Here is a 59,613-nt window from a genome sequence, read left to right on the forward strand (position 1 = left end):
ATTATAGCAGTATAAAGAGATAGAGGAGTCTTCCCAGTAGTCTGCATGGTGGGAGCTGCTGACTGATATTATAGCAGTATAAAGAGATAGAGGAGTCTTCTCCAGTAGTCTGCATGGTGGGAGCTGCTGACTGATATTATAGCAGTATAAAGAGATAGAGGAGTCTTCCCAGTAGTCTGCATGGTGGGAGCTGCTGACTGATATTATAGCAGTATAAAGAGATAGAGGAGTCTTCCCAGTAGTCTGCATGGTGGGAGCTGCTGACTGATATTATAGCAGTATAAAGAGATAGAGGAGTCTTCCCAGTAGTCTGCATGGTGGGAGCTGCTGACTGATATTATAGCAGTATAAAGAGATAGAGGAGTCTTCCCAGTAGTCTGCATGGTGGGAGCTGCTGACTGATATTATAGCAGTATAAAGAGATAGAGGAGTCTTCCCAGTAGTCTGCATGGTGGGAGCTGTTCTGACTGATATTATAGCAGTATAAAGAGATAGAGGAGTCTCTGTGTTCCCAGTAGTCTGCATGGTGGGAGCTGCTGACTGATATTATAGCAGTATAAAGAGATAGAGGAGTCTTCCCAGTAGTCTGCATGGTGGGAGCTGCTGACTGATATTATAGCAGTATAAAGAGATAGTGACAGAGGAGTCTTCCCAGTAGTCTGCATGGTGGGAGCTGCTGACTGATATTATAGCAGTATAAAGAGATAGAGGAGTCTTCCCAGTAGTCTGCATGGTGGGAGCTGCTGACTGATATTATAGCAGTATAAAGAGATAGAGGAGTCTTCCCAGTAGTCTGCATGGTGGGAGCTGCTGACTGATATTATCATCAGTATAAAGAGACAGTAGGAGTCTTCCCAGTAGTCTCATCATGGTGGGAGCTGTCCCCTGACTGTATTATAGCAGTCATAAAGAGATAGAGGAGTCTTCCCAGTAGTCTCATGGTGGGACATGGTTCAGCTGCTGACTGATATCTCATAGGTGTGCTTGTCACTTCTGCTCTGTGTTCTTAGCAATTAGTGACAGTACTCCAGTCCCCTCTGTGTTCTCATCAATTAGTGACAGTACTTCAGTCCCCTCTGTGTTCTCATCAATTAGTGACAGTACTTCAGTCCCCTCTGTGTTCTCATCAATTAGTGACAGTACTTCAGTCCCATCTGTGTTCTCATCAATTAGTGACAGTACTTCAGTCCCATCTGTGTTCTCATCAATTAGTGACAGTACTTCAGTCCCCTCTGTGTTCTCATCAATTAGTGACAGTACTTCAGTCCCCTCTGTGTTCTCATCAATTAGTGACAGTACTTCAGTCCCCTCTGTGTTCTCATCAATTAGTGACAGTACTTCAGTCCCCTCTGTGTTCTCATCAATTAGTGACAGTACTTCAGTCCCCTCTGTGTTCTCATCAATTAGTGACAGTACTTCAGTCCCATCTGTGTTCTCATCAATTAGTGACAGTACTTCAGTCCCCTCTGTGTTCTCATCAATTAGTGACAGTACTTCAGTCCCCTCTGTGTTCTCATCAATTAGTGACAGTACTTCAGTCCCCTCTGTGTTCTCATCAATTAGTGACAGTACTTCAGTCCCCTCTGTGTTCTCATCAATTAGTGACAGTACTTCAGTCCCCTCTGTGTTCTCATCAATTAGTGACAGTACTTCAGTCCCCTCTGTGTTCTCATCAATTAGTGACAGTACTTCAGTCCCCTCTGTGTTCTCATAAATTAGTGACAGTACTTCAGTCCCCTCTGTGTTCTCATCAATTAGTGACAGTACTTCAGTCCCCTCTGTGTTCTCATCAATTAGTGACAGTACTTCAGTCCCCTCTGTGTTCTCATCAATTAGTGACAGTACTTCAGTCCCCTCTGTGTTCTCATCAATTAGTGACAGTACTTCAGTCCCCTCTGTGTTCTCATCAATTAGTGACAGTACTTCAGTCCCCTCTGTGTTCTCATCAATTAGTGACAGTACTTCAGTCCCATCTGTGTTCTCATCAATTAGTGACAGTACTTCAGTCCCCTCTGTGTTCTCATCAATTAGTGACAGTACTTCAGTCCCCTCTGTGTTCTCATCAATTAGTGACAGTACTTCAGTCCCCTCTGTGTTCTCATAAATTAGTGACAGTACTTCAGTCCCCTCTGTGTTCTCATCAATTAGTGACAGTACTTCAGTCCCCTCTGTGTTCTCATCAATTAGTGACAGTACTCCAGTCCCCTCTGTGTTCTCATCAATTAGTGACAGTACTCCAGTCCCCTCTGTGTTCTCATCAATTAGTGACAGTACTCCAGTCCCCTCTGTGTTCTCATCAATTAGTGACAGTACTCCAGTCCCCTCTGTGTTCTCATCAATTAGTGACAGTACTTCAGTCCCCTCTGTGTTCTCATCAATTAGTGACAGTACTTCAGTCCCATCTGTGTTCTCAACAATAAAAGAAACATCCCGTTTTCAGGACCCTGTCTTTCAAAAGATAATCCAAATAACTTCACAGATCTTCATTGTAAAGGGTTTAAACATTGTAAAGGGTTAAATGCTTGTTCAATAAACCATAAAGAATTGATGAACATGCACCTGTGGAACGGTCCTTAAGAAACTAACAGCTTACAGATGGTGATGTCATAATTACAGACGGTTGGCAATTAAGGTCACAGTTATGAGAACTTAGGACACTAAAGAGGCCTTTCTATTGACTCTGAAAAACACCAAAAGAAAGATTCCCAGGGTCCCTGCTCATCTGCGTGAACATGCCTTGGGCATGCTGCAAGGTGTCATGAGGACTGCAGATGTGGCCAGGGCAATAAATTGCAATGTCCGTACTGTGAGACGCCTAAGACAGCACTACAGGGAGACCGGACGGACAGCTGATCGTCCTCGCAGTGGCAGAACACATGTAACAACACCTGCACAGGATCGGTACATCCGAACATCACACCTGCGGGACAGGTACAGGATGGCAACAACAACTGCCCGAGTTACACCAGGAACGCACAATCCCCCCATCAGTGCTCAGACTGTCCGCAATAGGCTGAGAGAGGCTGGACTGAGGGTTTGAAGGCCTGTTGTAAGGCAGGTCCTCACCAGACATCACCGGCAACAACGTCGCCTACGGGCACAAACCCACCGTCGCTGGACCAGACAGGACTGGCAAAACGTGCTCTTCACTGACGAGTCACGGTTTTGTCTCACCAGGGGTGATGGTCGGATTTGCGTTTATTGTCGGAGGAATGAGCGTTGCACCGAGGCCTGTACTCTGGAGCGGGATCGATTTGGAGGTGGAGGGTCCGTCATGGTCTGGGGCAGTGTGTCACAGCATCATCGGACGGAGCTTGTTGTCATTGCAGGCAATCTCGACGCTGTGCGTTACAGGGAAGACATCCTCCTCCCTCATGTGGTACCCTTCCTGCAGGCTCATCCTGACATGACCCTCCAGCATGACAATGCCACCAGCCATACTGCTCGTTCTGTGAGTGATTTCCTGCAAGACAGGAATGTCAGTGTTCTGCCATGGCCAGCGAAAGAGCCCAGATCTCAATCCCATTGAGCACGTCTGGGACCTGTTGGACCGGAGGGTGAGGGCTAGGGCCATTCCGCCCAAAAATGTCCGGGAACTTGCAGGTGCCTCGGTGGAATAGTGGGGTAACATCTCACAGCAAGAACTGGCAAATCTGGTGCAGTCCATGAAGAGGAGATGCACTGCAGTACTTAATGCAGCTGGTGGCCACACCAGATTCTGACTGTTACTTTTGATTTTGACCCCCCCTTTGTTCAGGGATACATTATTCAATTTCTGTTAGTCACATGTCTGTGGAACTTGTTCAGTTTATGTCTCAGTTGTTGAATCTTGTTACGTTCATACGAATATTTACACGTGTTAAGTTTGCTGTAAATAAACCCAGTTGACAGTGAGGACGTTTAGTTACTGGAGGGAGTCTCCACTCCCACTCTCGGTATGGAATCTTCCTGCTGCACCGGGACAGAATCCTGCCGGTAGTGTTCTAGTTCTAGAACCGTGAGAGAATCTGTCCCAGATGTAACACCCTATCCCCTGCGTCTGCCTCCTAGCCCACAGGGCTGTGGTCTAAAGTAGTGCACTAGGAAGGGAGGTTGAACTCCGGACGGGTTCCAGTGTTGTCCCCTGTCGGTCCATGTGGTGAAACACCCCCCTCATCAACAGTCACGGTGTTCAATGGACGACAAAAGGGAGGTTGAACTCCGGGCCCAGTGTTAACCCTGTCATCCATGTGGTGATTTTTAAAGTGTAAAATATAAAGTATCTAACTGCCTCTATGCTGTATGAGCCCTTATGCTGAGTCTCAGAATGGGTCCTAAATGGCCCCCTATTCCCTCTGTAGTGCCTCTGTAGTGCCCCTATTCCCTCTCTAGTGTCCCCTATTCCCTCTGTAGTGCCCCTATTCCCTCTGTAGTGTCCCCTCTATTCCCTCTGTAGTGCCCCTATTCCCTCTGTAGTGTCCCTATTCCCTCTGTAGTGTCCCCTATTCCCTCTGTATAGTGTCCCCTATTCCCTCTGTAGTGTCCCCTATTCCCTCTGTAGTGCCCCTATTCCCTCTGTAGTGCCCCTATTCCCTCTGCAGTGCCCCTATTCCCTTTGTAGTGTCCCCTATTCCCTCTGTAGTGCCCCTATTCCCTCTGTAGTGCCCCCTATTCCCTCTGTAGTGCCCCTATTCCCTCTGTAGTGCCCTCTATTCCCTCTGTATAGTGTCCCCTATTCCCTCTGTAGTGCCCCTATTCCCTCTGTAGTGCCCTCTATTCCCTCTGTAGTGTCCCCTATTCCCTCTGTAGTGTCCCTATTCCCTCTGTAGTGTCCCCTATTCCCTCTGTAGTGCCCTCTATTCCCTCTGTAGTGTCCCCTGTTCCCTCTGTAGTGCCCTCTATTCCCTCAGTAGTGTCCCCAGGGTAGTGCTCTACATGGGGGAATATTCCCTCTGTAGTGGTCTCTATTCCCTCTTAGAACACAACCTGAGACTGATGCCCCAGTGTGTGTTCACTCTGTAGTGTCCCCTGAGTCCTGGTGCGTTGAGTGCCCTCTATTCCCTCTGTAACCTTGCTAAATGTTCCCCTATTCCCTCGGTGCTGAACTATTCCCTTGATTGTTTTATAACCCTGCTAAATGTTCCTGAACATTATAACTCTGCTGACCTCTATTCCCTCTGAACTGTAGTGCTTTGTGCTGAATGTCCTGAAGTGCCCTTTAACTCTGCTGAATCTGAAGAACACAACCTGAGACTGCTCCCCAGTGTTGAATGTCTGGAGTCCTGGTTGCTTCATGCTGAAATGTTCCTGAACGTTATAACTCTGCTGAACGTTCCTGAACGTTATAACTCTGCTAAACGTTCCTGAACATTATAACTCTGCTGAACGTTATAACTCTGTGTTGAATGTCCTGAACGTTTTAACTCTGCTGAATCTGAACGTAGCTCTGTGTTGAATGTCTGGAAAGTTGCTTCATGCTGAACGTTCCTGAACGTTATAACTCTGCTCAACGTTCCTGAACGTTATAACTCTGCTGAACGTTCCTGAACGTTATAACTCTGCTCAACGTTCCTGAACGTTATAACTCTGCTGAACGTTCCTGAGCATTTTTACTCTGATGAACGTTTCTGAGCGTTATAACTCTGCTGAACGTCCCTGAACGTTGCTCCGTGCTGAACGTTCCTGATTGTTATAACTTTGCTCAATGCTCTTGAACGTTCTAACGCTGCTGAACGTTATAACCCTGCCGAACGTTCCTGAGCGTTGCTCCGTGCTGAACCCAGCCCAGTCTTCCTCCTGCTGCAGTGTATTCTCTTGTTGTCATGTCAACCCCCCTTAACCCCTGACCCTGCTAAATCTGTTGAGCACTCTTCTTTCCCCTTCATTTTTCTGTGCCTTGGCTGTGTTTTATCTGCTATAAATTATAAAGTCTTTGTTTTTATTTTAAAGTCATGTGATTTTCCAATACAGTATAACTCTAACACATCCAATATAACTCGGACCCATCCAATATAACTCTAACCCATACAACGTAACTCTAACCCCTACAATGTTGCCCTGACCCATACAATGTTGCCCTGACCCATACAATGTTGCCCTGACCCATACAATATAACTCTGACCCATACATTGTAACCCTGACCCATACAACGTAACTCTAACCTCTACAATGTAGCCCTGACCCATACAATATAACTCTGACCCATACAATGTAGCCCTGACCCATACAATTTAACTCTAACCCATACAATGTAGCCCTGACCCATACAATTTAACTCTAACCCATACAATGTAGCCCTGACCCATACAATTTAACTCTAACCCATACAATGTAGCCCTGACCCATACAATTTAACTCTAACCCATACAATGTAGCCCTGACCAATACAATTTAACTCTAACCCATACAATGTAGCACTGACCCATACAATGTAGCCCTGACCCATACGATGTAACTCTAACCCATACAATGTAGCCCTAACCCATAAAATGTAGCCCTAACCCATACGATGTAACTCTAACCCATACAATGTAGCCCTGAACCATACGATGTAACTCTAACCCATACAATGTAGCCCTGACCCATACGATGTAACTCTAACCCATACAATGTAGCCCTGACCCATACGATGTAACTCTAACCCATACAATGTAGCCCTAACCCATACGATGTAACTCTAACCCATACAATGTAGCCCTGACCCATACGATGTAACTCTAACCCATACAATGTAGCCCTAACCCATACGATGTAACTCTAACCCATACAATGTAGCCCTGACCCATACGATGTAACTCTAACCCATACAATGTAGCCCTAACCCATACAATGTAACTCTAACCCATACAATGTAGCCCTGACCCATACGATGTAACTCTAACCCATACAATGTAGCCCTGACCCATACGATGTAACTCTAACCCATACAATGTAGCTCTAACCCATACAATGTAGCCCTGACCCATACGATGTAACTCTAACCCATACAATGTAGCCCTAACCCATACGATGTAACTCTAACCCATACAATGTAGCCCTGACCCATACGATGTAACTCTAACCCATACGATGTAACTCTAACCCATACAATGTAACTCTAACCCATACAATGTAGCCCTGACCCATACGATGTAACTCTAACCCATACAATGTAGCCCTGACCCATACGATGTAACTCTAACCCATACGATGTAACTCTAACCCATACGATGTAGCCCTGACCCATACGATGTAGCCCTGACCCATACGATGTAGCCCTGACCCATACGATGTAACTCTAACCCATACAATGTAGCCCTGACCCATACGATGTAACTCTAACCCATACGATGTAACTCTAACCCATACAATGTAGCCCTGACCCATACGATGTAACTCTAACCCATACGATGTAGCCCTGACCCATACGATGTAACTCTAACCCATACAATGTAGCCCTGACCCATACGATGTAACTCTAACCCATACGATGTAGCCCTGACCCATACGATGTAACTCTACGTTCTGATCCATAAAGGAGTCATCCTGTTTTCTTCACGTTAACGATGATGACGATCCTGATTAATAACTATATTGACATGTATTTTTCTGCTCTTTGGGAAGAAAAGGTTATAAAGTGTGGCTGTAAACGTGAATAAATGAGGAGTAAAGATGGTGGGAGGTTGAGCTGATGTCGTTGAGGTTATGGTTGGTTAAATAAAGTAGTGGTTGATTTGAAGTTGTAATATGTTGTATGGGATCTGCTGTGTTGAGGTTATGGTTGGTTAAATAAAGTAGTGGTTGATTTGAGGTTGTAATATGTTGTATGGGATCTGCTGTGTTGATCCGTTGCTGTACAGATGTGCTCAGAATAAATGTTTTATTAAATCCTGATGTCTCCATGTCTCCTATCTCTTTATTAAACCCTCATGTCTCCTATCTCTTTATTAAACCCTCATGTCTCCTATCTCCTTATTAAACCCTCATGTATCCTATCTCTTTATTAAACCCTCATGCCTCCTATCTCTTTATTAAACCCTCATGTCTCCTATCTCTTTATTAAACCCTCATGTCTCCTATCTCTTTATTAAACCCTCATGTCTCCTATCTCTTTATTAAACCCTCATGTCTCCTATCTCTTTATTAAACCCTCATGTCTCCAATCTTTATTAAACCCTCATGTCTCCAATCTTTATTAAACCCTCATGCCTCCTATCTCTTTATTAAACCCTCATGTCTCCTATCTCTTTATTAAACCCTCATGTCTCCAATCTTTATTAAACCCTCATGCCTCCTATCTCTTTATTAAACCCTCATGTCTCCTATCTCTTTATTAAACCCTCATGTCTCCTATCTCTTTATTAAACCCTCATGTCTCCTATCTCTTTATTAAACCCTCATGTCTCCTATCTCTTTATTAAACCCTCATGTCTCCTATCTCTTTATTAAACCCTCATGTCTCCTATCTCTTTATTGAACCCTCATGTCTCCTATCTCTTTATTAAACCCTCATGTCTCCAATCTTTATTAAACCCTCATGTCTCCTATCTCTTTATTAAACCCTCATGTCTCCTATCTCTTTATTAAACCCTCATGTCTCCAATCTTTATTAAACCCTCATGTCTCCTATCTCTTTATTAAACCCTCATGTCTCCTATCTCTTTATTAAACCCTCATGTCTCCTATCTCTTTATTAAACCCTCATGTCTCCTATCTCTTTATTAAACCCTCATGTCTCCAATCTCTTTATTAAACCCTCATGTCTCCTATCTCTTTATTAAACCCTCATGTCTCCTATCTCTTTATTAAACCCTCATTGTCTCCTATCTCTTTATTAAACCCTCATTGTCTCCTATCTCTTTATTCAACCCTCCAGGTAGCCATTTGATTAATTGTTCATCATTCTTATGGGGGTGGAAGCTGTTAAGTAGCCTTTTAGACTTGGCACTCCGGTACCGCTTGGTTACAGATGCATAAAAACAACATGCTCAATAGGTGACATGCCTGGTGATTATGGAGGAACTGGAACACGCTGTCCTACATGTCAATCCAGAGCATCCCAAACATGCTCAATAGGAAGTAGAGCATATTCATTTTTTTTATTTTACCTTTATTTAAACTCTTAAATTATTATTTTCAATGACGGCCAGTGGGTTAACTGCCTGTTCAGGGGCAGAATGACAGATTTGTACCTTGTCAGCTCGGGGATTTGAACTTGCAACCTTCCGGTTACAAGTCCAATGCTTTAACCACTAGGCTACCCTGCCGCCCCTACACTCTAACCACTAGGCTACCCTGCCACCTCTACACTCTAACCACTAGGCTACCCTGCCACCTCTACACTCTAACCACTAGGCTACCCTGCCACCTCTACACTCTAACCACTAGTCTACCCTCCGCCCCTACACTCTAACCACTAGTCTACCCTGCCACCTCTACACTCTAACCACTAGTCTACACTGCCTCCTCTACTCTCTAACCACTAGCCTACCCTGCCACCTCTACACTCTAACCACTAGGCTACCCTGCCACCTCTACACTCTAACCACTAGTCTACCCTGCCACCTCTACACTCTAACCACTAGTCTACCCTGCCACCTCTACACACTAGTCTACCCTGCCACCTCTACACTCTAACCACTAGTCTACCCTGCCGCCTCTACACTCTAACCACTAGGCTACCCTGCCACCTCTACACTCTAACCACTAGGCTACCCTGCCACCTCTACACTCTAACCACTAGTCTACCCTGCCACCTCTACACTCTAACCACTAGTCTACCCTGCCACCTCTACACACTAAAGTCTACCCTGCCACCTCTACACTCTAACCACTAGTCTACCCTGCCGCCTTTACACTCTAACCACTAGGCTACCCTGCCACCTCTACACTCTAACCACTAGGCTACCCTGCCACCTCTACACTCTAACCACTAGTCTACCCTGCCGCCTCTACACTCTAACCACTAGTCTACCCTGCCGCCCCCTACACTCTAACCACTAGTCTACCCTGCCGCCTCTACTCTCTAACCACTAGCCTACCCTGCCACCTCTACACTCTAACCACTAGGCTTTACCCTGCCACCTCTACACTCTAACCACTAGTCTACCCTGCCACCTCTACACTCTAACCACTAGGCTACCCTGCCGCCCCTACACTCTAACCACTAGTCTACCCTGCCGCCTCTACTCTCTAACCACTAGCCTACCCTGCCACCTCTACACTCTAACCACTAGGCTACCCTGCCACCTCTATACTCTAACCACTAGTCTACCCTGCCGCCTCTACACTCTAACCACTAGGCTACCCTGCCACCTCTACACTCTAACCACTAGGCTACCCTGCCACCTCTACACTCTAACCACTAGCCTACCCTGCCGCCCCTACACTCTAACCACTAGGCTACCCTGCCACCTCTACACTCTAACCACTAGGCTACCCTGCCACCTCTACACTCTAACCACTAGCCTACCCTGCCGCCCCTACACTCTAACCACTAGGCTACCCTGCCACCTCTACACTCTAACCACTAGTCTACCCTGACCCCTCTACACTCTAACCACTAGCCTACCCTGAATGCCCCTACACTCTAACCACTAGTCTACCCTGCCACCTCTACACTCTAACCACTAGTCTACCCTGCCACCTCTACACTCTAACCACTAGTCTACCCTGCCACCTCTACACTCTAACCACTAGGCTACCCTGCCACCTCTACACTCTAACCACTAGGCTGCCCTGCCGCCCCTACACTCTAACCACTAGTCTACCCTGCCGCCTCTACACTCTAACCACTAGGCTACCCTGCCACCTCTACACTCTAACCACTAGGCTACCCTGCCACCTCTACACTCTAACCACTAGCCTACCCTGCCGCCCCTACACTCTAACCACTAGGCTACCCTGCCACCTCTACACTCTAACCACTAGGCTACCCTGCCGCCCCTACACTCTAACCACTAGGCTACCCTGCCACCTCTACACTCTAACCACTAGGCTACCCTGCCACCTCCACACTCTAACCACTAGTCTACCCTGCCGCCTCTACACTCTAACCACTAGGCTACCCTGCCACCTCTACACTCTAACCACTAGGCTACCCTGCCACCTCTACACTCTAACCACAAGCCTACCCTGCCACCTCTACACTCTAACCACTAGTCTACCCTGCCGCCCCTACACTCTAACCACTAGCCTACCCTGCCGCCCCTACACTCTAACCACTAGGCTACCCTGCCACCTCTACACTCTAACCACTAGGCTACCCTGCCGCCTCTACACTCTAACCACTAGTCTACCCTGCCGCCTCTACACTCTAACCACTAGGCTACCCTGCCACCTCTACACTCTAACCACTAGGCTACCCTGCCACCTCTACACTCTAACCACAAGCCTACCCTACCCGCCCCTACACTCTAACCACTAGGCTACCCTGCCGCCCCTACACTCTAACCACTAGGCTACCCTGCCACCTCTACACTCTAACCACTAGCCTACCCTGCCGCCTCTACACTCTAACCACTAGGCTACCCTGCCACCTCTACACTCTAACCACTAGCCTACCCTGCCGCCCCATCTTCCAGGAATTGTGTCCAGATCCTTGCAACGTTGGATCCAGGAGGATGAAAGGCACGTGAACAGGCCTCAGGATCTCAACATTTTTTATTATTTTTATTTCATTGAACAAGTCAGTTAAGAACAAATTCTTATTTATAATGACGGCACGACACCGGGCAAAACCTGACAACGTTGGGCCCCGCCCTTATGGGACTTCCCGTCACGGCCGGTTGTGATACAGCCTGGATTCGAACCTGGGTGTCTGTAGTGACGCCTCTAGTACTGAGATGCAGTGCCTTAGACTGCTGTGGCACTCGGTAGCCGAGTGCTGCAGAGATGGTTGTCCTTCTGGTAGGTTCTCCCATCTCCACAGAGGAACTCGAGAGCTCTGTCATCTGGTTCTTCGTCACCTCCCTGACCAAAGCCCTTCTCCATCGATTGCTCAGTTTGGCCTGGCGGCCAAAGGAAGGGTCTTGGTGGTTACAAACTTCTTCCATTTAATAATGACGGAGGCCACTGTGTTCTCGGGGACCTTCAATGCTGCAAAAATGTTTTGGTACCCTTCCCCAGATCTGTGCCTCAACACAATCCTGTCTCGGAGCTCTACGAATAATTCCTTCAACCTCATGGCTCTGACATGCACTGTCAACTGTGGGACCTTATAGGTGTGTGTCTTTCTAAATCATGTCCAACCAATTGAATGTATTACCGGTGGACTCCAATCAAGTTGTAGAAACATCTCAAGGATGATCAATGGAAACAGGATGCACCTGAGCTCAATTTCGAGTCTCATAGCAAAGGGTCTGAATACTTATGTAAGGAAGGTTTTTCTGTTAAAATGTTTTGCTAAATGTTCTAAAACCTTGTTTTCACTTTGTCATTATGGGCTATTGTGATGTGATTACGGGGTATTGTGATGTCATTATGGGGTATTGTGATGTCGTTATAGGTTATTGTGATGTCATTATGGGGTATTGTGATGTCGTTATGGGGTATTGTGATGTCATTATGGGGTATTGTGATGTCATTATGGGGTATTGTGATGTCGTTATGGGGTATTGTGATGTCATTATGGGGTATTGTGATGTTGTTATGGGGTATTGTGATGTCGTTATGGGGTATTGTGATGTCGTTATGGGGTATTGTGATGTCGTTATGGGGTGTTGTGATGCCATTATGGGGTGTTGTGATGTCATTACGGGGTATTGTGTATAGATTGATGAGGATTTTTATTTATTTAATCCATTTTAGAATAAGGCTGTAACGTAACAAAATGTGTAAAAAGTCAAGGGGTCTGAATACTTTCCGAAGGCTCTGTACATGTACAAATGACCTGGACTAACCTTTACCCCCGCACATTGACTCAGTACCGGTAACCCGAGTGGTACTGTGGTCTAAGACACTGCGTCTCACTGCAGTGATGCTTCTTGGTCTGAACGACCCGGTTCAGATCCAGGCTGTATCTGTCCGGGAGTCCCATAGGGCCGTCATTATAAATAAGACTTGGTTCTGAACTGAAATAAATATAGCCTCATAATACCTGGTACCGGTGGTGAATATAGCCTCATAATACCTGGTACCGGTGGTGAATATAGCCTCATAATACCTGGTACCGGTGGTGAATATAGCCTCATAATACCTGGTACCGGTGGTGTGTGTGGTGTGTGTGGTGTGTGTGGTGTGTGTTACCGGTAGCCCCTGAATATAGCCTTGTTATTGTGTTGTTGCTCTTTAATTACATTTTTTACTTTATATTTTCTTAAAACCGCATTGTAAGTAAGCATTTCACAGTAAGGTCTACACCAGCTGTATTCAGCATGCGACAAATAAAATGAGTTTTGTTCTGTATTCCCCGTCATGTGAAATCCATAGATCAGGGCCTAATGAAAAATGAGTTTTGTTCTGTATTCCCAGTCATGTGAAATCCATAGATTAAGGCCTAATTAATTTATTTGAATTGCCTGATTTCCTTATGAACTGTAACTCAGTAAATCTTTGGAATTGTTGCATGTGAATTGCATATTGTTTGTTCAGTGTAGTTCACCATTGTTGTTGGTATTTTGAGCTGCAGTAAAATGTACAGAATATGGTGCCGTTTGGCAAACTGTCTGTTTATTTGACCGACTTCCTTCCCGTCTGATATTTGAAAGGTAAATAGCAGCTTGTTGACGTCATGGCGGATGAGAGTCGGTCTTTCAGACCAGCCTGTTCAGGTTCGACTCCACTCCAGCCAGTCGCTTCATTTGCCTGATGGGATTTCCATACAGGTGCCCCCCCCTCCCTCCCTCCCGCCTCCTCCGTGTTTGACCAAACAGAGCGCCGCCACTGATCTCTCCCGGGGAAAACGGGGTGAGTGTCTGACAGAGGAGGAGGACAGAGGGAGAAAGGGAGAGTCTGACAGAAGACAGGAGGATAGAGGGAGAAAGGGAGTGTCTGATAGAGGAGGAGGATAGAGGGAGAAAGGGAGTGTCTGATAGAGGAGGATAGAGGGAGAAAGGGAGTGTCTGATAGAGGAGGAGGATAGAGGGAGAAAGGGAGAGTCTGGTAGAGGAGGAGGATAGAGGGAGAAAGGGGTGTCTGATAGAGGAGGAGGATAGAGGGAGAAAGGGAGTGTCTGATAGAGGAGGAGGACAGAGGGAGAAAGGGGGTGTCTGATAGAGGAGGAGGATAGAGGGAGAAAGGGAGTGTCTGATAGAGGAGGAGGATAGAGGGAGAAAGGGAGTGTCTGATAGAGGAGGATAGAGGGAGAAAGGGAGTGTCTGATAGAGGAGGAGGATAGAGGGAGAAAGGGAGTGTCTGATAGAGGAGGATAGAGGGAGAAAGGGAGTGTCTGATAGAGGAGGATAGAGGGAGAAAGGGAGTGTCTGATAGAGGAGGAGGATAGAGGGAGAAAGGGAGTGTCTGATAGAGGAGGATAGAGGGAGAAAGGGAGTGTCTGATAGAGGAGGAGGATAGAGGGAGAAAGGGAGTGTCTGATAGAGGAGGAGGATAGAGGGAGAAAGGGGGTGTCTGATAGAGGAGGATAGAGGGAGAAAGGGAGTGTCTGACAGAGGAGGAGGACAGAGGGAGAAAGGGGGTGTCTGATAGAGGAGGATAGAGGGAGAAAGGGAGTGTCTGATAGAGGAGGAGGATAGAGGGAGAAAGGGAGTGTCTGACAGAGGAGGAGGATAGAGGGAGAAAGGGAGTGTCTGATAGAGGAGGAGGATAGAGGGAGAAAGGGAGTGTCTGACAGAGGAGGAGGATAGAGGGAGAAAGGGGGTGTCTGATAGAGGAGGAGGATAGAGGGAGAAAGGGAGTGTCTGATAGAGGAGGAGGATAGAGGGAGAAAGGGAGTGTCTGATAGAGGAGGAGGATAGAGGGAGAAAGGGAGTGTCTGATAGAGGAGGATAGAGGGAGAAAGGGGGTGTCTGATAGAGGAGGAGGATAGAGGGAGAAAGGGAGTGTCTGATAGAGGAGGAGGACAGAGGGAGAAAGGGAGTGTCTGATAGAGGAGGAGGATAGAGGGAGAAAGGGAGTGTCTGATAGAGGAGGAGGACAGAGGGAGAAAGGGAGTGTCTGATAGAGGAGGAGGATAGAGGGAGAAAGGGAGTGTCTGATAGAGGAGGAGGATAGAGGGAGAAAGGGAGTGTCTGATAGAGGAGGAGGATAGAGGGAGAAAGGGAGTGTCTGATAGAGGAGGATAGAGGGAGAAAGGGAGTGTCTGACAGAGGAGGAGGATAGAGGGAGAAAGGGAGTGTCTGATAGAGGAGGAGGATAGAGGGAGAAAGGGAGAGTCTGATAGAGGAGGAGGATAGAGGGAGAAAGGGAGTGTCTGATAGAGGAGGATAGAGGGAGAAAGGGAGTGTCTGATAGAGGAGGAGGATAGAGGGAGAAAGGGAGTGTCTGATAGAGGAGGATAGAGGGAGAAAGGGGGTGTCTGATAGAGGAGGATAGAGGGAGAAAGGGGTGTCTGATAGAGGAGGAGGATAGAGGGAGAAAGGGAGTGTCTGATAGAGGAGGAGGATAGAGGGAGAAAGGGAGTGTCTGATAGAGGAGGAGGATAGAGGGAGAAAGGGGGTGTCTGATAGAGGAGGAGGATAGAGGGAGAAAGGGAGTGTCTGATAGAGGAGGATAGAGGGAGAAAGGGGGTGTCTGATAGAGGAGGAGGATAGAGGGAGAAAGGGGTGTCTGATAGAGGAGGAGGATAGAGGGAGAAAGGGAGTGTCTGATAGAGGAGGAGGATAGAGGGAGAAAGGGAGTGTCTGATAGAGGAGGAGGATAGAGGGAGAAAGGGGGTGTCTGATAGAGGAGGATAGAGGGAGAAAGGGAGTGTCTGATAGAGGAGGATAGAGGGAGAAAGGGAGTGTCTGATAGAGGAGGAGGATAGAGGGAGAAAGGGGGTGTCTGATAGAGGAGGAGGATAGAGGGAGAAAGGGAGTGTCTGATAGAGGAGGAGGACAGAGGGAGAAAGGGAGTGTCTGACAGAGGAGGAGGACAGAGGGAGAAAGGGAGTGTCTGATAGAGGAGGAGGATAGAGGGAGAAAGGGGGTGTCTGATAGAGGAGGATAGAGGGAGAAAGGGAGTGTCTGATAGAGGAGGAGGATAGAGGGAGAAAGGGGGTGTCTGATAGAGGAGGAGGACAGAGGGAGAAAGGGAGTGTCTGATAGAGGAGGAGGACAGAGGGAGAAAGGGAGTGTCTGATAGAGGAGGAGGATAGAGGGAGAAAGGGAGTTTTGTCTGATAGAGGAGGAGGACAGAGGGAGAAAGGGAGTGTCTGATAGAGGAGGAGGATAGAGGGAGAAAGGGGGTGTCTGATAGAGGAGGATAGAGGGAGAAAGGGAGTGTCTGATAGAGGAGGAGGATAGAGGGAGAAAGGGAGTGTCTGATAGAGGAGGAGGATAGAGGGAGAAAGGGAGTGTCTGATAGAGGAGGATAGAGGGAGAAAGGGAGTGTCTGATAGAGGAGGAGGATAGAGGGAGAAAGGGAGTGTCTGACAGAGGAGGAGGATAGAGGGAGAAAGGGAGTGTCTGATAGAGGAGGAGGATAGAGGGAGAAAGGGAGTGTCTGATAGAGGAGGATAGAGGGAGAAAGGGAGTGTCTGATAGAGGAGGAGGATAGAGGGAGAAAGGGGGTGTCTGATAGAGGAGGATAGAGGGAGAAAGGGAGTGTCTGATAGAGGAGGAGGATAGAGGGAGAAAGGGAGTGTCTGATAGAGGAGGATAGAGGGAGAAAGGGAGTGTCTGATAGAGGAGGAGGATAGAGGGAGAAAGGGAGTGTCTGATAGAGGAGGATAGAGGGAGAAAGGGAGTGTCTGATAGAGGAGGAGGATAGAGGGAGAAAGGGAGTGTCTGATAGAGGAGGAGGATAGAGGGAGAAAGGGAGTGTCTGATAGAGGAGGAGGATAGAGGGAGAAAGGGAGTGTCTGATAGAGGAGGATAGAGGGAGAAAGGGAGTGTCTGATAGAGGAGGAGGACAGAGGGAGAAAGGGGGTGTCTGATAGAGGAGGATAGAGGGAGAAAGGGAGTGTCTGATAGAGGAGGAGGATAGAGGGAGAAAGGGAGTGTCTGATAGAGGAGGAGGATAGAGGGAGAAAGGGAGTGTCTGATAGAGGAGGATAGAGGGAGAAAGGGAGTGTCTGATAGAGGAGGATAGAGGGAGAAAGGGAGTGTCTGATAGAGGAGGAGGATAGAGGGAGAAAGGGAGTGTCTGATAGAGGAGGAGGATAGAGGGAGAAAGGGAGTGTCTGATAGAGGAGGAGGATAGAGGGAGAAAGGGAGTGTCTGATAGAGGAGGAGGATAGAGGGAGAAAGGGGGTGTCTGATAGAGGAGGATAGAGGGAGAAAGGGAGTGTCTGATAGAGGAGGAGGATAGAGGGAGAAAGGGAGTGTCTGATAGAGGAGGATAGAGGGAGAAAGGGAGAGTCTGATAGAGGAGGAGGATAGAGGGAGAAAGGGAGTGTCTGATAGAGGAGGAGGATAGAGGGAGAAAGGGAGTGTCTGATAGAGGAGGATAGAGGGAGAAAGGGAGTGTCTGATAGAGGAGGAGGATAGAGGGAGAAAGGGGTGTCTGATAGAGGAGGATAGAGGGAGAAAGGGAGTGTCTGATAGAGGAGGAGGATAGAGGGAGAAAGGGGGTGTCTGACAGAGGAGGAGGATAGAGGGAGAAAGGGAGTGTCTGATAGAGGAGGATAGAGGGAGAAAGGGGGTGTCTGATAGAGGAGGAGGATAGAGGGAGAAAGGGAGTGTCTGATAGAGGAGGAGGATAGAGGGAGAAAGGGAGTGTCTGATAGAGGAGGATAGAGGGAGAAAGGGAGAGTCTGATAGAGGAGGAGGATAGAGGGAGAAAGGGAGTGTCTGATAGAGGAGGATAGAGGGAGAAAGGGGGTGTCTGATAGAGGAGGAGGATAGAGGGAGAAAGGGAGTGTCTGATAGAGGAGGATAGAGGGAGAAAGGGGGTGTCTGATAGAGGAGGAGGATAGAGGGAGAAAGGGAGTGTCTGATAGAGGAGGAGGATAGAGGGAGAAAGGGAGTGTCTGATAGAGGAGGAGGATAGAGGGAGAAAGGGAGTGTCTGATAGAGGAGGAGGATAGAGGGAGAAAGGGAGTGTCTGACAGAGGAGGAGGATAGAGGGAGAAAGGGAGTGTCTGATAGAGGAGGACAGAGGGAGAAAGGGAGTGTCTGATAGAGGAGGAGGATAGAGGGAGAAAGGGAGTGTCTGATAGAGGAGGAGGATAGAGGGAGAAAGGGAGTGTCTGACAGAGGAGGAGGATAGAGGGAGAAAGGGAGTGTCTGATAGAGGAGGAGGATAGAGGGAGAAAGGGAGTGTCTGATAGAGGAGGATAGAGGGAGAAAGGGGGTGTCTGATAGAGGAGGAGGATAGAGGGAGAAAGGGAGTGTCTGATAGAGGAGGATAGAGGGAGAAAGGGGGTGTCTGATAGAGGAGGAGGATAGAGGGAGAAAGGGAGTGTCTGATAGAGGAGGAGGATAGAGGGAGAAAGGGAGTGTCTGATAGAGGAGGAGGATAGAGGGAGAAAGGGAGTGTCTGATAGAGGAGGAGGATAGAGGGAGAAAGGGGGTGTCTGACAGAGGAGGATAGAGGGAGAAAGGGAGTGTCTGACAGAGGAGGAGGATAGAGGGAGAAAGGGGGTGTCTGACAGAGGAGGATAGAGGGAGAAAGGGAGAGTCTGACAGAAGACAGGAGGATAGAGGGAGAAAGGGAGTGTCTGGTAGAGGAGGAGGATAGAGGGAGAAAGGGAGTGTCTGATAGAGGAGGAGGATAGAGGGAGAAAGGGAGTGTCTGATAGAGGAGGAGGATAGAGGGAGAAAGGGAGTGTCTGATAGAGGAGGAGGATAGAGGGAGAAAGGGGGTGTCTGATAGAGGAGGATAGAGGGAGAAAGGGAGTGTCTGATAGAGGAGGATAGAGGGAGAAAGGGAGTGTCTGATAGAGGAGGAGGATAGAGGGAGAAAGGGAGTGTCTGATAGAGGAGGAGGATAGAGGGAGAAAGGGGGTGTCTGATAGAGGAGGATAGAGGGAGAAAGGGAGTGTCTGATAGAGGAGGAGGATAGAGGGAGAAAGGGAGTGTCTGATAGAGGAGGAGGATAGAGGGAGAAAGGGGGTGTCTGATAGAGGAGGAGGATAGAGGGAGAAAGGGAGTGTCTGATAGAGGAGGAGGATAGAGGGAGAAAGGGAGTGTCTGATAGAGGAGGAGGATAGAGGGAGAAAGGGAGTGTCTGATAGAGGAGGAGGATAGAGGGAGAAAGGGAGTGTCTGATAGAGGAGGAGGATAGAGGGAGAAAGGGAGTTTCTGATAGAGGAGGAGGATAGAGGGAGAAAGGGAGTGTCTGATAGAGGAGGATAGAGGGAGAAAGGGAGTGTCTGACAGAGGAGGAGGACAGAGGGAGAAAGGGGGTGTCTGATAGAGGAGGATAGAGGGAGAAAGGGAGTGTCTGATAGAGGAGGAGGATAGAGGGAGAAAGGGAGTGTCTGATAGAGGAGGAGGATAGAGGGAGAAAGGGAGTGTCTGATAGAGGAGGAGGATAGAGGGAGAAAGGGAGTGTCTGACAGAGGAGGAGGATAGAGGGAGAAAGGGGTGTCTGATAGAGGAGGAGGATAGAGGGAGAAAGGGAGTGTCTGATAGAGGAGGAGGATAGAGGGAGAAAGGGAGTGTCTGATAGAGGAGGAGGATAGAGGGAGAAAGGGAGTGTCTGATAGAGGAGGATAGAGGGAGAAAGGGGGTGTCTGATAGAGGAGGAGGATAGAGGGAGAAAGGGAGTGTCTGATAGAGGAGGAGGACAGAGGGAGAAAGGGAGTGTCTGATAGAGGAGGAGGACAGAGGGAGAAAGGGAGTGTCTGATAGAGGAGGAGGACAGAGGGAGAAAGGGAGTGTCTGATAGAGGAGGAGGACAGAGGGAGAAAGGGAGTGTCTGATAGAGGAGGAGGATAGAGGGAGAAAGGGAGTGTCTGATAGAGGAGGAGGACAGAGGGAGAAAGGGAGTGTCTGATAGAGGAGGAGGATAGAGGGAGAAAGGGGGTGTCTGATAGAGGAGGATAGAGGGAGAAAGGGAGTGTCTGATAGAGGAGGAGGATAGAGGGAGAAAGGGGGTGTCTGATAGAGGAGGAGGACAGAGGGAGAAAGGGAGTGTCTGATAGAGGAGGAGGACAGAGGGAGAAAGGGAGTGTCTGATAGAGGAGGAGGACAGAGGGAGAAAGGGAGTGTCTGATAGAGGAGGAGGACAGAGGGAGAAAGGGAGTGTCTGATAGAGGAGGAGGACAGAGGGAGAAAGGGGGTGTCTGATAGAGGAGGATAGAGGGAGAAAGGGAGTGTCTGATAGAGGAGGAGGATAGAGGGAGAAAGGGAGTGTCTGATAGAGGAGGAGGATAGAGGGAGAAAGGGAGTGTCTGATAGAGGAGGATAGAGGGAGAAAGGGAGTGTCTGATAGAGGAGGAGGATAGAGGGAGAAAGGGAGTGTCTGACAGAGGAGGAGGATAGAGGGAGAAAGGGAGTGTCTGATAGAGGAGGAGGATAGAGGGAGAAAGGGAGTGTCTGATAGAGGAGGATAGAGGGAGAAAGGGAGTGTCTGATAGAGGAGGAGGATAGAGGGAGAAAGGGGGTGTCTGATAGAGGAGGATAGAGGGAGAAAGGGAGTGTCTGATAGAGGAGGAGGATAGAGGGAGAAAGGGAGTGTCTGATAGAGGAGGATAGAGGGAGAAAGGGAGTGTCTGATAGAGGAGGAGGATAGAGGGAGAAAGGGAGTGTCTGATAGAGGAGGATAGAGGGAGAAAGGGAGTGTCTGACAGAGGAGGAGGATAGAGGGAGAAAGGGAGTGTCTGATAGAGGAGGAGGATAGAGGGAGAAAGGGAGTGTCTGATAGAGGAGGATAGAGGGAGAAAGGGAGTGTCTGATAGAGGAGGAGGATAGAGGGAGAAAGGGAGTGTCTGATAGAGGAGGAGGATAGAGGGAGAAAGGGAGTGTCTGATAGAGGAGGAGGATAGAGGGAGAAAGGGAGTGTCTGATAGAGGAGGATAGAGGGAGAAAGGGAGTGTCTGATAGAGGAGGAGGATAGAGGGAGAAAGGGAGTGTCTGATAGAGGAGGAGGATAGAGGGAGAAAGGGAGTGTCTGATAGAGGAGGAGGATAGAGGGAGAAAGGGAGTGTCTGATAGAGGAGGAGGATAGAGGGAGAAAGGGAGTGTCTGATAGAGGAGGAGGATAGAGGGAGAAAGGGAGTGTCTGATAGAGGAGGATAGAGGGAGAAAGGGAGTGTCTGATAGAGGAGGAGGATAGAGGGAGAAAGGGAGTGTCTGATAGAGGAGGATAGAGGGAGAAAGGGAGTGTCTGATAGAGGAGGAGGATAGAGGGAGAAAGGGAGTGTCTGATAGAGGAGGATAGAGGGAGAAAGGGAGTGTCTGACAGAGGAGGAGGATAGAGGGAGAAAGGGAGTGTCTGATAGAGGAGGAGGATAGAGGGAGAAAGGGAGTGTCTGATAGAGGAGGATAGAGGGAGAAAGGGAGTGTCTGATAGAGGAGGAGGATAGAGGGAGAAAGGGAGTGTCTGATAGAGGAGGAGGATAGAGGGAGAAAGGGAGTGTCTGATAGAGGAGGAGGATAGAGGGAGAAAGGGAGTGTCTGATAGAGGAGGATAGAGGGAGAAAGGGAGTGTCTGATAGAGGAGGAGGATAGAGGGAGAAAGGGAGTGTCTGATAGAGGAGGAGGATAGAGGGAGAAAGGGAGTGTCTGATAGAGGAGGAGGATAGAGGGAGAAAGGGAGTGTCTGATAGAGGAGGAGGATAGAGGGAGAAAGGGAGTGTCTGATAGAGGAGGAGGATAGAGGGAGAAAGGGAGTGTCTGATAGAGGAGGAGGATAGAGGGAGAAAGGGAGTGTCTGATAGAGGAGGAGGATAGAGGGAGAAAGGGGGTGTCTGACAGAGGAGGATAGAGGGAGAAAGGGAGTGTCTGACAGAGGAGGAGGATAGAGGGAGAAAGGGGGTGTCTGACAGAGGAGGATAGAGGGAGAAAGGGAGTGTCTGACAGAAGACAGGAGGATAGAGGGAGAAAGGGAGTGTCTGATAGAGGAGGAGGATAGAGGGAGAAAGGGAGTGTCTGATAGAGGAGGAGGATAGAGGGAGAAAGGGAGTGTCTGATAGAGGAGGAGGATAGAGGGAGAAAGGGAGTGTCTGATAGAGGAGGAGGATAGAGGGAGAAAGGGGGTGTCTGATAGAGGAGGATAGAGGGAGAAAGGGAGTGTCTGATAGAGGAGGATAGAGGGAGAAAGGGAGTGTCTGATAGAGGAGGAGGATAGAGGGAGAAAGGGAGTGTCTGATAGAGGAGGAGGATAGAGGGAGAAAGGGGGTGTCTGATAGAGGAGGATAGAGGGAGAAAGGGAGTGTCTGATAGAGGAGGAGGATAGAGGGAGAAAGGGAGTGTCTGATAGAGGAGGAGGATAGAGGGAGAAAGGGGGTGTCTGATAGAGGAGGAGGATAGAGGGAGAAAGGGAGTGTCTGATAGAGGAGGAGGATAGAGGGAGAAAGGGAGTGTCTGATAGAGGAGGAGGATAGAGGGAGAAAGGGAGTGTCTGATAGAGGAGGAGGATAGAGGGAGAAAGGGAGTGTCTGATAGAGGAGGAGGATAGAGGGAGAAAGGGAGTTTCTGATAGAGGAGGAGGATAGAGGGAGAAAGGGAGTGTCTGATAGAGGAGGATAGAGGGAGAAAGGGAGTGTCTGACAGAGGAGGAGGACAGAGGGAGAAAGGGGGTGTCTGATAGAGGAGGATAGAGGGAGAAAGGGAGTGTCTGATAGAGGAGGAGGATAGAGGGAGAAAGGGAGTGTCTGATAGAGGAGGAGGATAGAGGGAGAAAGGGAGTGTCTGATAGAGGAGGAGGATAGAGGGAGAAAGGGAGTGTCTGACAGAGGAGGAGGATAGAGGGAGAAAGGGGGTGTCTGATAGAGGAGGAGGATAGAGGGAGAAAGGGAGTGTCTGATAGAGGAGGAGGATAGAGGGAGAAAGGGAGTGTCTGATAGAGGAGGAGGATAGAGGGAGAAAGGGAGTGTCTGATAGAGGAGGATAGAGGGAGAAAGGGGGTGTCTGATAGAGGAGGAGGATAGAGGGAGAAAGGGAGTGTCTGATAGAGGAGGAGGACAGAGGGAGAAAGGGAGTGTCTGATAGAGGAGGAGGACAGAGGGAGAAAGGGAGTGTCTGATAGAGGAGGAGGACAGAGGGAGAAAGGGAGTGTCTGATAGAGGAGGAGGACAGAGGGAGAAAGGGAGTGTCTGATAGAGGAGGAGGATAGAGGGAGAAAGGGAGTGTCTGATAGAGGAGGAGGACAGAGGGAGAAAGGGAGTGTCTGATAGAGGAGGAGGATAGAGGGAGAAAGGGGGTGTCTGATAGAGGAGGATAGAGGGAGAAAGGGAGTGTCTGATAGAGGAGGAGGATAGAGGGAGAAAGGGGGTGTCTGATAGAGGAGGAGGACAGAGGGAGAAAGGGAGTGTCTGATAGAGGAGGAGGACAGAGGGAGAAAGGGAGTGTCTGATAGAGGAGGAGGACAGAGGGAGAAAGGGAGTGTCTGATAGAGGAGGAGGACAGAGGGAGAAAGGGAGTGTCTGATAGAGGAGGAGGACAGAGGGAGAAAGGGGGTGTCTGATAGAGGAGGATAGAGGGAGAAAGGGAGTGTCTGATAGAGGAGGAGGATAGAGGGAGAAAGGGAGTGTCTGATAGAGGAGGAGGATAGAGGGAGAAAGGGAGTGTCTGATAGAGGAGGATAGAGGGAGAAAGGGAGTGTCTGATAGAGGAGGAGGATAGAGGGAGAAAGGGAGTGTCTGACAGAGGAGGAGGATAGAGGGAGAAAGGGAGTGTCTGATAGAGGAGGAGGATAGAGGGAGAAAGGGAGTGTCTGATAGAGGAGGATAGAGGGAGAAAGGGAGTGTCTGATAGAGGAGGAGGATAGAGGGAGAAAGGGGGTGTCTGATAGAGGAGGATAGAGGGAGAAAGGGAGTGTCTGATAGAGGAGGAGGATAGAGGGAGAAAGGGAGTGTCTGATAGAGGAGGATAGAGGGAGAAAGGGAGTGTCTGATAGAGGAGGAGGATAGAGGGAGAAAGGGAGTGTCTGATAGAGGAGGATAGAGGGAGAAAGGGAGTGTCTGACAGAGGAGGAGGATAGAGGGAGAAAGGGAGTGTCTGATAGAGGAGGAGGATAGAGGGAGAAAGGGAGTGTCTGATAGAGGAGGATAGAGGGAGAAAGGGAGTGTCTGATAGAGGAGGAGGATAGAGGGAGAAAGGGAGTGTCTGATAGAGGAGGAGGATAGAGGGAGAAAGGGAGTGTCTGATAGAGGAGGAGGATAGAGGGAGAAAGGGAGTGTCTGATAGAGGAGGATAGAGGGAGAAAGGGAGTGTCTGATAGAGGAGGAGGATAGAGGGAGAAAGGGAGTGTCTGATAGAGGAGGAGGATAGAGGGAGAAAGGGAGTGTCTGATAGAGGAGGAGGATAGAGGGAGAAAGGGAGTGTCTGATAGAGGAGGAGGATAGAGGGAGAAAGGGAGTGTCTGATAGAGGAGGAGGATAGAGGGAGAAAGGGAGTGTCTGATAGAGGAGGAGGATAGAGGGAGAAAGGGAGTGTCTGATAGAGGAGGAGGATAGAGGGAGAAAGGGAGTGTCTGATAGAGGAGGAGGATAGAGGGAGAAAGGGAGTGTCTGATAGAGGAGGAGGATAGAGGGAGAAAGGGAGTGTCTGATAGAGGAGGAGGATAGAGGGAGAAAGGGAGTGTCTGATAGAGGAGGAGGAGAGGGAGAAAGGGGGTGTCTGATAGAGGAGGATAGAGGGAGAAAGGGAGTGTCTGATAGAGGAGGAGGATAGAGGGAGAAAGGGAGTGTCTGATAGAGGAGGATAGAGGGAGAAAGGGAGAGTCTGATAGAGGAGGAGGATAGAGGGAGAAAGGGAGTGTCTGATAGAGGAGGAGGATAGAGGGAGAAAGGGAGTGTCTGATAGAGGAGGATAGAGGGAGAAAGGGAGTGTCTGATAGAGGAGGAGGATAGAGGGAGAAAGGGGGTGTCTGATAGAGGAGGATAGAGGGAGAAAGGGAGTGTCTGATAGAGGAGGAGGATAGAGGGAGAAAGGGAGTGTCTGATAGAGGAGGATAGAGGGAGAAAGGGGTGTCTGATAGAGGAGGAGGATAGAGGGAGAAAGGGAGTGTCTGATAGAGGAGGAGGATAGAGGGAGAAAGGGAGTGTCTGATAGAGGAGGAGGATAGAGGGAGAAAGGGAGTGTCTGATAGAGGAGGAGGATTGAGGGAGAAAGGGAGTGTCTGATAGAGGAGGATAGAGGGAGAAAGGGGGTGTCTGATAGAGGAGGAGGATAGAGGGAGAAAGGGAGTGTCTGATAGAGGAGGATAGAGGGAGAAAGGGGGTGTCTGATAGAGGAGGAGGATAGAGGGAGAAAGGGAGTGTCTGATAGAGGAGGAGGATAGAGGGAGAAAGGGAGTGTCTGATAGAGGAGGATAGAGGGAGAAAGGGAGTGTCTGATAGAGGAGGAGGATAGAGGGAGAAAGGGAGTGTCTGATAGAGGAGGATAGAGGGAGAAAGGGGGTGTCTGATAGAGGAGGAGGATAGAGGGAGAAAGGGAGTGTCTGATAGAGGAGGAGGATAGAGGGAGAAAGGGAGTGTCTGATAGAGGAGGAGGATAGAGGGAGAAAGGGAGTGTCTGATAGAGGAGGAGGATAGAGGGAGAAAGGGGGTGTCTGACAGAGGAGGATAGAGGGAGAAAGGGAGTGTCTGACAGAGGAGGAGGATAGAGGGAGAAAGGGGGTGTCTGACAGAGGAGGATAGAGGGAGAAAGGGAGAGTCTGACAGAAGACAGGAGGATAGAGGGAGAAAGGGAGTGTCTGATAGAGGAGGAGGATAGAGGGAGAAAGGGAGTGTCTGATAGAGGAGGAGGATAGAGGGAGAAAGGGAGTGTCTGATAGAGGAGGAGGATAGAGGGAGAAAGGGAGTGTCTGATAGAGGAGGAGGATAGAGGGAGAAAGGGGGTGTCTGATAGAGGAGGATAGAGGGAGAAAGGGAGTGTCTGATAGAGGAGGATAGAGGGAGAAAGGGAGTGTCTGATAGAGGAGGAGGATAGAGGGAGAAAGGGAGTGTCTGATAGAGGAGGAGGATAGAGGGAGAAAGGGGGTGTCTGATAGAGGAGGATAGAGGGAGAAAGGGAGTGTCTGATAGAGGAGGAGGATAGAGGGAGAAAGGGAGTGTCTGATAGAGGAGGAGGATAGAGGGAGAAAGGGGGTGTCTGATAGAGGAGGAGGATAGAGGGAGAAAGGGAGTGTCTGATAGAGGAGGAGGATAGAGGGAGAAAGGGAGTGTCTGATAGAGGAGGAGGACAGAGGGAGAAAGGGAGTGTCTGATAGAGGAGGATAGAGGGAGAAAGGGAGTGTCTGATAGAGGAGGAGGACAGAGGGAGAAAGGGAGTTTCTGATAGAGGAGGAGGATAGAGGGAGAAAGGGAGTGTCTGATAGAGGAGGAGGATAGAGGGAGAAAGGGAGTGTCTGATAGAGGAGGATAGAGGGAGAAAGGGAGTGTCTGATAGAGGAGGAGGATAGAGGGAGAAAGGGAGTGTCTGATAGAGGAGGATAGAGGGAGAAAGGGAGTGTCTGATAGAGGAGGAGGATAGAGGGAGAAAGGGAGTGTCTGATAGAGGAGGAGGATAGAGGGAGAAAGGGAGTGTCTGATAGAGGAGGAGGATAGAGGGAGAAAGGGGGTGTCTGATAGAGGAGGAGGACAGAGGGAGAAAGGGAGTGTCTGATAGAGGAGGATAGAGGGAGAAAGGGAGTGTCTGATAGAGGAGGAGGACAGAGGGAGAAAGGGAGTGTCTGATAGAGGAGGAGGACAGAGGGAGAAAGGGGTGTCTGATAGAGGAGGAGGATAGAGGGAGAAAGGGAGTGTCTGATAGAGGAGGATAGAGGGAGAAAGGGAGTGTCTGATAGAGGAGGAGGATAGAGGGAGAAAGGGGGTGTCTGACAGAGGAGGATAGAGGGAGAAAGGGAGTGTCTGATAGAGAAGGAGGATAGAGGGAGAAAGGGAGTGTCTGATAGAGGAGGAGGATAGAGGGAGAAAGGGAGTGTCTGATAGAGGAGGAGGATAGAGGGAGAAAGGGAGTGTCTGATAGAGGAGGAGGATAGAGGGAGAAAGGGAGTGTCTGACAGAGGAGGAGGATAGAGGGAGAAAGGGAGTGTCTGATAGAGGAGGAGAGGGAGAAAGGGAGTGTCTGATAGAGGAGGAGGATAGAGGGAGAAAGGGAGAGTCTGATAGAGGAGGAGGATAGAGGGAGAAAGGGGGTGTCTGATAGAGGGAGAAAGGGAGTGTCTGATAGAGGAGGAGGATAGAGGGAGAAAGGGAGTGTCTGATAGAGGAGGAGGATAGAGGGAGAAAGGGAGTGTCTGATAGAGGAGGAGGATAGAGGGAGAAAGGGAGTGTCTGATAGAGGAGGAGGATAGAGGGAGAAAGGGAGTGTCTGATAAAGGAGGAGGATAGAGGGAGAAAGGGAGTGTCTGATAAAGGAGGATAGAGGGAGAAAGGGGGTGTCTGATAGAGGAGGAGGATAGAGGGAGAAAGCGAGTGTCTGATAGAGGAGGAGGATAGAGGGAGAAAGGGAGTGTCTGATAGAGGAGGAGGATAGAGGGAGAAAGGGAGTGTCTGATAGAGGAGGAGGATAGAGGGAGAAAGGGAGTGTCTGATAGAGGAGGAGGATAGAGGGAGAAAGGGGGTGTCTGATAGAGGAGGAGGACAGAGGGAGAAAGGGAGTGTCTGATAGAGGAGGAGGATAGAGGGAGAAAGGGAGTGTCTGATAGAGGAGGAGGATAGAGGGAGAAAGGGAGTGTCTGATAGAGGAGGAGGACAGAGGGAGAAAGGGAGTGTCTGATAGAGGAGGATAGAGGGAGAAAGGGAGTGTCTGATAGAGAAGGAGGATAGAGGGAGAAAGGGAGTGTCTGATAGAGGAGGATAGAGGGAGAAAGGGGGTGTCTGATAGAGGAGGATAGAGGGAGAAAGGGAGTGTCTGATAGAGGAGGATAGAGGGAGAAAGGGGGTGTCTGATAGAGGAGGAGGATAGAGGGAGAAAGGGAGTGTCTGATAGAGGAGGAGGATAGAGGGAGAAAGGGAGTGTCTGATAGAGGAGGAGGATAGAGGGAGAAAGGGAGTGTCTGATAGAGGAGGAGGATAGAGGGAGAAAGGGAGTGTCTGATAGAGGAGGAGGATAGAGGGAGAAAGGGAGTGTCTGATAGAGGAGGAGGATAGAGGGAGAAAGGGAGTGTCTGATAGAGGAGGAGGATAGAGGGAGAAAGGGAGTGTCTGATAGAGGAGGAGGATAGAGGGAGAAAGGGAGTGTCTGATAGAGGAGGAGGATAGAGGGAGAAAGGGAGTGTCTGATAGAGGAGGAGGAGAGGGAGAAAGGGGGTGTCTGATAGAGGAGGATAGAGGGAGAAAGGGAGTGTCTGATAGAGGAGGAGGATAGAGGGAGAAAGGGAGTGTCTGATAGAGGAGGATAGAGGGAGAAAGGGAGAGTCTGATAGAGGAGGAGGATAGAGGGAGAAAGGGAGTGTCTGATAGAGGAGGAGGATAGAGGGAGAAAGGGAGTGTCTGATAGAGGAGGATAGAGGGAGAAAGGGAGTGTCTGATAGAGGAGGAGGATAGAGGGAGAAAGGGGGTGTCTGATAGAGGAGGATAGAGGGAGAAAGGGAGTGTCTGATAGAGGAGGAGGATAGAGGGAGAAAGGGAGTGTCTGATAGAGGAGGATAGAGGGAGAAAGGGGGTGTCTGATAGAGGAGGAGGATAGAGGGAGAAAGGGAGTGTCTGATAGAGGAGGAGGATAGAGGGAGAAAGGGAGTGTCTGATAGAGGAGGATAGAGGGAGAAAGGGAGTGTCTGATAGAGGAGGAGGATTGAGGGAGAAAGGGAGTGTCTGATAGAGGAGGATAGAGGGAGAAAGGGGGTGTCTGATAGAGGAGGAGGATAGAGGGAGAAAGGGAGTGTCTGATAGAGGAGGATAGAGGGAGAAAGGGGGTGTCTGATAGAGGAGGAGGATAGAGGGAGAAAGGGAGTGTCTGATAGAGGAGGAGGATAGAGGGAGAAAGGGAGTGTCTGATAGAGGAGGATAGAGGGAGAAAGGGAGTGTCTGATAGAGGAGGAGGATAGAGGGAGAAAGGGAGTGTCTGATAGAGGAGGATAGAGGGAGAAAGGGGGTGTCTGATAGAGGAGGAGGATAGAGGGAGAAAGGGAGTGTCTGATAGAGGAGGAGGATAGAGGGAGAAAGGGAGTGTCTGATAGAGGAGGAGGATAGAGGGAGAAAGGGAGTGTCTGATAGAGGAGGAGGATAGAGGGAGAAAGGGGGTGTCTGACAGAGGAGGATAGAGGGAGAAAGGGAGTGTCTGACAGAGGAGGAGGATAGAGGGAGAAAGGGGGTGTCTGACAGAGGAGGAGGATAGAGGGAGAAAGGGAGAGTCTGACAGAAGACAGGAGGATAGAGGGAGAAAGGGAGTGTCTGGTAGAGGAGGAGGACAGAGGGAGAAAGGGAGTGTCTGATAGAGGAGGAGGACAGAGGGAGAAAGGGAGTGTCTGATAGAGGAGGAGGATAGAGGGAGAAAGGGAGTGTCTGATAGAGGAGGAGGATAGAGGGAGAAAGGGGGTGTCTGATAGAGGAGGATAGAGGGAGAAAGGGAGTGTCTGATAGAGGAGGATAGAGGGAGAAAGGGAGTGTCTGATAGAGGAGGAGGATAGAGGGAGAAAGGGAGTGTCTGATAGAGGAGGAGGACAGAGGGAGAAAGGGAGTGTCTGATAGAGGAGGATAGAGGGAGAAAGGGAGTGTCTGATAGAGGAGGAGGACAGAGGGAGAAAGGGAGTTTCTGATAGAGGAGGAGGATAGAGGGAGAAAGGGAGTGTCTGATAGAGGAGGAGGATAGAGGGAGAAAGGGAGTGTCTGATAGAGGAGGATAGAGGGAGAAAGGGAGTGTCTGATAGAGGAGGAGGATAGAGGGAGAAAGGGAGTGTCTGATAGAGGAGGATAGAGGGAGAAAGGGAGTGTCTGATAGAGGAGGAGGATAGAGGGAGAAAGGGAGTGTCTGATAGAGGAGGAGGATAGAGGGAGAAAGGGAGTGTCTGATAGAGGAGGAGGATAGAGGGAGAAAGGGGGTGTCTGATAGAGGAGGAGGACAGAGGGAGAAAGGGAGTGTCTGATAGAGGAGGATAGAGGGAGAAAGGGAGTGTCTGATAGAGGAGGAGGACAGAGGGAGAAAGGGAGTGTCTGATAGAGGAGGAGGACAGAGGGAGAAAGGGGGTGTCTGATAGAGGAGGAGGATAGAGGGAGAAAGGGAGTGTCTGATAGAGGAGGATAGAGGGAGAAAGGGAGTGTCTGATAGAGGAGGAGGATAGAGGGAGAAAGGGGGTGTCTGACAGAGGAGGATAGAGGGAGAAAGGGAGTGTCTGATAGAGAAGGAGGATAGAGGGAGAAAGGGAGTGTCTGATAGAGGAGGAGGATAGAGGGAGAAAGGGAGTGTCTGATAGAGGAGGAGGACAGAGGGAGAAAGGGAGTGTCTGATAGAGGAGGAGGATAGAGGGAGAAAGGGAGTGTCTGACAGAGGAGGAGGATAGAGGGAGAAAGGGAGTGTCTGATAGAGGAGGATAGAGGGAGAAAGGGAGTGTCTGATAGAGGAGGAGGATAGAGGGAGAAAGGGAGAGTCTGATAGAGGAGGAGGATAGAGGGAGAAAGGGGGTGTCTGATAGAGGGAGAAAGGGAGTGTCTGATAGAGGAGGAGGATAGAGGGAGAAAGGGAGAGTCTGATAGAGGAGGAGGATAGAGGGAGAAAGGGAGTGTCTGATAGAGGAGGAGGATAGAGGGAGAAAGGGGGTGTCTGATAGAGGAGGAGGATAGAGGGAGAAAGGGAGTGTCTGATAAAGGAGGAGGATAGAGGGAGAAAGGGAGTGTCTGATAAAGGAGGATAGAGGGAGAAAGGGGGTGTCTGATAGAGGAGGAGGATAGAGGGAGAAAGCGAGTGTCTGATAGAGGAGGAGGATAGAGGGAGAAAGGGAGTGTCTGATAGAGGAGGAGGATAGAGGGAGAAAGGGAGTGTCTGATAGAGGAGGAGGATAGAGGGAGAAAGGGAGTGTCTGATAGAGGAGGAGGATAGAGGGAGAAAGGGGGTGTCTGATAGAGGAGGAGGACAGAGGGAGAAAGGGAGTGTCTGATAGAGGAGGAGGATAGAGGGAGAAAGGGAGTGTCTGATAGAGGAGGAGGATAGAGGGAGAAAGGGAGTGTCTGATAGAGGAGGAGGACAGAGGGAGAAAGGGAGTGTCTGATAGAGGAGGATAGAGGGAGAAAGGGAGTGTCTGATAGAGAAGGAGGATAGAGGGAGAAAGGGAGTGTCTGATAGAGGAGGATAGAGGGAGAAAGGGGGTGTCTGATAGAGGAGGATAGAGGGAGAAAGGGAGTGTCTGATAGAGGAGGATAGAGGGAGAAAGGGGGTGTCTGATAGAGGAGGAGGATAGAGGGAGAAAGGGAGTGTCTGATAGAGGAGGATAGAGGGAGAAAGGGAGTGTCTGATAGAGGAGGATAGAGGGAGAAAGGGGGTGTCTGATAGAGGAGGAGGATAGAGGGAGAAAGGGAGTGTCTGATAGAGGAGGATAGAGGGAGAAAGGGAGTGTCTGATAGAGGAGGAGGATAGAGGGAGAAAGGGAGTGTCTGATAGAGGAGGAGGATAGAGGGAGAAAGGGAGTGTCTGATAGAGGAGGAGGATAGAGGGAGAAAGGGAGTGTCTGATAGAGGAGGAGGATAGAGGGAGAAAGGGAGTGTCTGATAGAGGAGGATAGAGGGAGAAAGGGGGTGTCTGATAGAGGAGGATAGAGGGAGAAAGGGAGTGTCTGATAGAGGAGGATAGAGGGAGAAAGGGGGTGTCTGATAGAGGAGGAGGATAGAGGGAGAAAGGGAGTGTCTGATAGAGGAGGATAGAGGGAGAAAGGGAGTGTCTGATAGAGGAGGATAGAGGGAGAAAGGGGGTGTCTGATAGAGGAGGAGGATAGAGGGAGAAAGGGAGTGTCTGATAGAGGAGGATAGAGGGAGAAAGGGAGTGTCTGATAGAGGAGGAGGATAGAGGGAGAAAGGGAGTGTCTGATAGAGGAGGAGGATAGAGGGAGAAAGGGAGTGTCTGATAGAGGAGGAGGATAGAGGGAGAAAGGGAGTGTCTGATAGAGGAGGAGGATAGAGGGAGAAAGGGAGTGTCTGATAGAGGAGGAGGATAGAGGGAGAAAGGGAGTGTCTGATAGAGGAGGATAGAGGGAGAAAGGGAGTGTCTGATAGAGGAGGATAGAGGGAGAAAGGGAGTGTCTGATAGAGGAGGAGGATAGAGGGAGAAAGGGAGTGTCTGATAGAGGAGGAGGATAGAGGGAGAAAGGGAGTGTCTGATAGAGGAGGAGGATAGAGGGAGAAAGGGAGTGTCTGATAGAGGAGGAGGATAGAGGGAGAAAGGGAGTGTCTGATAGAGGAGGAGGATAGAGGGAGAAAGGGAGTGTCTGATAGAGGAGGAGGATAGAGGGAGAAAGGGAGTGTCTGATAGAGGAGGAGGACAGAGGGAGAAAGGGAGTGTCTGATAGAGGAGGATAGAGGGAGAAAGGGAGTGTCTGATAGAGAAGGAGGATAGAGGGAGAAAGGGAGTGTCTGATAGAGGAGGAGGATAGAGGGAGAAAGGGAGTGTCTGATAGAGGAGGAGGATAGAGGGAGAAAGGGAGTGTCTGATAGAGGAGGATAGAGGGAGAAAGGGGGTGTCTGATAGAGGAGGAGGATAGAGGGAGAAAGGGGGTGTCTGATAGAGGAGGATAGAGGGAGAAAGGGAGTGTCTGATAGAGGAGGATAGAGGGAGAAAGGGGGTGTCTGATAGAGGAGGAGGATAGAGGGAGAAAGGGAGTGTCTGATAGAGGAGGATAGAGGGAGAAAGGGGGTGTCTGATAGAGGAGGAGGATAGAGGGAGAAAGGGAGTGTCTGATAGAGGAGGAGGATAGAGGGAGAAAGGGAGTGTCTGATAGAGGAGGATAGAGGGAGAAAGGGGGTGTCTGATAGAGGAGGAGGATAGAGGGAGAAAGGGAGTGTCTGATAGAGGAGGAGGATAGAGGGAGAAAGGGAGTGTCTGATAGAGGAGGAGGACAGAGGGAGAAAGGGAGTGTCTGATAGAGGAGGAGGATAGAGGGAGAAAGGGAGTGTCTGATAGAGGAGGAGGATAGAGGGAGAAAGGGAGTGTCTGATAGAGGAGGAGGATAGAGGGAGAAAGGGAGAGTCTGATAGAGGAGGAGGATAGAGGGAGAAAGGGGGTGTCTGATAGAGGAGGATAGAGGGAGAAAGGGAGTGTCTGATAGAGGAGGATAGAGGGAGAAAGGGGGTGTCTGATAGAGGAGGATAGGGGAGAAAGGGAGTGTCTGACAGAGGAGGATAGAGGGAGAAAGGGAGTGTCTGATAGAGGAGGAGGACAGAGGGAGTGTCGATAGAAGAAGAGAGTAGAGAGAGTGAGGCAGTTCCACAGGCAGAAGATAGAAGCGGATTGATCTCTCTGTCTCGCGCGCTGTAGTCGGTCCTGTCTACCGGGAGATGCTCTAGCGTTCCTGATTTTTCCGCTCTAACCACCGCTAATTCCCGTTAGAGCTCGTTACCTCCACTGTTCTGTTTTCGGTAGTTTGAGGGGGGTAAATCGCGTGTCGTCTGTTTGGGAACATAAGGCTAACCAGGGCTACAGATCATCTGGATCAGAACCTCACGACTAGAAGCACCAGGTCTCCGGTAAAACGGTAAGAAATACCACAGTACCCTCCCGCGCTCCTTCCGCGATATTAATAGTCTCGTAGCAGCATAATTCGGTCTGTATCCGTCTATACGGTCTATATCATGTACATCCCTTTAGATAGGCCAGCTGTAATGTAAACATTGGCTATAGTGTACAAATTCATGAAAACAAAACATATTTTTGGTCTTTAATATAAGGTTAGGCATTAAGGTTAAACAGTGGTTAGGGTGTAAAATCAGATTTGATGACTTTGTAGTGGTGCTTAGTGACCACTGCAGATCTGCCTCCAGAATAACATTCATAAGGGAAAACGCTAAGGCTAGTTGCGGAAACGGTTATACCGTTTTATAACGTGTATTTATTGAGGGTTTTTAATCAGCATAATGCCATCTCTGGATATTGATGCCCTTTATAGTCTCTGGATAAACTCCAGAGGTTCAGCTGTTGTCTTTGTTGATCGAGATAATGTGTTATTTCAGGCAGGAGGAGATGATTGGTTTATTTAAATAGGGCAGATGAAAACACGGAGACAGCTGCATCACTCTAACGCTCTCTGGCTTTGTCTCGACATGAGCTTTTAAATTAAACGTCATCTGTAAAAATCGGGGGATTTAACGTTGTGTTCTCTGTAAAAACCGGGGGATTTAACGGAACCGAAGAACAGAACGACCTGTTTTCTTCCATCAAAACGGGAGGTAGTGATGATGAGCGCGGAGACCGGGAGAACAGAGAATCTGTGACGTCTATAATCATTTTACACTATATATATATATAAACACAATCATAGACTTATATAAATATATAAGTACATTTAAATAAGGAGTAAACTGTATTCTAATAAGTGTTGATGGATATAAATACATGACCACATTTAATCAAAGTATACTGTATTCGTGTTGAATGTCTATGTATAAATGATCATAGCTGAGCTATATAATATATCTATGTTACTCTATATCTATGTAATATATCTATGTTACTCTATATAATATATCGATGTTACTCAATATCTATATAATATATCGATGTTACTCAATATCTATATAATATATCGATGTTACTCAATATCTATATAATATATCTGTTACTGGTGGGGTGTGCAGCTAAATGACCTAAAAAAAGGGACATGACCCAGTTATTCAGAGTCTCTCTCTCACACACACGGTATTCTGGTCATACAGCAAACTATGTATAGATATGTCTGGTAGGAGAGTGTAGATATGTCTGGTAGGAGAGTGTAGATATGTCTGGTAGGAGAGTGTAGATATGTCTGGTAGGAGAGTGTAGATATGTCTGGTAGGAGAGTGTAGACTATGTATAGATATGTCTGGTAGGAGAGTGTAGATATGTCTGGTAGGAGAGTGTAGATATGTCTGGTAGGAGCGTGTAGATATGTCTGGTAGGAGAGTGTAGATATGTCTGGTAGGAGAGTGTAGATATGTCTGGTAGGAGAGTGTAGATATGTCTGGTAGGAGAGTGTAGATATGTCTGGTAGGAGAGTGTAGATATGTCTGGTAGGAGAGTGTAGACTATGTATAGATATGTCTGGTAGGAGAGTGTAGATATGTCTGGTAGGAGAGTGTAGACTATGTATAGATATGTCTGGTAGGAGAGTGTAGATATGTCTGGTAGGAGAGTGTAGATATGTCTGGTAGGAGAGTGTAGACTATGTATAGATATGTCTGGTAGGAGAGTGTAGATATGTCTGGTAGGAGAGTGTAGATATGTCTGGTAGGAGAGTGTAGATATGTCTGGTAGGAGAGTGTAGATATGTCTGGTAGGAGCGTGTAGATATGTCTGGTAGGAGCGTGTAGATATGTCTGGTAGGAGAGTGTAGATATGTCTGGTAGGAGAGTGAATGATGTAATGTGTGTATGATGTAATGTGTGTATAATGTAATGTGTGTATGATGTAATGTGTGTATAATGTAATGTGTGTATGATGTAATGTGTGTATGATGTAGATATGTCTATGTAATGTGTGTACTATGTAATATGTGTATAATGTAATGTGTAGATATGTAATGTGTGTACTATGTAATATGTGTATAATGTAATGTGTGTACTATGTAATGTGTCTATGATGTAATGTGTGTAGATATGTCTGGTAGTATGATGTAATATGTGTACTATGTAATGTGTGTACTATGTAATATGTATAATGTAAGGTGTGTATGATATGTCTGGTATGTAATATGTAGATAATGTAATGTGGTAGATGTAATGTGTGTATGATGTAATGTGTGTATAATGTAATGTGTGTATGATGTAATGTGTGTATAATGTAATGTGTGTATGATGTAATGTGTGTATAATGTAATGTGTGTATAATGTAATGTGTGTATAATGTAATGTGTGTATGATGTAATGTGTGTATGATGTAATGTGTGTATAATGTAATGTGTGTACTATCTAATGTGTGTACTATGTAATGTGTGTATATGTAATGTGTGTACTATGTAATGTGTCTATGATGTAATGTGTGTCTATGTAATGTGTGTATTATGTAATGTGTGTACTATGTAATGTGTGTACTATGTAATGTGTGTATGATGTAATGTGTGTATAATGTAATGTGTGTATGATGTAATGTGTGTATGATGTAATGTGTGTATAATGTAATGTGTGTACTATCTAATGTGTGTACTATGTAATGTGTGTATTATGTCATTAGTGTAGATGGAGGACTTGGATCTTCCCCAGATGAAGAGGGAGGTGGAGAGTCTTCAGTACCAGCTGGCCATCAACAGAGAGAAATCCTCCATCACGGTTACTGAGTAGGTAGTGCTGGTCTCTACCCCAGTGTCCTGTTGGTCTCTATCCCAGTGTCCTGCTGGTCTCTACCCCAGTGTCCTCCTGGTCTCTACCCCAGTGTCCTCCTGGTCTCTACCCCAGTGTCCTGTCTCCTCTACCCCAGTGTCCTGTCTCCTCTACCCCAGTGTCCTGTCTCCTCTACCCCAGTGTCCTGTTGGTCTCTACCCCAGTGTCCTGATTGGTCTCTACCCCAGTGTCCTTCTGGTCTCTATCCCAGTGTCCTGCTGGTCTCTACCCCAGTGTCCTGCTGGTCTCTACCCCAGTGTCCTGCTGGTCTCTACCCCAGTGTCCTGTCTGGTCTCTATCCCAGTGTCCTGCTGGTCTCTACCCCAGTGTCCTTCTGGTCTCTATCCCAGTGTCCTGCTGGTCTCTACCCCAGTGTCCTGTTGGTCTCTACCCCAGTGTCCTGCTGGTCTCTACCCCAGTGTCCTTCTGGTCTCTACCCCAGTGTCCTGCTGGTCTCTACCCCAGTGTCCTGTTGGTCTCTACCCCAGTGTCCTGTTGGTCTCTACCCCAGTGTCCTGTTGGTCTCTACCCCAGTGTCCTTCTGGTCTCTACCCCAGTGTCCTGTTGGTCTCTACCCCAGTGTCCTGTTGGTCTCTACCCCAGTGTCCTGCTGGTCTCTACCCCAGTGTCCTGTTGGTCTCTACCCCAGTGTCCTTCTGGTCTCTACCCCAGTGTCCTGTTGGTCTCTACCCCAGTGTCCTCCTGGTCTCTACCCCAGTGTCCTGATGGTCTCTACCCCAGTGTCCTTCTGGTCTCTACCCCAGTGTCCTTCTGGTCTCTACCCCAGTGTCCTTCTGGTCTCTACCCCAGTGTCCTGTTGGTCTCTACCCCAGTGTCCTGCTGGTCTCTCCCCCAGTGTCCTGCTGGTCTCTACCCCAGTGTCCTCCTGGTCTCTACCCCAGTGTCCTGCTGGTCTCTACCCCAGTGTCCTGCTGGTCTCTACCCCAGTGTCCTCCTGGTCTCTATCCCAGTGTCCTCCTGGTCTCTACCCCAGTGTCCTGTTGGTCTCTACCCCAGTGTCCTGCTGGTCTCTACCCCAGTGTCATCCTGGTCTCTACCCCAGTGTCCTTCTGGTCTCTACCCCAGTGTCCTCCTGGTCTCTACCCCAGTGTCCTTCTGGTCTCTACCCCAGTGTCATCCTGGTCTCTACCCCAGTGTCCTGTTGGTCTCTACCCCAGTGTCCTGTTGGTCTCTACCCCAGTGTCCTCCTGGTCTCTACCCCAGTGTCCTGTTGGTCTCTACCCCAGTGTCCTCCTGGTCTCTATCCCAGTGTCCTCCTGGTCTCTACCCCAGTGTCCTGTTGGTCTCTACCCCAGTGTCCTGCTGGTCTCTACCCCAGTGTCATCCTGGTCTCTACCCCAGTGTCCTTCTGGTCTCTACCCCAGTGTCCTCCTGGTCTCTACCCCAGTGTCCTTCTGGTCTCTACCCCAGTGTCATCCTGGTCTCTACCCCAGTGTCCTGTTGGTCTCTACCCCAGTGTCCTGTTGGTCTCTACCCCAGTGTCCTGCTGGTCTCTACCCCAGTGTCCTCCTGGTCTCTACCCCAGTGTCCTGCTGGTCTCTACCCCAGTGTCCTTCTGGTCTCTACCCCAGTGTCCTTCTGGTCTCTACCCCAGTGTCCTGTTGGTCTCTACCCCAGTGTCCTCCTGGTCTCTACCCCAGTGTCTTCCTGGTCTCTACCCCAGTGTCCTGCTGGTCTCTACCCCAGTGTCCTGTCTCCTCTACCCCAGTGTCCTGTTGGTCTCTACCCCAGTGTCCTGTTGGTCTCTACCCCAGTGTCCTGTTGGTCTCTACCCCAGTGTCCTGTTGGTCTCTACCCCAGTGTCCTTCTGGTCTCTACCCCAGTGTCCTGCTGGTCTCTACCCCAGTGTCCTGTTGGTCTCTACCCCAGTGTCCTTCTGGTCTCTACCCCAGTGTCCTGCTGGTCTCTACCCCAGTGTCCTCCTGGTCTCTACCCCAGTGTCCTCCTGGTCTCTACCCCAGTGTCCTCCTGGTCTCTACCCCAGTGTCCTTCTGGTCTCTACCCCAGTGTCCTGTTGGTCTCTACCCCAGTGTCCTCCTGGTCTCTACCCCAGTGTCCTGTTGGTCTCTACCCCAGTGTCCTGTTGGTCTCTACCCCAGTGTCCTGCTGGTCTCTACCCCAGTGTCCTGCTGGTCTCTACCCCAGTGTCCTGTTGGTCTCTACCCCAGTGTCCTTCTGGTCTCTACCCCAGTGTCCTGCTGGTCTCTACCCCAGTGTCCTCCTGGTCTCTACCCCAGTGTCCTTCTGGTCTCTACCCCAGTGTCCTGTTGGTCTCTACCCCAGTGTCCTGCTGGTCTCTACCCCAGTGTCCTTCTGGTCTCTACCCCAGTGTCCTCCTGGTCTCTACCCCAGTGTCCTGCTGGTCTCTACCCCAGTGTCCTGTTGGTCTCTACCCCAGTGTCCTTCTGGTCTCTACCCCAGTGTCCTCCTGGTCTCTATCCCAGTGTCCTGTTGGTCTCTACCCCAGTGTCCTCCTGGTCTCTATCCCAGTGTCCTGTTGGTCTCTACCCCAGTGTCCTGCTGGTCTCTACCCCAGTGTCCTGTTGGTCTCTACCCCAGTGTCCTGTTGGTCTCTACCCCAGTGTCCTTCTGGTCTCTACCCCAGTGTCCTTCTGGTCTCTACCCCAGTGTCCTCCTGGTCTCTACCCCAGTGTCCTTCTGGTCTCTATCCCAGTGTCCTGTTGGTCTCTACCCCAGTGTCCTTGTCTCCTCTACCCCAGTGTCCTTCTGGTCTCTACCCCAGTGTCCTGCTGGTCTCTACCCCAGTGTCCTTCTGGTCTCTACCCCAGTGTCCTCCTGGTCTCTACCCCAGTGTCCTTCTGGTCTCTACCCCAGTGTCCTGCTGGTCTCTACCCCAGTGTCCTGCTGGTCTCTACCCCAGTGTCCTGCTGGTCTCTACCCCAGTGTCCTCCTGGTCTCTACCCCAGTGTCCTGTTGGTCTCTACCCCAGTGTCCTCCTGGTCTCTACCCCAGTGTCCTGCTGGTCTCTACCCCAGTGTCCTGTTGGTCTCTACCCCAGTGTCCTGCTGGTCTCTACCCCAGTGTCCTGCTGGTCTCTACCCCAGTGTCCTGTTGGTCTCTACCCCAGTGTCCTGTTGGTCTCTACCCCAGTGTCCTGTTGGTCTCTACCCCAGTGTCCTTCTGGTCTCTACCCCAGTGTCCTGTTGGTCTCTACCCCAGTGTCCTTCTGGTCTCTACCCCAGTGTCCTGTTGGTCTCTACCCCAGTGTCCTGCTGGTCTCTCCCCCAGTGTCCTGCTGGTCTCTACCCCAGTGTCCTCCTGGTCTCTACCCCAGTGTCCTCCTGGTCTCTACCCCAGTGTCCTGTTGGTCTCTACCCCAGTGTCCTCCTGGTCTCTACCCCAGTGTCCTTCTGGTCTCTACCCCAGTGTCCTGCTGGTCTCTACCCCAGTGTCCTGCTGGTCTCTACCCCAGTGTCCTGCTGGTCTCTACCCCAGTGTCCTGCTGGTCTCTACCCCAGTGTCCTCCTGGTCTCTACCCCAGTGTCCTGTTGGTCTCTACCCCAGTGTCCTGCTGGTCTCTACCCCAGTGTCCTTCTGGTCTCTACCCCAGTGTCCTGCTGGTCTCTACCCCAGTGTCCTCCTGGTCTCTACCCCAGTGTCCTGTTGGTCTCTACCCCAGTGTCCTCCTGGTCTCTACCCCAGTGTCCTCCTGGTCTCTACCCCAGTGTCCTCCTGGTCTCTACCCCAGTGTCCTCCTGGTCTCTACCCCAGTGTCCTGCTGGTCTCTACCCCAGTGTCCTCCTGGTCTCTACCCCAGTGTCCTGCTGGTCTCTACCCCAGTGTCCTCCTGGTCTCTACCCCAGTGTCCTGCTGGTCTCTACCCCAGTGTCCTCCTGGTCTCTACCCCAGTGTCCTTCTGGTCTCTATCCCAGTGTCCTGTTGGTCTCTACCCCAGTGTCCTTGTCTCCTCTACCCCAGTGTCCTTCTGGTCTCTACCCCAGTGTCCTGTTGGTCTCTACCCCAGTGTCCTGCTGGTCTCTACCCCAGTGTCCTGTTGGTCTCTACCCCAGTGTCCTGTTGGTCTCTACCCCAGTGTCCTGCTGGTCTCTACCCCAGTGTCCTGTCTCCTCTACCCCAGTGTCCTGTTGGTCTCTACCCCAGTGTCCTTGTCTCCTCTACCCCAGTGTCCTGCTGGTCTCTACCCCAGTGTCCTCCTGGTCTCTACCCCAGTGTCCTCCTGGTCTCTACCCCAGTGTCCTGCTGGTCTCTATCCCAGTGTCCTGCTGGTCTCTACCCCAGTGTCCTGCTGGTCTCTACCCCAGTGTCCTGCTGGTCTCTACCCCAGTGTTCTCCTGGTCTCTACCCCAGTGTCCTGCTGGTCTCTATCCCAGTGTCCTGCTGGTCTCTACCCCAGTGTCCTGCTGGTCTCTACCCCAGTGTCCTGCTGGTCTCTACCCCAGTGTCCTGCTGGTCTCTACCCCAGTGTCCTCCTGGTCTCTACCCCAGTGTCCTCCTGGTCTCTACCCCAGTGTCCTTCTGGTCTCTACCCCAGTGTCCTGCTGGTCTCTACCCCAGTGTCCTCCTGGTCTCTACCCCAGTGTCCTCCTGGTCTCTACCCCAGTGTCCCTGGTCTCTACCCCAGTGTCGTCTCTACCCCAGTGTCCTTGTGGTCTCTACCCCAGTGTCCTTGTGGTCTCTACCCCAGTGTCCTGCTGGTCTCTACCCCAGTTTCCTGCTGGTCTCTACCCCGGTGCCCTTGTCGTCTCTACCCCGGTGCCCTTGGTCTCTACCCCGGTGCCCTTGTCGTCTCTACCCCGGTGCCCTTGGTCTCTACCCCGGTGCCCTTGTCGTCTCTACCCCGGTGCCCTTGGTCTCTACCCCGGTGTCCTTGTGGTCTCTACCCCAGTGTCCTGCTGGTCTCTACCCCAGTGTCCTGCTGGTCTCTACCCCAGTGACCTTGTCGTCTCTACCCCAGTGTCCTTGTCGTCTCTACCCCAGTGTCCTTGTCGTCTCTACCCCGGTGTCCTTGTCGTCTCTACCCCAGTGTCCTGCTGGTCTCTACCCCAGTGTCCTGCTGGTCTCTACCCCAGTGTCCTTCTGGTCTCTACCCCAGTGTCCTCCTGGTCTCTACCCCAGTGTCCTCCTGGTCTCTACCCCGGTGTCCTCCTGGTCTCTACCCCGGTGTCCTTCTGGTCTCTACCCCAGTGTCCTTCTGGTCTCTACCCCAGTGTCCTTCTGGTCTCTACCCCAGTGTCCTTCTGGTCTCTACCCCAGTGTCCTGCTGGTCTCTACCCCAGTGTCCTTGTCGTCTCTACCCCAGTGTCCTTGTCGTCTCTACCCCAGTGTCCTTGTCGTCTCTACCCCAGTGTCCTTGTCGTCTCTACCCCAGTGTCCTTGTCGTCTCTACCCCAGTGTCCTTGTGGTCTCTACCCCAGTGTCCTGTCGTCTCTACCCCAGTGTCCTTGTCGTCTCTACCCCAGTGTCCTTGTCGTCTCTACCCCAGTGTCCTTGTCGTCTCTACCCCAGTGTCCTTGTCGTCTCTACCCCAGTGTCCTGCTGGTCTCTACCCCAGTTTCCTGCTGGTCTCTACCCCAGTGCCCTTGTCGTCTCTACCCCGGTGCCCTTGTCGTCTCTACCCCGGTGTCCTTGTCGTCTCTACCCCGGTGTCCTTGTCGTCTCTACCCCGGTGTCCTTGTCGTCTCTACCCCGGTGTCCTTGTCGTCTCTACCCCGGTGTCCTGCTCGTCTCTACCCCGGTGTCCTTCTCGTCTCAACCCCGGTGTCCTTGTCGTCTCTACCCCGGTGTCCTTGTCGTCTCTACCCCGGTGTCCTTGTCGTCTCTACCCCGGTGTCCTTGTCGTCTCTACCCCAGTGTCCTGCTGGTCTCTACCCCAGTGCCCTTGTCGTCTCTACCCCGGTGCCCTTGTCGTCTCTACCCCGGTGTCCTTGTCGTCTCTACCCCGGTGTCCAGTGTCTCTACCCCGGTGTCCTTGTCGTCTCTACCCCGGTGTCCTTGTCGTCTCTACCCCAGTGTCCTGCTGGTCTCTACCCCGGTGCCCTTGTCGTCTCTACCCCGGTGCCCTTGTCGTCTCTACCCCGGTGTCCTTGTCGTCTCTACCCCGGTGTCCTGCTGGTCTCTACCCCGGTGTCCTTCTCGTCTCAACCCCGGTGTCCTTGTCGTCTCTACCCCAGTGTCCTTGTCGTCTCTACCCCAGTGTCCTTGTCGTCTCTACCCCAGTGTCCTTGTCGTCTCTACCCCAGTGTCCTTGTCGTCTCTACCCCAGTGTCCTTGTCGTCTCTACCCCAGTGTCCTTGTCGTCTCTACCCCAGTGACCTTGTCGTATCTAAAGAAGTCACGTAGTATAAACTACCCCAGAGTCCTCATCCTCTCTACCCCAGTGTCCTTGTCGTCTCTACCCCAGTGTCCTGCTGGTCTCTACCCCAGTTTCCTGCTGGTCTCTACCCCAGTTTCCTGCTGGTCTCTACCCCGGTGCCCTTGTCGTCTCTACCCCGGTGCCCTTGTCGTCTCTACCCCGGTGCCCTTGTCGTCTCTACCCCGGTGTCCTTCTGGTCTCTACCCCAGTGTCCTGCTGGTCTCTACCCCAGTTTCCTGCTGGTCTCTACCCCGGTGTCCTTGTCGTCTCTACCCCGGTGCCCTTGTCGTCTCTACCCCGGTGTCCTTGTCGTCTCTACCCCGGTGTCCTTGTCGTCTCTACCCCGGTGTCCTTGTCGTCTCTACCCCGGTGTCCTGCTCGTCTCTACCCCGGTGTCCTGCTCGTCTCTACCCCGGTGTCCTTGTCGTCTCTACCCCGGTGTCCTTGTCGTCTCTACCCCGGTGTCCTTGTCGTCTCTACCCCGGTGTCCTTGTCGTCTCTACCCCAGTGTCCTTGTCGCCTCTACCCCAGTGTCCTTGTCGTCTCTACCCCAGTGTCCTGCTGGTCTCTACCCCAGTTTCCTGCTGGTCTCTACCCCAGTGTCCTTGGGTCTCTACCCCAGTGTCCTTGTCGTCTCTACCCCAGTGTCCTGCTGGTCTCTACCCCAGTTTCCTGCTGGTCTCTACCCCGGTGCCCTTGTCGTCTCTACCCCGGTGCCCTTTTTAAGGGTCGTCTCTACCCCGGTGCCCTTGTCGTCTCTACCCCGGTGCCCTTGTCGTCTCTACCCCGGTGCCCTTGTCCTCTACCCCGGTGCCATTGTCGTCTCTACCCCGGTGCCCTTGTCGTCTCTACCCCGGTGCCCTTCTGGTCTCTACATCCCGGTGTCCTGCTGGTCTCTACCCCAGTGTCCTGCTGGTCTCTACCCCAGTGTCCTTGTCGTCTCTACCCCAGTGTCCTTGTCGTCTCTACCCCAGTGTCCTTGTCGTCTCTACCCCAGTGTCCTTGGGTCTCTACCCCAGTGTCCTTGTCGTCTCTACCCCAGTGTCCTTGTCGTCTCTACCCCAGTGTCCTTGTCGTCTCTACCCCAGTGTCCTTGTTCTCTACCCCAGTGTCCTGCTGGTCTCTACCCCAGTTTCCTGCTGGTCTCTACCCCAGTTTCCTGCTGGTCTCTACCCCAGTTTCCTGCTGGTCTCTACCCCAGTGCCCTTGTCGTCTCTACCCCAGTGCCCTTGTCGTCTCTACCCCAGTGCCCTTTGCCTCTACCCCAGTGCCCGGGTTCTCTACCCCAGTGTCCTTGTCGGGTCTCTACCCCAGTGTCCTTGTCTCTACCCCAGTGTCCTTGTCGTCTCTACCCCAGTGTCCTTGTCGTCTCTACCCCAGTGTCCTTGTCGTCTCTACCCCAGTGTCCTTTGTCTCTACCCCAGTGTCCTTGTCGATTCTACCCCAGTGTCCTTGTGTCTCTACCCCAGTGTCCTTGGGATTCTACCCCAGTGTCCTTGTCGTCTCTACCCCAGTGTCCTGCTGGTCTCTACCCCAGTGTCCTGCTGGTCTCTACCCCAGTTTCCTGCTGGTCTCTACCCCAGTTTCCTGCTGGTCTCTACCCCAGTTTCCTGCTGGTCTCTACCCCAGTTTCCTGCTGGTCTCTACCCCGGTGCCCTTGTCGTCTCTACCCCGGTGCCCTTGTCGTCTCTACCCCGGTGCCCTTGTCGTCTCTACCCCGGTGCCCTTGTCGTCTCTACCCCGGTGTCCTTCTGGTCTCTACCCCGGTGTCCTTCTGGTCTCTACCCCAGTGTCCTGCTGGTCTCTACCCCAGTGTCCTTGTCGTCTCTACCCCAGTGTCCTTGTCGTCTCTACCCCAGTGTCCTTGTCGTCTCTACCCCAGTGTCCTTGTCGTCTCTACCCCAGTGTCCTTGTCGTCTCTACCCCAGTGTCCTTGTCGTCTCTACCCCAGTGTCCTGCTGGTCTCAACCCCAGTTTCCTGCTGGTCTCTACCCCGGTGCCCTTGTCGTCTCTACCCCGGTGTCCTTGTCGTCTCTACCCCGGTGTCCTTGTCGTCTCTACCCCGGTGTCCTGCCTTCTCTACCCCGGTGTCCTTCTCGTCTCAACCCCGGTGTCCTTTGTCTCTACCCCGGTGTCCTTGTCGTCTCTACCCCGGTGTCCTTGTCGTCTCTACCCCAGTGTCCTGCTGGTCTCTACCCCAGTGCCCTTGTCATCTCTACCCCAGTGCCCTTGTCGTCTCTACCCCAGTGTCCTTGTCGTCTCTACCCCAGTGCCCTTGGCGTCTCTAACCCAGTGCCCTTGGCGTCTCTACCCCAGTGCCCTTGTCGTCTCTACCCCAGTGTCCTTGCCGTCTCTACCCCAGTGTCCTGCTGGTCTCTACCCCAGTTTCCGCTGGTCTCTACCCCAGTGTCCTTGTCGTCTCTACCCCAGTGTCCTTGTCGTCTCTACCCCAGTGTCCTGCTGGTCTCTACCCCAGTTTCCTGCTGGTCTCTACCCCAGTTTCCTGCTGGTCTCTACCCCAGTGCCCTTGTCGTCTCTACCCCGGTGCCCTTGTCGTCTCTACCCCGGTGATTCACCCCGGTGTCCTTGTCGTCTCTACCCCGGTGTCCTTGTCGTCTCTACCCCGGTGTCCTTGTCGTCTCTACCCCGGTGTCCTTGTCTCTACCCCGGTGTCCTTGTCGTCTCTACCCCGGTGTCCTTGTCGTCTCTACCCCAGTGTCCTTGTCGTCTCTACCCCAGTGTCCTTGTCATCTCTACCCCAGTGTCCTTGTCGTCTCTACCCCAGTGTCCTGCTGGTCTCTACCCCAGTTTCCTGCTGGTCTCTACCCCAGTGTCCTTGTCGTCTCTACCCCAGTGTCCTTGTCGTCTCTACCCCAGTGTCCTTGTCGTCTCTACCCCAGTGTCCTGCTGGTCTCTACCCCAGTTTCCTGCTGGTCTCTACCCCGGTGCCCTTGTCGTCTCTACCCCGGTGCCCTTGTCGTCTCTACCCCGGTGCCCTTGTCGTCTCTACCCCGGTGTCCTTGTCGTCTCTACCCCGGTGTCCTTGTCGTCTCTACCCCGGTGTCCTTGTCGTCTCTACCCCGGTGTCCTTGTCGTCTCTGCCCCGGTGTCCTGCTCGTCTCTACCCCGGTGTCCTTCTCGTCTCAACCCCGGTGTCCTTGTCGTCTCTACCCCGGTGTCCTTGTCGTCTCTACCCCGGTGTCCTTGTCGTCTCTACCCCAGTGTCCTGCTGGTCTCTACCCCAGTGCCCTTGTCGTCTCTACCCCAGTGCCCTTGTCGTCTCTACCCCAGTGTCCTTGTCGTCTCTACCCCAGTGCCCTTGGCGTCTCTACCCCAGTGCCCTTGGCGTCTCTACCCCAGTGCCCTTGGCGTCTCTACCCCAGTGCCCTTGTCGTCTCTACCCCAGTGTCCTTGTCGTCTCTACCCCAGTGTCCTTGTCGTCTCTACCCCAGTGCCCTTGTCGTCTCTACCCCAGTGTCCTGCTGGTCTCTACCTGAGTGTCCTGCTGGTCTCTACCCCAGTGTAATGTGTTGTTTTACAGGGTCAGTCATAGTTGTATGTCCCTCCCTGGAAATCATTATGGTTAAGTGCCTTGCTCAAGGTCACATCAACAGATTTTTCAGCTTGTCCGCGCCGGTATTCAAACCAGCAACCTTTCGTTAACTGGCCCAATGCTCTAACCACTTGGCTGTTGCACTTGCTCTTTGGTTGACATATTTAAAGCAGTCAGAAACATTGAAATGTCAATAGTTCGGAATGTTAGGTCAGGTTGTAAAACAAAAGTCTCATCTAGGATTCAATCTCGCAACCTCATCTAAGTCTAAGATTCAAACTAGCAAACTTGTTTATGTCCGGGATTCAAAATAGCAACCTTCCCTACGTCCGGGATTCAAACTAGCAATATTGTCTACGTCCGGGATTCAAACGAGCAACTTTCTCTACATCCGGGATTCAAACTAGCAACATTGTCTACGTCCGGGATTCAATCTAGTAACCTTGTCTATGGCCGGGATTTAAACTAGCAACCTTGTCTAAGTCCGGGATTCAAATTAGCAACCTTGTCTAAGTCCGGGATTCAAACTAGCAACCTTCCCTACGTCCGGGATTCAAACTAGCAACCTTCCCTACATCCGGGATTCAAACTAGCAACCTTGTCTACGTCCGGGATTCAAACAAGCAACTTTCCCTACATCCGGGATTCAAACAAGCAACTTTCCCTACATCCGGGATTCAAACTAGCAACCTTGTCTACGTCTGGGATTCAAACTAGCAACCTTGTCTAAGTCCGGGATTCAATCTAGCAACCTTGTCTATGGTCGGGATTCAAACTAGCAACCTTCCCTACGTCCGGGATTCAAACTAGCAACCTTCCCTACGTCCGGGATTCAAACTAGCAACCTTGTCTACGTCCGGGATTCAAACTAGCAACCTTGTCTACGTCCGGGATTCAAACTAGCAACCTTGTCTACGTCCGGGATTCAAACTAGCAACCTTGTCTACGTCCGGGATTCAAACTAGCAACCTTCCCTATGTCCGAGATTCAAACTAGCAACCTTCCCTATGTCCGAGATTCAAACTAGCAACCTTGTCTATGTCCGGGATTCAAACTAGCAACCTTCCCTACGTCCGGGATTCAAACTAGCAATATTGTCTACGTCCGGGATTCAAACGAGCAACTTTCTCTACATCCGGGATTCAAACTAGCAACATTGTCTACGTCCGGGATTCAATCTAGTAACCTTGTCTATGGCCGGGATTTAAACTAGCAACCTTGTCTAAGTCCGGGATTCAAATTAGCAACCTTGTCTAAGTCCGGGATTCAAACTAGCAACCTTCCCTACGTCCGGGATTCAAACTAGCAACCTTCCCTACATCCGGGATTCAAACTAGCAACCTTGTCTACGTCCGGGATTCAAACAAGCAACTTTCCCTACATCCGGATTCAAACAAGCAACTTTCCCTACATCCGGGATTCAAACTAGCAACCTTGTCTACGTCTGGGATTCAAACTAGCAACTTTGTCTAAGTCCGGGATTCAATCTAGCAACCTTGTCTATGGTCGGGATTCAAACTAGCAACCTTCCCTACGTCCGGGATTCAAACTAGCAACCTTCCCTACGTCCGGGATTCAAACTAGCAACCTTGTCTACGTCCGGGATTCAAACTAGCAACCTTGTCTACGTCCGGGATTCAAACTAGCAACCTTGTCTACGTCCGGGATTCAAACTAGCAACCTTGTCTACGTCCGGGATTCAAACTAGCAACCTTCCCTATGTCCGAGATTCAAACTAGCAACCTTCCCTATGTCCGAGATTCAAACTAGCAACCTTGTCTATGTCCGGGATTCAAACTAGCAACCTTCCCTACGTCCGGGATTCAAACTAGCAATATTGTCTACGTCCGGGATTCAAACGAGCAACTTTCTCTACATCCGGGATTCAAACTAGCAACATTGTCTACGTCCGGGATTCAATCTAGTAACCTTGTCTATGGCCGGGATTTAAACTAGCAACCTTGTCTAAGTCCGGGATTCAAATTAGCAACCTTGTCTAAGTCCGGGATTCAAACTAGCAACCTTGTCTAAGTCCGGGATTCAAACTAGCAACCTTGTCTACGTCCGGGATTCAAACTAGCAACCTTCCCTACATCCGGGATTCAAACTAGCAACCTTGTCTACGTCCGGGATTCAAACTAGCAACATTGTCTACGTCCGGGATTCAAACAAGCAACTTTCCCTACATCCGGGATTCAAACTAGCAACCTTGTCTACGTCTGGGATTCAAACTAGCAACCTTGTCTAAGTCCGGGATTCAATCTAGCAACCTTGTCTATGGTCGGGATTCAAACTAGCAACCTTCCCTACGTCCGGGATTCAAACTAGCAACCTTCCCTACGTCCGGGATTCAAACTAGCAACCTTCCCTACGTCCGGGATTCAAACTAGCAACCTTGTCTACGTCCGGGATTCAAACTAGCAACCTTGTCTACGTCCGGGATTCAAACTAGCAACCTTGTCTACGTCCGGGATTCAAACTAGCAACCTTCCCTATGTCCGAGATTCAAACTAGCAACCTTCCCTATGTCCAAGATTCAATCTAGCAACCTTGTCTATGTCCGGGATTCAAACTAGCAACCTTGTCTATGTCCGGGATTCAAACTAGCAACCTTCCCTACGTCCGGGATTCAAACTAGCAACCTTGTCTAAGTCCGAGACTCAAACCCATCGTGGGTTTTTAAGGCAAATGTTTCCTCGTTCGGGAAGATCCCATTCACGGTCAAATCTGTCGGCCCAATCAGAACCTTTAAATACACCTAGAACCTAAACCTGAGATCGGATTGAATGCCAGCCGGGTGGATCGAGGGGTGTGGTCTAACAGGGTGTGTGTGTTCTCTTGGCAGGCTGGTGAAATGGATCGAGGGGTGTGTGTGTGAACCCATTCCTGAACCCAGAGCTGATGAGGGCCAACCCCTGGGTGGAGAAAGGCAAATGTGTGATCCTCTAACGGACACACACACGGATCCACACACGGATCCACACACACACACACACACACACACACACACACACACACACACACACACACACACACACACACACACACACACACACACACACACACACACACACAGACAGAGACACACACAGACAGAGACACCCACACACACAGACAGACACACACACACACACAGACAGAGACACACACACACACACACACACAGACAGAGACACACACACACACACAGACAGAGACACACACACACTGAGAAACACACACCAAGTTATTCTGTCCTATTTATTTGTACATCCATGTCTATGGTTTTAGCTGAAAGTAGCCCCCTTCCTCTGAGGAGCATGTCCTACATTGAAAGTAGCCCCCTTCCTCTGAGCAGCGTGTCCTACATTGAAAGTAGCCCCTTCCTCTGAGCAGCGTGTCCTACATTGAAAGTAGCCCCCTTCCTCTGAGCAGCGTGTCCTACATTGAAAGTAGCCCCCTTCCTCTGAGCAGCGTGTCCTACATTGAAAGTAGCCCCTTCCTCTGAGCAGCGTGTCCTACATTGAAAGTAGCCCCCTTCCTCTGAGCAGCGTGTCCTACATTGAAAGTAGCCCCCTTCCTCTGAGCAGCGTGTCCTACATTGAAAGTAGCCCCCTTCCTCTGAGCAGCGTGTCCTACATTGAAAGTAGCCCCCTTCCTCTGAGCAGCGTGTCCTACATTGAAAGTAGCCCCCTTCCTCTGAAGCAGCATGTCCTACATTGAAAGTAGATTTGCAGAGCTCATCTCATAGCTTTGTTAAAGACTGAGATAGAAGTTTGTTGTTAACTAAATCACACTTTTTATTGGCTTGTTTCCACTGTCAATCAGAATACACTGTTTTTATTGGCTTGTTTCCACTGTCAATCAGAATACACTGTTTTTATTGGCTTGTTTCCACTGTCAATCACAATACACTGTTTTTATTGGCTTGTTTCCACTGTCAATCAAACATAATAAAGAGGTGGTTTGACAGATTGACTCGTGGTAATTTATATACTAACATTTGAACGTGTATGAGATGGAGTGTGTGTGTGTGTGTACGGTGTGTGTGTGTCTACGGTGTGTGTGTGTCTACGGTGTGTGTGTGTACGGTGTGTGTGTACGGTGTGTGAGTTATAGCAGTTCTCTGATGTAGATGTTGCGTCGCACGGCGTTGGACACGCCCTCGTTGAAGCGGAACCACACGTCACTGTTGCCAACCGCTGTCCCCATGGCAACCTCCACACACACCTCACCTAGTGACAGACAGAGACAGTTTACGGTTGAAACACACACAGATACATAGCCTCTACACATACATATGATCAATATTGGAATGGGAATAATAATGCATTTTATTTTGTGGTTTCTTGCTTCTAACAACATGTTCAGTCCCCTCCGTGTCTGAAGGACAAGTGGATAAACAGGTTCATGTGAAGCCCTGCATGTTTTTCTTCATAAGTCTCATGGAATGTAGACATTGAACACCGCACATTGGCTGCTACTGTAGGCTGAATGATGAAACAGCTATTTCCGTGTTAAAATATTATGGGATGCATTTTCTCCATTGTTTTTGATGGTAGGCTACTCTGGTAGAGCTACATTATGATCACATAGCCACAGTAGCCTACTTGGCCACTTAAGACTAACTTAAAGCAGGTACAGCCTCAGTGTTCACAGTAAACCTGTAACTTAAAGCAGGTACAGCCTCAGTGTTCACAGTAAAACTGTAACTTAGTGGGTACAGCCTCAGTGTTCACAGTAAAACTGTAACTTAGTGGGTACAGCCTCAGTGTTCACAGTAAAACTGTAACTTAAAGCAGGTAGAGCCTCAGTGTTCACAGTAAAACTGTAACTTAAAGCAGGTACAGCCTCAGTGTTCACAGTAAACCTGTAACTTAGTGGGTACAGCCTCAGTGTTCACAGTAAAACTGTAACTTAAAGCAGGTACAGCCTCAGTGTTCACAGTAAAACTGTAACTTAGTGGGTACAGCCTCAGTGTTCACAGTAAACCTGTAACTTAAAGTGGGTACAGCCTCAGTGTTCACAGTAAACCTGTAACTTAGTGGGTACAGCCTCAGTGTTCACAGTAAAACTGTAACTTAGTGGGTACAGCCTCAGTGTTCACAGTAAAACTGTAACTTAAAGCAGGTACAGCCTCAGTGTTCACAGTAAAACTGTAACTTAAAGCAGGTACAGCCTCAGTGTTCACAGTAAAACTGTAACTTAAAGCAGGTACAGCTTCAGTGTTCACAGTAAAACTGTAACTTAGTGGGTACAGCCTCAGTGTTCACAGTAAACCTGTGGGTACAGCCTCAGTGTTCACAGTAAAACTGTAACTTAAAGCAGGTACAGCCTCAGTGTTCACAGTAAAACTGTAACTTAAAGCAGGTACAGCCTCAGTGTTCACAGTAAAACTGTAACTTAGTGGGTACAGCCTCAGTGTTCACAGTAAAACTGTAACTTAAAGCAGGTACAGCCTCAGTGTTCACAGTAAAACTGTAACTTAGTGGGTACAGCCTCAGTGTTCACAGTAAAACTGTAACTTAAAGCAGGTACAGCCTCAGTGTTCACAGTAAAACTGTAACTTAGTGGGTACAGCCTCAGTGTTCACAGTAAACCTGTAACTTAGTGGGTACAGCCTCAGTGTTCACAGTAAAACTGTAACTTAAAGCAGGTACAGCCTCAGTGTTCACAGTAAAACTGTAACTTAAAGCAGGAAGAGCCTCAGTGTTTACAGTAAACCTGTAACTTAGTGGGTACAGCCTCAGTGTTCACAGTAAAACTGTAACTTAAAGCAGGTACAGCCTCAGTGTTCACAGTAAAACTGTAACTTAGTGGGTACAGCCTCAGTGTTCACAGTAAAACTAACTTAAAGCAGGTACAGCCTCAGTGTTCACAGTAAAACTGTAACTTAGTGGGTACAGCCTCAGTGTTCACAGTAAAACTGTAACTTAGTGGGTACAGCCTCAGTGTTCACAGTAAACCTGTAACAGCAAGTCCAGCCTCAGTGTTCACAGTAAACCTGTAACTTAGTGGGTACAGCCTCAGTGTTCACAGTAAAACTGTAACTTAAAGCAGGTACAGCCTCAGTGTTCACAGTAAAACTGTAGCTTAAAGCAGGTACAGCCTCAGTGTTCACAGTAAAACTGTAACTTAAAGCAGGTACAGCCTCAGTGTTCACAGTAAAACTGTAACTTAAAGCAGGTAGAGCCTCAGTGTTCACAGTAAAACTGTAACTTAGTGGGTACAGCCTCAGTGTTCACAGTAAACTCACGCTGGAAGTTGAACAGAATTTTCACAACATGTAACCTGAAATTTGTCACTGCTGAGAAATGTTTGAGGGAACATTGAACAGAGTGTAGTTACCTGAATCAGAGATGCTACGTTAGATGTAATGTTACCTGAATCAGAGATGCTACGTTAGATGTAATGTTACCTGAATCAGAGATGCTACGTTAGATGTAATGTTACCACTAGTGGAGATGCTACATTAGATGTAACCTGTTACCTGTAGCAGAGATGCTACGATAGATGTAATGTTACCTGTAGTGGAGATGCTACGTTGGATGTAATGTTACCTGTAGCAGAGATGCTACGTTAGATGTAATGTTACCTGTATCAGAGATGCTACGTTAGATGTAATGTTACCTGTAGTTGGAGATGCTACGTTAGATGTAATGTTACCTGTAGCGGAGATGCTACGTTAGATGTAACCTGTTACCTGTAGTGGAGATGCTACGTTAGATGTAATGTTACTTGTAGTAGAGATGCTACGTTAGTTGTAATGTTACCTGTAGCAGAGATGCTACGTTAGATGTAACCTGTTACCTGTAGCAGAGATGCTACGTTAGATGTAATGTTACCTGTAGCAGAGATGCTACGTTAGATGTAATGTTACCTGTAGTGGAGATGCTACATTAGATGTAACCTGTTACCTGTAGCAGAGATGCTACGATAGATGTAATGTTACCTGTAGTGGAGATGCTACGTTAGATGTAATGTTACCTGTAGTGGAGATGCTACATTAGATGTAACCTGTTACCTGAATCAGAGATGCTACGTTAGATGTAATGTTACCTGTAGTAGAGATGCTACGTTAGATGTAATGTTACCTGCAGTGGAGATGCTACGTTAGATGTAACCTGTTACCTGCAGTGGAGATGCTACATTAGATGTAACCTGTTACCTGAATCAGAGATGCTACATTAGATGTAATGTTACCTGTAGTAGAGATGCTACGTTAGATGTAATGTTACCTGTAGTGGAGATGCTACGTTAGATGTAATGTTACCTGTAGTAGAGATGCTACGATAGATGTAACCTGTTACCTGTAGCAGAGATGCTACGTTAGATGTAATGTTACCTGTAGTGGAGATGCTACGTTAGATGTAATGTTACCTGTAGCAGAGATGCTACGTTAGATGTAACCTGTTACCTGTAGCAGAGATGCTACGTTAGATGTAATGTTACCTGTAGCAGAGATGCTACGTTAGATGTAACCTGTTACCTGTAGCAGAGATGCTACGTTAGATGTAATGTTACCTGTAGCAGAGATGCTACGTTAGATGTAATGTTACCTGTAGCAGAGATGCTACGTTAGATGTAATGTTACCTGTAGCAGAGATGCTACGTTAGATGTAATGTTACCTGTAGCAGAGATGCTACGTTAGATGTAATGTTACCTGTAGTGGAGATGCTACGTTAGATGTAATGTTACCTGTAGTAGAGATGCTACGATAGATGTAACCTGTTACCTGTAGCAGAGATGCTACGTTAGATGTAACCTGTTACCTGTAGTAGAGATGCTACGTTAGATGTAATGTTACCTGTAGCAGAGATGCTACGTTAGATGTAATGTTACCTGTAGTGGAGATGCTACATTAGATGTAACCTGTTACCTGAATCAGAGATGCTACGTTAGATGTAATGTTACCTGTAGTAGAGATGCTACGTTAGATGTAATGTTACCTGCAGCAGAGATGCTACGTTAGATGTAACCTGTTACCTGCAGTGGAGATGCTACATTAGATTAACCTGTTACCTGAATCAGAGATGCTACATTAGATGTAATGTTACCTGTAGCAGAGATGCACGTTAGATGTAATGTTACCTGTTTAGAGATGCTACATTGATGTAATGTTACCTGTAGTGGACACCACCTGTGGTTTCTCCTTGGTTTCAGCTCCAAAGAACCATCCACCTCTGGTTGCAACTAAGACAACATTTATTAATTTTCAGAGTCCTGATCCAGAGCCACTAATACTGTCCTGGTTTCAGAGTCTAATACACACCATCTGCCATTAACCTGGTTTCAGAGTCTAATACACACCATCTGTCATTAACCTGGTTTCAGTCTAATACACACCATCTGTCATTAACCTGGTTTCAGAGTCTAATACACACCATCTGTCATTAACCTGGTTTCAGAGTCTAATACACACCATCCTGTCATTAACCTGGTTTCAGAGTCTAATACACACCATCTGTCATTAACCTGGTTTCAGTCTAATACACACCATCTGTCATTAACCTGGTTTCAGTCTAATACACACCATCTGTCATTAACCTGGTTTCAGAGTCTAATACACACCATCTGTCATTAACCTGGTTTCAGAGTCTAATACACACCATCTGTCATTAACCTGGTTTCAGAGTCTAATACACACCATCTGTCATTAACCTGGTTTCAGAGTCTAATACACACCATCTGTCATTAACCTGGTTTCAGAGTCTAATACACACCATCTGTCATTAACCTGGTTTCAGAGTCTAATACACACCATCTGTCATTAACCTGGTTTCAGTCTAATACACACCATCTGTCATTAACCTGGTTTCAGAGTCTAATACACACCATCTGTCATTAACCTGGTTTCAGAGTCTAATACACACCATCTGTCATTAACCTGGTTTCAGTCTAATACACACCATCTGTCATTAACCTGGTTTCAGAGTCTAATACACACCATCTGTCATTAACCTGGTTTCAGAGTCTAATACACACCATCTGTCATTAACCTGGTTTCAGTCTAATACACACCATCTGTCATTAACCTGGTTTCAGTCTAATACACACCATCTGTCATTAACCTGGTTTCAGAGTCTAATACACACCATCTGTCATTAACCTGGTTTCAGAGTCTAATACACACCATCTGTCATTAACCTGGTTTCAGTCTAATACACACCATCTGTCATTAACCTGGTTTCAGAGTCTAATACACACCATCTGTCATTAACCTGGTTTCAGTCTAATACACACCATCTGTCATTAACCTGGTTTCAGAGTCTAATACACACCATCTGTCATTAACCTGGTTTCAGAGTCTAATACACACCATCTGTCATTAACCTGGTTTCAGAGTCTAATACACACCATCTGTCATTAACCTGGTTTCAGTCTAATACACACCATCTGTCATTAACCTGGTTTCAGAGTCTAATACACACCATCTGTCATTAACCTGGTTTCAGAGTCTAATACACACCATCTGTCATTAACCTGGTTTCAGAGTCTAATACACACCATCTGTCATTAACCTGGTTTCAGTCTAATACACACCATCTGTCATTAACCTGGTTTCAGTCTAATACACACCATCTGTCATTAACCTGGTTTCAGTCTAATACACACCATCTGTCATTAACCTGGTTTCAGTCTAATACACACCATCTGTCATTAACCTGGTTTCAGAGTCTAATACACACCATCTGTCATTAACCTGGTTTCATCTGTCATTAAGTCTAATACACACCATCTGTCATTAACCTGGTTTCAGTCTAATACACACCATCTGTCATTAACCTGGTTTCAGAGTCTAATACACACCATCTGTCATTAACCTGGTTTCATTAAGAGTCTAATACACACCATCTGTCATTAACCTGGTTTCAGAGTCTAATACACACCATCTGTCATTAACCTGGTTTCAGTCTAATACACACCATCTGTCATTAACCTGGTTTCAGAGTCTAATACACACCATCTGTCATTAACCTGGTTTCAGTCTAATACACACCATCTGTCATTAACCTGGTTTCAGAGTCTAATACACACCATCTGTCATTAACCTGGTTTCAGTCTAATACACACCATCTGTCATTAACCTGAGTCTAATACACACCATCTGTCATTAACCTGGTTTCAGTCTAATACACACCATCTGTCATTAACCTGGTTTCAGAGTCTAATACACACCATCTGTCATTAACCTGGTTTCAGAGTCTAATACACACCATCTGTCATTAACCTGGTTTACACACCATCTGTCATTAACCTGGTTTCATTAACCTGGTTTCAGAGTCTAATACACACCAGTCTAATACACACCATCTGTCATTAACCTGGTTTCAGAGTCTAATACACACCATCTGTCATTAACCTGGTTTCAGTCTAATACACATCTGTCATCTGTCATTAACCTGGTTTCAGAGTCTAATACACACCATCTGTCATTAACCTGGTTTCAGAGTCTAATACACACCATCTGTCATTAACCTGGTTTCAGTCTAATACACACCATCTGTCATTAACCTGGTTTCAGAGTCTAATACACACCATCTGTCATTAACCTGGTTTCAGAGTCTAATACACACCATCTGTCATTAACCTGGTTTCAGAGTCTAATACACACCATCTGTCATTAACCTGGTTTCAGAGTCTAATACACACCATCTGTCATTAACCTGGTTTCAGAGTCTAATACACACCATCTGTCATTAACCTGGTTTCAGAGTCTAATACACACCATCTGTCATTAACCTGGTTTCAGAGTCTAATACACACCATCTGTCATTAACCTGGTTTCAGAGTCTAATACACACCATCTGTCATTAACCTGGTTTCAGAGTCTAATACACACCATCTGTCATTAACCTGGTTTCAGAGTCTAATACACACCATCTGTCATTAACCTGGTTTCAGAGTCTAATACACACCATCTGTCATTAACCTGGTTTCAGTCTAATACACACCATCTGTCATTAACCTGGTTTCAGTCTAATACACACCATCTGTCATTAACCTGGTTTCAGAGTCTAATACACACCATCTGTCATTAACCTGGTTTCAGAGTCTAATACACACCATCTGTCATTAACCTGGTTTCAGAGTCTAATACACACCATCTGTCATTAACCTGGTTTCAGAGTCTAATACACACCATCTGTCATTAACCTGGTTTCAGAGTCTAATACACACCATCTGTCATTAACCTGGTTTCAGTCTAATACACACCATCTGTCATTAACCTGGTTTCACCAGTCATTCTAATACACACCATCTGTCATTAACCTGGTTTCAGTCTAATACACACCATCTGTCATTAACCTGGTTTCAGTCTAATACACACCATCTGTCATTAACCTGGTTTCAGAGTCTAATACACACCATCTGTCATTAACCTGGTTTCAGTCTAATACACACCAGTCTAATACACACCATCTGTCATTAACCTGGTTTCAGTCTAATACACACCATCTGTCATTAACCTGGTTTCAGAGTCTAATACACACCATCTGTCATTAACCTGTCATAATACACACCATCTGTCATTAACCTGGTTTCAGAGTCTAATACACACCATCTGTCATTAACCTGGTTTCAGTCTAATACACACCATCTGTCATTAACCTGGTTTCAGAGTCTAATACACACCATCTGTCATTAACCTGTTTCAGTCTAATACACACCATCTGTCATTAACCTGGGTTCAGAGTCTAATACACACCATCTATCATTAACCTGGTTTCAGTCTAATACACACCATCTGTCATTAAGTCTAATACACACCATCTGTCATTAACCTGGTTTCAGAGTCTAATACACACCATCTGTCATTAACCTGGTTTCAGTCTAATACACACCATCTGTCATTAACCTGGTTTCAGTCTAATACACACCATCTGTCATTAACCTGGTTTCAGAGTCTAATACACACCATCTGTCATTAACCTGGTTTCAGAGTCTAATACACACCATCTGTCATTAACCTGGTTTCAGAGTCTAATACACACCATCTGTCATTAACCTGGTTTCAGAGTCTAATACACACCATCTGTCATTAACCTGGTTTCAGTCTAATACACACCATCTGTCATTAACCTGGTTTCAGTCTAATACACACCATCTGTCATTAACCTGGTTTCAGAGTCTAATACACACCATCTGTCATTAACCTGGTTTCAGAGTCTAATACACACCATCTGTCATTAACCTGGTTTCAGTCTAATACACACCATCTGTCATTAACCTGGTTTCAGAGTCTAATACACACCATCTGTCATTAACCTGGTTTCAGAGTCTAATACACACCATCTGTCATTAACCTGGTTTCAGAGTCTAATACACACCATCTGTCATTAACCTGGTTTCAGAGTCTAATACACACCATCTGTCATTAACCTGGTTTCAGAGTCTAATACACACCATCTGTCATTAACCTGGTTTCAGAGTCTAATACACACCATCTGTCATTAACCTGGTTTCAGTCTAATACACACCATCTGTCATTAACCTGGTTTCAGAGTCTAATACACACCATCTGTCATTAACCTGTTTCAGTTTCATTAACCTGGTTTCAGTCTAATACACACCATCTGTCATTAACCTGGTTTCAGTCTAATACACACCATCTGTCATTAACCTGGTTTCAGAGTCTAATACACACCATCTGTCATTAACCTGGTTTCAGAGTCTAATACACACCATCTGTCATTAACCTGGTTTCAGTCTAATACACACCATCTGTCATTGTTTCAGTCTAATACACACCATCTGTCATTAACCTGGTTTCAGAGTCTAATACACACCATCTGTCATTAACCTGTTTCAGTCATCTTCATTAACCTGGTTTCAGAGTCTAATACACACCATCTGTCATTTGGAGTCTAATACACACCATCTGTCATTAACCTGTTTCAGTCTAATACACACCATCTGTCATTAACCTGGTTTCAGAGTCTAATACACACCATCTATCATTAACCTGGTTTCAGTCTAATACACACCATCTGTCATTAACCTGGTTTCAGAGTCTAATACACACCATCTGTCATTAACCTGGTTTCAGAGTCTAATACACACCATCGGTCATTAACCTGGTTTCAGTCTAATACACACCATCTGTCATTAACCTGGTTTC

At 48.9% G+C, this 59,613-nt stretch overlaps 1 long non-coding RNA gene and 1 pseudogene across 1 annotated transcript; one reads left to right on the top strand and one right to left on the bottom strand.

Annotated features, from left to right (window-relative positions):
* The first annotated feature begins 33,437 nt into the window (after positions 1 to 33,437).
* On the top strand, positions 33,438 to 50,461 carry LOC135530909 (guanine nucleotide-binding protein G(I)/G(S)/G(O) subunit gamma-13-like; annotated as a pseudogene).
* Positions 50,350 to 54,647, bottom strand: LOC135530919 (uncharacterized). Its single transcript, XR_010453919.1, has 2 exons — positions 54,615 to 54,647; positions 50,350 to 50,724 (listed from the first exon to the last, which is right to left on the bottom strand). It is a non-coding gene; the product is annotated as an uncharacterized LOC135530919 (long non-coding RNA).
* Between the last annotated feature and the right edge of the window lie 4,966 nt (positions 54,648 to 59,613).

This window comes from Oncorhynchus masou, chromosome 5 (assembly GCF_036934945.1).
Source record: "Oncorhynchus masou masou isolate Uvic2021 chromosome 5, UVic_Omas_1.1, whole genome shotgun sequence".
NCBI classification, from domain to species: domain Eukaryota; kingdom Metazoa; phylum Chordata; class Actinopteri; order Salmoniformes; family Salmonidae; genus Oncorhynchus; species Oncorhynchus masou.